General features: G+C 42.7%; 1 protein-coding gene across 2 annotated transcripts; it reads right to left on the bottom strand.

Annotated features, from left to right (window-relative positions):
- Positions 1–12,648: 12,648 nt before the first annotated feature.
- ism1 (isthmin 1) lies at positions 12,649–54,186 on the bottom strand. 2 transcript variants are annotated; one of them, XM_034185156.1, is made up of 6 exons: positions 53,497–54,186; positions 29,764–29,985; positions 25,986–26,241; positions 24,453–24,596; positions 14,256–14,345; positions 12,649–13,957 (listed from the first exon to the last, which is right to left on the bottom strand). In XM_034185156.1, the coding sequence occupies exons 1-6, from the start codon at positions 53,632–53,634 to the stop codon at positions 13,440–13,442; spliced, it is 1,368 nt and encodes a 455-aa protein (XP_034041047.1). In that variant the 5' UTR covers positions 53,635–54,186; the 3' UTR covers positions 12,649–13,439. The 2 variants fall into 2 exon arrangements, with proteins under 2 accessions (XP_034041047.1, XP_034041046.1); XM_034185155.1 differs by having other exon boundaries at positions 29,764–29,988; positions 53,497–54,185.
- Positions 54,187–72,089: the final 17,903 nt, after the last annotated feature.

Here is a 72,089-nt window from a genome sequence, read left to right as displayed (position 1 = left end):
GGCATCAGATCTCAACCTGACATCTACTCCACAGCACACCAGACAGCAGCGCTGTTAAAGACAAAGTGTCATTAAAGTGTCTAATCTGTGATTCTCATGTGATCTACGTGATGGGTTTGTTGGATTTCAGCGTGGACAGCCGTTGTGCTGTGCCTGAATCAGGGTGGCAGCTAGAGGACTACTCTTGTGTTATGTGCAGGCGCGAGTTGAGGAGCGCGACCAGCGTCTGACTGAACCCAGCGCTAAAATAACCAGAAAGTGGTTCCAAAAACAAAACAAGTTTATTTCCCGTCTGTGCAATAATTGTGTACAACATAAATGTGCGGTTTGTCTGGCAAGGTGAAGGACGGCGCGCTCTCCAGCGCCCAAATGGATCGAAGCCCGACGCTTCTGGACCCAGACTCACCGCCGAACACCCCCCAGGTGAATACGACAAACTGACTCTGTGAAGGATGGAAAAGGTGAGGTAAGTCAACAGCTACAACAAATATCCTTAAAAGGCACACACTATCAGCAACACATTCAGGTCTGAATTTAAGCTTTATGTAAATGAGCAGCTTCTCACAACAGGTGGAGGATCATCAGTCCGTACGCCACGGCAGTGAGAAGCGAGCTGCACAATTCTCATCAATGTTCAAATATACTGCATAACAAAATACCAAATTACTGTTAACACTTATTCAGACAATCAACACCTCTGATGTGTGCTGACAGCATGTGTCCCTCACCCGTCCTCCTTCACAGGCATGATGTGTCAAACCCAGGCGCGGTCCTCAGCGTCTCACAAACGAACGTCACAAGGTCGAGTTCCCGGCAATTCTGCTTGAACCACTCATGGCTTAAATGCAGAACGCCATCTCATTATCTGCTTCAGCTGAAAGTCTTTAAGTTTACATGTGAGCATCATCCACAGGTGCAGCTAATAATGCTGATGAGGGTGAAGGACTCTTCTGCCAGCACCGTCTCCACAGACAAAAAAACAGTTTGCATACCAAAGCTCCAACCACCAGGCCTCTACTGGTGGTTGGCTCTCACTGCGGTATTGTATCACTTCCTGTTCCGGAGCACAGCGGTGTTTTTCTGTATCTGTTAGCTGTTTAATCTGCGCAGTTAGATTGATCTAGTTATCTAGATTACGATTTGTTTCCCAGTGTAATCTTTACGTGCCTTAACTAAAGCACTCCTTCTGCTGAATCACCTCTAAATTATTTACACATTATTCACTTTGCGTGTTTTTAGGAATCCGCTAGCTTAGCGTAGCTACTAGCTCTTAGCCGATTTAGCATGGCGGCTTCTCCTGTCTCTCCCGCACTTTTCTGCTCTGGGTGTGAAATGTTTAGTTATTCCTCGGCCTCCTTTAGCAGTAACGGTACTTGTAATAAGTGTAGCTTATTCGTAGCTTTGGAGGCCAGGCTGGGCGAATTGGAGACTCGGCTCCGCACCGTGGAAAATTCTACAGTTAGCCAGGCCCCTGTAGTCGGTGCGGACCAAGGTAGCTTAGCCGCCGTTAGTTCCCCCCTGGCAGATCCCGAGCAGCCGGGAAAGCAGGCTGACTGGGTGACTGTGAGGAGGAAGCGTAGCCCTAAACAGAAGCCCCGTGTACACCGCCAACCCGTTCACATCTCTAACCGTTTTTCCCCACTCGACGATACACTCGCCGAGGATCAAACTCTGGTTATTGGCGACTCTGTTTTGAGAAATGTGAAGTTAGCGACACCAGCAACCATAGTCAATTGTCTTCCGGGGGCCAGAGCAGGCGACATTGAAGGAAATTTGAAACTGCTGGCTAAGGCTAAGCGTAAATTTGGTAAGATTGTAATTCACGTCGGCAGTAATGACACCCGGTTACGCCAATCGGAGGTCACTAAAATTAACATTAAATCGGTGTGTAACTTTGCAAAAACAATGTCGGACTCTGTAGTTTTCTCTGGTCCCCTCCCCAATCGGACCGGGAGTGACATGTTTAGCCGCATGTTCTCCTTGAATTGCTGGCTGTCTGAGTGGTGTCCAAAAAATGAGGTGGGCTTCATAGATAATTGGCAAAGCTTCTGGGGAAAACCTGGTCTTGTTAGGAGAGACGGCATCCATCCCACTTTGGATGGAGCAGCTCTCATTTCTAGAAATCTGGCCAATTTTCTTAAATCCTCCAAACCGTGACTATCCAGGGTTGGGACCAGGAAGCAGAGTTGTAGTCTTACACACCTCTCTGCAGCTTCTCTCCCCCTGCCATCCCCTCATTACCCCATCCCCGTAGAGACGGTGCCTGCTCCCAGACTACCAATAACCAGCAAAAATCTATTTAAGCATAAAAATTCAAAAAGAAAAAATAATATAGCACCTTCAACTGCACCACAGACTAAAACAGTTAAATGTGGTCTATTAAACATTAGGTCTCTCTCTTCTAAGTCCCTGTTGGTAAATGATATAATAATTGATCAACATATTGATTTATTCTGCCTAACAGAAACCTGGTTACAGCAGGATGAATATGTTAGTTTAAATGAGTCAACACCCCCGAGTCACACTAACTGTCAGAATGCTCGTAGCACGGGCCGGGGCGGAGGATTAGCAGCAATCTTCCATTCCAGCTTATTAATTAATCAAAAACCCAGACAGAGCTTTAATTCATTTGAAAGCTTGTCTCTTAGTCTTGTCCATCCAAATTGGAAGTCCCAAAAACCAGTTTTATTTGTTATTATCTATCGTCCACCTGGTCGTTACTGTGAGTTTCTCTGTGAATTTTCAGACCTTTTGTCTGACTTAGTGCTTAGCTCAGATAAGATAATTATAGTGGGCGATTTTAACATCCACACAGATGCTGAGAATGACAGCCTCAACACTGCATTTAATCTATTATTAGACTCTATTGGCTTTGCTCAAAAAGTAAATGAGTCCACCCACCACTTTAATCATATCTTAGATCTTGTTCTGACTTATGGTATGGAAATAGAAGACTTAACAGTATTCCCTGAAAACTCCCTTCTGTCTGATCATTTCTTAATAACATTTACATTTACTCTGATGGACTACCCAGCAGTAGGGAATAAGTTTCATTACACTAGAAGTCTTTCAGAAAGCGCTGTAACTAGGTTTAAGGATATGATTCCTTCTTTATGTTCTCTAATGCCATATAACAACACAGTGCAGAGTAGCTACCTAAACTCTGTAAGGGAGATAGAGTATCTCGTCAATAGTTTTACATCCTCATTGAAGACAACTTTGGATGCTGTAGCTCCTCTGAAAAAGAGAGCTTTAAATCAGAAGTGTCTGACTCCGTGGTATAACTCACAAACTCGTAGCTTAAAGCAGATAACCCGTAAGTTGGAGAGGAAATGGCGTCTCACTAATTTAGAAGATCTTCACTTAGCCTGGAAAAAGAGTCTGTTGCTCTATAAAAAAGCCCTCCGTAAAGCTAGGACATCTTTCTACTCATCACTAATTGAAGAAAATAAGAACAACCCCAGGTTTCTTTTCAGCACTGTAGCCAGGCTGACAAAGAGTCAGAGCTCTATTGAGCTGAGTATTCCATTAACTTTAACTAGTAATGACTTCATGACTTTCTTTGCTAACAAAATTTTAACTATTAGAGAAAAAATTACTCATAACCATCCCAAAGACGTATCGTTATCTTTGGCTGCTTTCAGTGATGCCGGTATTTGGTTAGACTCTTTCTCTCCGATTGTTCTGTCTGAGTTATTTTCATTAGTTACTTCATCCAAACCATCAACATGTTTATTAGACCCCATTCCTACCAGGCTGCTCAAGGAAGCCCTACCATTATTTAATGCTTCGATCTTAAATATGATCAATCTATCTTTGTTAGTTGGCTATGTACCACAGGCTTTTAAGGTGGCAGTAATTAAACCATTACTTAAAAAGCCATCACTTGACCCAGCTATCTTAGCTAATTATAGGCCAATCTCCAACCTTCCTTTTCTCTCAAAAATTCTTGAAAGGGTAGTTGTAAAACAGCTAACTGATCATCTGCAGAGGAATGGTCTATTTGAAGAGTTTCAGTCAGGTTTTAGAATTCATCATAGTACAGAAACAGCATTAGTGAAGGTTACAAATGATCTTCTTATGGCCTCGGACAGTGGACTCATCTCTGTGCTTGTTCTGTTAGACCTCAGTGCTGCTTTTGATACTGTTGACCATAAAATTTTATTACAGAGATTAGAGCATGCCATAGGTATTAAAGGCACTGCGCTGCGGTGGTTTGAATCATATTTGTCTAATAGATTACAATTTGTTCATGTAAATGGGGAATCTTCTTCACAGACTAAAGTTAATTATGGAGTTCCACAAGGTTCTGTGCTAGGACCAATTTTATTCACTTTATATATGCTTCCCTTAGGCAGTATTATTAGACGGTATTGCTTAAATTTTCATTGTTACGCAAATGATACCCAGCTTTATCTATCCATGAAGCCAGAGGACACACACCAATTAGCTAAACTGCAGGATTGTCTTACAGACATAAAGACATGGATGACCTCTAATTTCCTGCTTTTAAACTCAGATAAAACTGAAGTTATTGTACTTGGCCCCACAAATCTTAGAAACATGGTGTCTAACCAGATCCTTACTCTGGATGGCATTACCCTGACCTCTAGTAATACTGTGAGAAATCTTGGAGTCATTTTTGATCAGGATATGTCATTCAAAGCGCATATTAAACAAATATGTAGGACTGCTTTTTTGCATTTACGCAATATCTCTAAAATCAGAAAGGTCTTGTCTCAGAGTGATGCTGAAAACTAATTCATGCATTTATTTCCTCTAGGCTGGACTATTGTAATTCATTATTATCAGGTTGTCCTAAAAGTTCCCTAAAAAGCCTTCAGTTAATTCAAAATGCTGCAGCTAGAGTACTGACGGGGACTAGAAGGAGAGAGCATATCTCACCCATATTGGCCTCTCTTCATTGGCTTCCTGTTAATTCTAGAATAGAATTTAAAATTCTTCTTCTTACTTATAAGGTTTTGAATAATCAGGTCCCATCTTATCTTAGGGACCTCGTAGTACCATATCACCCCAATAGAGCGCTTCGCTCTCAGACTGCAGGCTTACTTGTAGTTCCTAGGGTTTGTAAGAGTAGAATGGGAGGCAGAGCCTTCAGCTTTCAGGCTCCTCTCCTGTGGAACCAGCTCCCAATTCAGATCAGGGAGACAGACACCCTCTCTACTTTTAAGATTAGGCTTAAAACTTTCCTTTTTGCTAAAGCTTATAGTTAGGGCTGGATCAGGTGACCCTGAACCATCCCTTAGTTATGCTGCTATAGACGTAGACTGCTGGGGGGTTCCCATGATGCACTGTTTCTTTCTCTTTTTGCTCTGTATGCACCACTCTGCATTTAATCATTAGTGATCGATCTCTGCTGCCCTCCATAGCATGTCTTTTTCCTGGTTCTCTCCCTCAGCCCCAACCAGTCCCAGCAGAAGACTGCCCCTCCCTGAGCCTGGTTCTGCTGGAGGTTTCTTCCTGTTAAAAGGGAGTTTTTCCTTCCCACTGTAGCCAAGTGCTTGCTCACAGGGGGTCGTTTTGACCGTTGGGGTTTTACATAATTATTGTATGGCCTTGCCTTACAATATAAAGCGCCTTGGGGCAACTGTTTGTTGTGATTTGGCGCTATATAAAAAAATTGATTGATTGATTGATTGATACCACCTGGAGAGCAAAGAAAAGAAAACAACACCAAAATGTCCAGCCAAACCCCCCAACACACAACACTCTTGGCTGGACTCGAGGTTTGAAAAAAATAAATAAATGGGTGCACATGCAACCATTTATTTATTTTTGATGAGTCAGAGGCGGACTCATCCATTACTCAGGCCGAAGTCACCGAGGTGGTTTGAAAGCTCCTCGGTGGCAAGGCTCCTGGGGTGGATGAAATCCGTCCTGAGTACCTTAAGTCTCTGGATGTTGTGGGACTGTCTTGGCTGACACGCCTCTGCAACATCGCATGGCGATCGGGACAGTGCCTCTGGATTGGCAGACCAGGGTGGTGGTCCCTCTGTTTAAGAAGGGGGACCGGAGGGTGTGTTCCAACTATAGGGGGATCACACTCCTCAGCCTCCCCGGTAAGGTCTATTCCAGAGTACTGGAGAGGAGAATTCGACCGATGGTCGAACCTCGGATTCAGGAGGAGCAGTGTGGTTTTCATCCTGGTCGCGGCACACTGGACCAACTCTACACGCTCCATCGGGTGCTCGAGGGTTCATGGGAGTTCCCCAACCAGTCCACATGTGTTTTGTGGATCTGGAGAAGGTGTTCGACCGTGTCCCTCTGGGCACCCTATGGGGAGTGCTCCGGGAGTACGGGGTCCGGGGTCCTTTGCTAAGGGCTGTCCCGTCCCTGTACGACCGCAGCAGGAGCTTGGTTTGCATTGCCGGTAGTAATTCAAACCTGTTTCCAGTGCACGTTGGCCTCCGCCAGGGCTGCCCTTTGTTACCGGTTCTGTTAATTATTTTTATGGACAGAATTTCTAGGCGCAGCAAGGGTGTAGAGGGGTCTGGTTTGGGAACCACAGAATCTTGTCTCTGCTGTTTGCGGACGATGTGGTTCTGTTGGCTTTGTCAAATGAGGACCTTCAGCGTGCACTGGGGCGGTTTGCAGCCGAGTGTGAAGCGTCCGGGATGAGAATCAGCACCTCCAAATCCGAGGCCATGGTTCTCGACCAGAAAAAGGTGCTTTGCCCTCTTCAGGTCGGTGGAGTGTCCTTGCCTCAAGTGGAGAAGTTTAAGTATCTCGGGGTCTTGTTCACGAGTGAGGGAGGGACGGAGCGTGAGATCGATAGACGGATCGGTGCAGCATCTGCAGTGATGCGGTCGCTGTATCGGACCGTCATGGTGAAGAGAGAGCTGAGTAGGGGGGCAAAGCTCTCGATTTACCGATTGATCTACGTTTCGCTCCTCACCTATGGTCATGAGATTTGGCTCATGACCGAAAGAACGAGATCGCGAGTACAAGCGGCCGAGATGAGTTTCCTCCGCAGGGTGGCTGGGCGCTCCCTTAGAGATAGGGTGAGGAGCTCGGTCACTCGGGAGGAGTTCGGAGTCGAGCCGCTGCTCCTCCATGTCGAAAGGAGTCAGTTGAGGTGGCTCGGGCATCTTTTCCGGATGCCCCCTGGACGCCTCGCTGGAGAGGTGTTCCAGGCACGTCCCATTGGGAGGAGGCCCTGGGGAAGACCCAGGACACGCTGGAGGGACTACATCTCTCGGCTGGCTTGAGAACGCCTTGGGGTTCCCCCGGAGGAGCTGGGGGAGGTGTGTGTGGATCGGGAGGTCTGGGCGGCTTTGCTTGACCCGCTGCCCCCGCGACCCGACTCCGGATAAAGCGGTAGAAAATGGATGGATGAATGGATGGGTGCACATGCACTCTGAGATTTTCCAGTAATGACTGAGGAGATTCTGACAATAAATATCCACATTAAATTTTCATTAAACCCAAATATATTGTTTGTACTCGACAAATGGTGGGGATGGTAGTGATGCTCAAACTGATTGATCCTAGTATTTGGGTATTCTCTCTCTCTCTCTCTCTCTCTCTCTCTCTCTCTCTCTCTCTCTCTCTCTCTCTCTCTCTCTCTCTCTCTCTCATATATATATATATATGAAAACATTTTTTGATTTTTGTTTTTTCCTAACACCAGTGATTAAGCTTTGCAGCACTGCAGTACAATCAATAATGAGACCATCATGTTTCTTTAGGTTTTCCATTTATATAAGTGACCCATATTTTTCCACATAATGCATTTTGTGATTTAAACTTTGTGTTATTCTCTCCCTCCTCCCCTCAGTGAATACCACCAGGCCTGAAAAAAATTGTAGGAGGAACAGTGAATGTAGCTTCTCAGTGATTTCCTAACAGCAGGGGTTATGTAAAGCTCCATGGCCTCCTAGATGCTCCACTGCTTATTGACCTGTTCGTTCAGCTGTGTACCCACACCTGTTGGGCCCCACTCACCCATTCCTGCCCTGATTCTCAGTGCCAAAGATACAACACTACTGCAGGCAGGGTTCCAGCAGCTCTACTCTATCCATTCAATTTATTTATGCAGCACCAAATCGCAGCAAGGCACTTCACAAGGTTAAGATCTAATCTTACCCATCTCTGGAGTAAGCACATCGGCACATTTTTTGATGACAGGACGAAACCTCAAGCAGATCAGACTCAATGGAGTGACCATCTGCTTTGGTCATACTAACAATAACAAAATAAATAAGACAAGCACAACAAAGAGTCGTCACACCTGCAACGGCAAATGTTGCAGCTCATCAACCATATACATCTAGAATCCAGCAGCTGCAACAACCAGTGGGGCAAAAATATGCCAATGATGAAGAGCAGAGTCTCAGTAAAATGGAATGTCATTGGTGAGTCAGTGTTCAGAGCCACATCAGTCATATAAGATCCTTCCAGAGGTCCTCAGCACACTCCAGATTACCAGAGTTCCTCATAGTGCTCACATGCCCCATTTGTGGAAGGATCTCTAAGGGTCAATTGATGGACAGAAGGATCTATGATGTTCCAGACTGCTTTGGCTTTGTTACCTGCTGACTTCTTCTTTACCTTTGGAACAAACAGTAATCCTGCATTCTGAGAACACTGAGCACAGGCTGGTCCATAAGGTTTAATTTGATCTGCCAGGGAGGGAGGCAATAGTCCATGTAGGATTTTGTATGTTAATAACAAAACCTTAAAATCTGCTCACAACAGGAAACCATGAAAACCAGGGTAATATGAGCAGACTTTCTTCTCCTGGTTAGAACTCTAGCCACTCTAGCATTTTGAACCATTTGAATATCTTTGCCACTTGTCTCTGGCAAGCCGGAAAATAAGCCATTACAATAATCATTTCTAGATGGAACAAAGGCATGAATCATAGCATTAATTTTAGTTATAGTAGAGAAGCTAATGTGACGCTTAGATGATGTTCAGGCATCAAGTCTCACTGGACAAGAGCCAGGACCAAATCCAAAGTATTACCACTGCAGTGAGTCAACAAAATCCAAACATATTCATAACATCCCAAAATGCCTTGCTTAAGAGAACTGAAGGCTTAATAACATGAATAATAAAATCACCAGCAATCAAGATTTTATCAGCATGAGTCACCAAATCAGAAATGAAATCATTCTATTAATCTAAGAATTTGGGAAAAAAGGGCCAGGAGGCCTATATGCAATGACAAAATAACACAACTGAAATCCATAAGTCTGATCAAAACTGCTTCTACCATCCTGAGAACAGCAGAGAATTAGGAGTTTGAATTAGTTAAATTTCGCATCCCCATGAGCCATTAAACTATAAACAGATATATAGATTAACACCTTTGCCTTGTTCAGTATCGCAGGCAACATGAGTTAACGTGTACGTATGTGGAAAACCTTCAATCTAAATTGTGTTCCAGAATCAGATCCTTTAGCATCAATGATTTAGAGCAGGGGTATTCAACTCATTCCAGAAAGGGCCAAGAGGGTGCAGGCTTTCTTTGCAACCACTCACTCCACCAGATGATTTCACTGATTAACTGATTACATTTGCTCAAAGTGATGTTAATCAGTGAAATCACCTGGTGGAGTGGGTGGTTGCAAAGGAAACCTGCACCCTCTTGGCCCTTTCTGGAATGAGTTGAATACCCCTGATTTAGAGGACAGTGCCTGCTGTCCTCTAAATCAGTGTCTAAATCTTAGACATTTGATTTGGCAGATATGTTTGAACTAGGGAGTGATTTTGTCTTAATACGAATCATCATATATGTCTCAGTGTAGGTTTACGGAAGTCTTAACGGCCAATGTGTATGTGCCAAGAGAGATATTATTGAGATTTTTTTGATGTCTGCTTGTGCAGTTGACCACTTACGTTACTATGCAAATTGGTAATGGACACTACGTTTTTATGTAAGCTTGTAAACATTCTATGACTACGCTGGTGGGTACAGGGCTCAGTCTAAATATGAATCCCCCCCTTTTCACAAATTTTACACTATTACTGTAGTGGTTGTCCTGCCTGAATTTTAGCACTAAACTACTAGATTCCACACCCACATTAAGCGTAAGCCTGGCAGGCTCTCTGCTCTCTAATCACCTGCTCTGTGGCCTGCTGTAATTTCCCAGTGCCACCTTCCCTTTAAAACTCTGTTTCCAGATAAGATGGCAGCGACGTTCTCAGCAGAGTGCAGGCCGTCTGGCATCAGCAAGGCATAGTGACCCCAGACAGAGGGCCAGTATATCCATAAAACTAAATCCCTATTCTCTACAGAACTTTGCCAGCCACCTATTTAAGGATGTAAGCCTACTGTTGACCTCTAGTTTTACTGGTGCAAATGGAGTGGCTACATAAACTACCTCCTGGCCTGGGTCATCATCTTCCAGATCTGAAGACCAAAGAAAACCTTTTAATTGGGTTTGCCGTGCAGTTAAGGTTCTGCGGTATTGTGGCCCAGACACTTCCTGCATTGTGCTACACCACCCATAAAGTGACGGAGTGAGTGAAAGAGCGAGTGAGGCTAAAAATGGCTCTGCCACATCTGCACTGTCAGGGGAAAAAAGCCTGATTGCCACCATACAGTTTCTTTTTTGCTCCAGATCGTGGGATTTCCCTGTATGTGCCCCTACTGTGAATGAATTGAACTCTTCGAAACCTGACAAAAAAACAACTAATGTTGCTTTTCCTTCATTACAACTTTAGGTAATTCAAATCTCTGCTCCATTCATCCACTTTTTAGCTCTTGTTTTCTTATCCCCACATTTCATGTTTGTCAGGAGGTTCAGGAGAAACCCCAGAGCCAACCCTGTCCAACTCAGTTTAGAGCTGTTCATGCTGGACACGATTTCAACAAAAATAGAGGGAAAAATCATATCTTGGTGATGCTTAATGACCCCTTTCAAATCCTTGACAATGTACCACTAATATGGTGCTTTGGGTCCTTTGAACCGGAGCAAAGTGGAGCTCTGGAAATAGTAATGCAAAAGCAGGGCCTCAGTGACACCCCATAACGAACGTAGGAAGTTTCCTCTGTACTTTCGCTGTACTCTGTCTGCACTTCTACACAGCGCTGAAAATCAACCTCTAATCTTCCTGTTCCTACCTGAACCTTGGCACAGGTGTCATTGTGAATTGTGCTTGTGTTTGCAGGGAGGGGAAAGAAATGCAAGCTGAAAGTTAAGAGGGTGTGAGTAATTGCCTGTTCTCAGGACACGTGGAGTCTGTCTGGAGAAGAGACACTCAGAGCGGAGGTATGTCATCAATTTGAGCTCCACTGTAATGACTCAAAAATAAAGACGAACACCGCTTTGATCTCCACGGTCTGCTCAGCAGACAGTCTGCTGAGATAACCATCCACGTTGGTTACTGTAATCTTACCCTTGTATCCAGGCTTTTACTCACATGGGGGAACATAAGGATTAAAACAACTTTATACACATAATCTTAAGGTTTACAGTGGAAGCACAGATCTATGCTGAACATTTGAGTGTTTGCTGTTCAGGATTGTGTTTTTGAATTAATGGTGGTCGAAAGTCACGTGTGGAAGAACTTAGTATGAATAGTGGAGCTACGAGGCAGTTGTATGTAGTTGCCTCACGGGTGTGGAACATGCTGGGGCCTGCTGCATTATAAAGGCGAGCCCTGCACCCGGCCAGCTGTGCTGTCCACAAGATTTGCAGGAATGAGGGCGCTATGAATGGCTTTCTCTGTGCGACAATGACTGCAGCACTCAGCGCAGCGGGAACGGTCAGAGGTCCCTGCTATGGACAAGCAGCATTGTGTGCGAGTGTACACTGAGAAATTAGTCAGGAATTTGAGGACACATGCCAAAGACAAAGAATTTGAGTCGCATTCAAGGGAACCTTACCCTCTGAAGAAATATCACAATCCCATCAAAAGGCCGAGACTGACAGCCACACTGGATGGAATTAATGGAGGCCTTGTGCACTGGCTTAACCTCTGTTGGAAGTCTAATTGATGTTTTCTTCTCACATGAATTTCATCTGACAGCAGGAGGGAAACCTAACAGCAGCTGCTCCAATTATACCTGCGTATTGTTAATTACCAACTTTTGCATTGAAGATCTGTTGCCCACAGACTGCGATTATTGCAGTTTTCCACTCAAAGATTTTGCATTGTGTTGTTTCTGCACAGTGGGCACCCTCCTTCTTGCATGTTGCTTCTTGCATGTTGCTTTCTGCACAGTTTCTGCCGCACCACTTCTGGGACTCCATAGTAGCCCGCGTCTTTACACAGCGTGATTTGGCCAACGTAGTTTGTTGATTTTCTTAACACGTACTTAGCTGTGTTGGATTTGGACTGGAATTTAGATAGGATTTGGACTGGAAAAATACTCTCCCTGAAAAGACGTGGAAGCCAGAATGGGAGTTTGATGAGGCCAACTAGCAGGAGGTGGCTGAATGGTATCAAGACCACCTTGTATTCTACAACAAGAGCCTGGATGTATATAAGAACGAGGCCAAGAACAGGGTGTGTCAAGAAAGCTCATTTTGTGGTTAACGGCAGTCCGCAAGCAAGCACAAAACCAGCCATAAATAAATAAACAAAATAAAAAGCAAGGAAATGCACTCTGTGGAGAATAGGCAAGATCCTAGGAATCAAAGCTAAGATGTTTTTCCATCAGCACAGTAAATTTGTTTTAAAAAATTTATTTATAGATTTGTATCTTAAAACCTTCCTGTTCTATGGTGTTCACACAGTCCTAACTCTTAAATTCAATCCTAACTTGAAGCAATTTGGACATTAGTGGTGCACTAGAGAAGCATCTCAACATCGCATTTAGCCATATATGAGTCAGAAACTTCAATCATAGACACCCAACTCGGACTCAGATACATCTCAATAAATACTTTACAAAAAATATTGATGGTTTACATAGGGACGAGACTGCTCTTTGTCAGGGCCGCAGTGGTTAATTTCTGTTTTAAAAAAAATGTGCATGCGAATTAAACATACTCACAGTCTTACTTAAAGGCTTGTATATGCAATTACAAAAACAGTACTGCTCAACATAATCCTGAAGAATCTCATTTTTCTATTAACAAACACAAATTAATTGAACACAAAGGCAGTCCAAACAGTTAATATTTTCCCTTTTATGAATATAAACTCTTCTCTCCCTTTGTAAAATAACACTGAAAACAATGCAATTGCAAAATTTAAAAAAGGGGAAAAACATTTTTTTACAGACCTATTTTGTTTACAAATTTTATTTTTTTTTTTTAAAGGCTTTGTGTAGGTTTTAGTGATGTTCTTTGTGAAACAATGACCATTGTGTTCGATTTATCGTCCTCTCAGTTCACAAGAACAGCGAGTCTTCCTCATGTTCCTTGTGTGTTTTTTGACTTAAACACAATGTGGTTTCAGCACCTTTTCTGAGGTTTTGCTGAATGTTTAAGCAATGTGTTTTTGTCTTAAAATGGAAATGGCTAGAATTCCCTCGCTTCTTCAAACTGTTTGTAGTAGTCCTCATCCTGTGGATTGTCGGGACACTTTTGCCCGTTGTTTGGCGGCCTGGCCTGGTTGTAACGGCTCCAGTCGCCTTTGCAGATGATCCAAGGCAAGATGTCCACTTTGTAGTGGAGGTCCGCTGAGAACTCTGTGCTGATGAGGTTGGGCGTGCCCGCCCCTTTGCCGCGGGTGATGAGCTTCATGTTGTCGTCATAGCAGCAGTGCTGCGCAGCCAGTGTGGTGGACTGGAACGTCAGCATGGAGCGGATGCAGTAGCGCGCGGTGGGCTTGTAGATCTCCAGCTTCTCTTTTGGTCCGCTGGCATCTTTCCAGCGGAAGTCTTGGCGCCTGGTGGCATCGTGTACGTCTGCCGTGCTGTATGCCACTTCAGTGGGGTAAGAGCAGGGGCAGCTGGGAAGGTCGTTGGCCACTTTGGTCATATACTTCTTCAAGAAGTCACTCTTGCAGTTCATCCATCGTTCACAGCTGTCTGTGTCTGGAAGACATGAAGCCGGCAGTGTTACACACTACATTCCCCCACCGAATTATCACAAGAAGATGATGGTATAAGTGTGAGAAAGTCAAACACACAACATAAAGGCATTTTCTGTATCGATTTGGAACAGACAAAAGAAAGAAAGACAGAAAGCAAGCCTTCCATTTCTGCAGAATAATGAAGCACAGGCTGAGCATGTGGAATGGTAACACGGCTGCCATATGGACGAGCTCCCTTTGATAGTAAGACACCTGAAAGAATGATCATCTGAAGGAAGAGGAGGGAAGCAGAATCTTACCAACACCAAAGAGCTCCGTGGCATTGAACTCATCTGTTCCAGCTAACAGGCTGACTTCAGTAGCAGCTGTCCTGAAGGCATCTTCGATACCTACAGCGACGAATGCACAGTGAGGAGTGGAGCAAATCATCCAGTACAACAATTACAATCAATATATAAATATAAATATATATATATATATATATATATATATATATATATATATATATATATATATATATATATATATATATATATGCAGGTTTGATGACAAAAAGTAACTGGAATCTTTTTTTATTGCAAGATAGTTGTGTAGTTTCTCTACAATTGTGGAAATGTTTCAGCTCATTCTGGAATAAAATTTAGTCTTGCCTGTGAATGAGCCAATTTTGGATTTTGTTACCGTAGGCGCTGGCAAGGCGTCAATCACATGGTGTTTTCAGTGGTGTGCAGAGGTGGGTAATCGTGACTTGAGTTAAAGGTCCACTTTTTTTTTTTTTTTCTTCAATTCAGCCACTCATCCATCTGATTCTAATGAGTTAATCTCTTCAGGCAGGTATGAAATCACATGTTTTAAGTTTACAGGGAGAAGCAATACATGGTAGGACTTTACTTACTGAAGTCAGGATTGCCCACCTCTGCTGGTGTGTGTGTGTGTGTGTGTGTGTGTGTGTGTGTGTGTGTGTGTGTGTGTGTGTGTGTGTGTGTGTGTGTGTGTGTGTGTGTGTGTGTGTGTGTGTGTGTGTGTGTGTGTGTGTGTGTGTGTGTGGACAGATTTCCTTAAAACCTCATGTGAATATTACTTGGAATGAAGTGATAAGATTTTGGAGTAGTTGGGTCAAAGGTCAAGGAAAACATGGCTCAAAAACACCTTTTTGAAAATAAATAAATAAAATACAGTACGTCTGGAAAGTATTCACAGCACTTCACTTTTTCCGCATTTTGTTATGTACAGCCTTTTTCCAAAATGGAGTAAATTAATTTTTTCCCTCAAAATTCGACTTGCAACACCCCATAATGACAACATGAAAAAGTTTTTTTTTTTTAAATTTCTTTTTAAAATGAAAAACTAAGAAGTCACATGTACAACCCCAATTCCAATGAAGTTGGGACGTTGTGTAAAATGTAAATTAAAAACAGAATACAATGATTTGCAAATCCTCTTCAAGCTATATTCAATTGAATACACCACAAACACAAGATATTTAATGTTAAAACTGATAAACTTTATTGTTTTTGTGCAAATATTTGCTCATTTTGAAATGGATGCCTGCAACACGTTTCAAAAAAGCTGGGACAGTGGTATGTTTACCACTGTGTTACATCACCTTTCCTTCTAACACTCAATAAGTGTTTGGGAACTGAGGGCACTAACTGTTGAAGCTTTGTAGGTGGAATTCTTTCCCATTCCTGCTTGATGTACAACTTCAGTTGTTCAACAGTCTGGGGTCTCCGTTGTCATATTTTGCGCTTCATAATGCGCCACACATTTTCAATGGGCGACAGATCTGGACTGCAGGCAGGCCAGTCTAGTACCCGCACCCTTTAACTACGAAGCCATGCTGTTGTAGCACGTGCAGAATGTGGCTTGGCATTGTCTTGCTGAAATAAGCAGGGACATCCCTGAAAAAGACGTTGCTTGGATGGCAGCATGTGTTTCAATGGGCGACATGTCTATCTCGGCTTTCAGTGATACCAGTCGAGTGAGTATAAAAGAACTTGTGGAGAGCTGGACATGTCCCAACTTGTCCTCTAACACTCTGAAACGGAGGTGTTCCTTTGTCTCGCTTCATCAGCGAATCGGTCGTGACGCGTGAAGCCTCCGCGCGGCTTTCCATGACAAAATCTCTTGTTAAAAGTGAAATCTGCCGGAAAATGGCTGATGTCCAGGTCTTGTGATAACCAGAGAAAGAGCACACGACGGTCTCGTATCCACAGAGCCATCAGCTTAGAAATGATCCAGTGGTTTGTGCCACATCGTCGCAGCTCACAGCACGGCGCACCGACCGTCCTTAAAGGGGTCCTTAAACCTGTAGTTAAAGTCCTTATTCTCTGTGAAGCCTGTAAAATTTTCACTGAAAGCCAGATAAATTTTTCGAATGGTTTCCAGGTGCCAGTCTCTAACAGCTTCTGAAAAAATTCTGATGGAAAAAAAAGTCCTTTTCATTCCGCCATTTCCAGACAATGAAAATCCGACGAGGGGGCAGGACCACTCCTTCCGCAAGGCATGCTCACAGGAGAATGACGTCACCGACAAGCGTGGAAAAACTCACGCATGCGCACGAGGGTTCAAGCATGTCTGACGTAAAAACATATGAATGAAATCCATATAGTTTTTGAAAAAAATAAAAAGGTACGATACTTTATGGACAGACCTCGTACTCAGGGAACGATTACTGGGTGTGTCTTCACACACCCACCATTAATTGTTTCTGTTTCTGCCAGCAGTACCTGGTCTGACAGCTGGAGATGGTGGCCACCTGGGACCCAGGACTTGGCGGCTCCGGTGTTCTTCAGATCCGTTGGCGGTGGAAGCCGTGTGGGATCCGGCTCTTCTCTGGACAGACGTCTTCTATCCTCGAGCCTGCCCACACGTCACCTTGTGTATGATTGACTGTACTCCTCAACTGCAATTGTCTGTATTCTGTTGTGCAATTCACAACATTAGGGCGGGGGGCGTGGCGCGAGCTGTCCCTCTTCCTTCCGGGTCCGAAAGGGTGCCGCCTTCCCCACACTCCACAGCCCGTGACTCACGTGTGGCAACAGCTCCCCCTGCTGATGAAGCTATGGACACGAGCAGGGCCAAAGTTAAATCAAATAACAGACAACGGAGGCTGGCCCGCGGTGAGTGTTTTTTCTGTGGCTCGAGTGAGCATCTACAGAGGAACTGCCCCAAGCGGTTAAACGACAACGCCCGCCCTTAGAAACTGGGCTAAGGGTGGGCCATAACACGCACGCGGGGAAACCCCGCAAATCCGCACGCATCCCAGTTACGATCCTGAGTGGGGATCTGACCCTTCACGCCCCAGCACTGGTAGACACGGGGTCGGAAGGGAATCTGCTGGACAGCAGATGGGCGAGGGAAGTCGGGCTCCCTCTAGTGGCTCTACCTTCACCATTGAAGGTACGGGCACTAGATGGCACCCTTCTTCCATTAATCACACACCAGACACAATCAGTGACATTGGTGGTGTCTGGTAATCACAGGGAGGAGATTGTGTTTTATGTAACACCTTCTACCTCCTGTGTGAGTTTTGGTTATCCTTGTATGATAAAGCACAATCCCCGGATTGATTGGCCGTCTGGGGTTGTGGCTCAGTGGAGCGAAACCTGCCACCGGGAGTGTCTCGGATCCTCGGTTCCGCCTGGTGTGACAGCTAGTGAGGAGGTTAAAGTCCCCCCCAATCTGACGGCGGTGCCATGTGAGTACCACGATCTTGCTGACGTTTTCAGCAAAGATCTGGCGCTCACCCTTCCCCCGCACCGTCCGTATGATTGTGCCATTGATTTGATCCTGGGCGTTGAGTACCCGTCCAGCAGGCTGTACAACCTCTCACGTCCGGAACGCGAATCAATGGAGACCTACATCCGGGACTCGTTAGCTGCCGGGCTGATCCGGAACTCCACCTCCCCGATGGGTGCTGGTTTCTTTTTTGTGGGCAAGAAAGACGGCGGACACCGTCCATGCATTGATTATAGGGGGCTGAACGAGATCACGGTTCGCAACCGATACCCTCTGCCCCTGTTAGATTCAATGTTCACGCCCCTGCATGGAGCCCAAATTTTCACAAAACTGGATCTGGCATTACTTTTTGGCTCATCCATTGTCCGTTCATTAACGCCCCCTGTTGTGGGTCTGTGTCACTACACCTTCCCAACACTTTTCCACTTTGCTTCTGTTCATTTCAAATGAGCTCGGGCCCAGAGAAGGCGGCAGCGTTTCTGGATGTTGTTGATGTATAGCTTTCACTTTGTATGGTAGAGTTTTAACTTGCACTTGTAGATGTGGCGACGAACTGTGTTAACTGGCAATGGTTTTCTGAAGTGTTCCTGAGCCCACGCGGTAAGATCCTTTACACAATGATGTCGGTTTTTAATGCAGTGCCACCTGAGGGATCGAAGGTCACGGGCATTCAATGCTGCTTTTCGGCCTTGCCGCTTATGTGTTGAAAGTTCTCCAGATTCTCTGAATCTTCTGATTATATTATGGACTGTAGATGATAGATTCCCTAAATTCCTTGCAACTGAACATTGAGAAACATTTTTCTTGAACTGTTGGACTATTTTTCATGCAGTTGTTCACAAAGTGATGATCCTCACCCCATCTTTGATTGTGAATGCAGGGATGAAATTTTTCCGCAGATCCGCAGATTTGACAGTCTCTGGGGTTGATTTTGTGAAACGTCCAAATCCGTTGAGAAAATTTTAGGGGGGGTAAGAATGCAAAAAAAAAAATTAATGCCAGGGGTACCTTTGTTTAATAAAATTGTCATCTATTCAGAACACTGAGTGGTCTTTGTTATCGCCGACGCAGCAAGTTCGATCAGTCCGTCAGTCAGCCGAACGCGGAAGTAACACTGTGCTGATCAGTGACCAGTATTAAGTAGGCCCACAATGAGCATGGAGTGTAAGGGAGGTAACTGTGTAGTCTTTCAACTTCCAATATTCGGTAGTTTTCCCTCCAACAAATCATAAAAACCGAGACAGTATCGAAGCGCAGTCGAAGCTATTACTTACGCACGTTTTCATTGGTTATTACAAAGCTTATTACCAGTCAGCGCTAAGGTTATACAGTGGTTCCTCGCTATATCGTGGTTCACCTTTCGCGGCCTCGCAGTTTCACAGATTTTTTTTTAGCGCAATTTTGCATGCTTTTTTTTTTTTAACAGCGCATTGTGTTCTGCATCCTCATCAGGTGGGCCGGTCGGCATCACCGTGATTGCTCTCACTGCCTTCGCGGGCCACTCACACCGCCCCACCGTCTGCTGTGCTGAGTTGCAGCCAAAATCTGGCAACAGGTCCAGAGACTACGCTCGCTGTTTTGATGCAGAGCGCTCCAGCAGCCCGCAAGGATAGAATTCAGCAACGCTGCATGGTCTCGGTAACCGCAGCCGCAGAGCTCCGTGGCCACTGAGAGAAGTTTGTTTCTTTTTAATGACTTGGATTCTTTGCGGGTCCCGCATCTGTCCCGCAACGGTAACACCGGAGGCAGTGAGCGAAGGGAGAGCACGCGCATTTTCTGCGTGTGTCTGTTTATAAGAATCTTCTTGCCCAGAAGAAAAAAAGAGCACCAACAACTACCCATAACTGTGTTCTTCACTCTGAAAAAGATACCTGCACCGAGGTGTGACTCAGTGGAAAAACATGCTGTGGAGAGGCGCCACGACAAAGAGGCGTGATCAGAGGAACTGTGAAATACTGGTCAGTCACTATTAATAATTTCTTATGTGTCCAACCTCGTAGGTTGATCGTTAAAATTAAATTTGTTAGTTCTAAAAGCCATCATAATTATTTATAGGAAAAAGTTCTATTTTTATTTCTCAAACAAATGTTTGGGCCTGAAAACAGGTTTTGATCTTTGGTTTCATTCTATAATACTGGTCTTATTTTTCTACTAAGGTTTGAACTTAGTGTTTACACAGGAGAGAAAAGTGAGAAATAGTGTGTAGTGAGGGGTTTTACAGCCTTAAAACATCTATAATAATTGTAAAAAATAACGCTGACTACTTTGCGGATTTCGTCTGTCGCGGGCTATTTTAGAACGTAACTCCCGCGATAAACGAGGGACCACTATATATGCGTTTCTCCCGCCCTTTCTTCGGTGTTGCACACACACACATACACACACACACAGTCAGTGGATTATGTAAACAGACATTTTGACGTTATTGTAGTGTGCTAGAACATTGTAATTATATATGTGTGTGTATATTATATACATGTATACACGTGATGACAGTGTTATAGGTGGAGATCACATCGACTAAATATAAACCTTATATGGTCTGACAGTTCAATGGACATAGAACATTGGATTATACATGTACATGTATTTGAGGATATATATGTACATGTATGTTTGTTGACAAGTGTGCCATGCTGAAAGTGGAGAATGCTGAAAATCAAGTAAGTCTAGTTATGAAAAAATATTTTGGTCACAAAAATACACATGTACAGTAGATGGTCTTAGTAAGGGTTTACTAGGGTTTGAATTATAGATATGAACACCTGGCATTTATAGTAGTTTTTAATATCATTTTAGTGCAGTTTACATGTTTTCAAACAGCAAAAATGCTTTGACTTTGGGGGGACTTCGTCCTCCTGACCCCCTGGCCAGGGCTCTGCCCTGGACCCGCCGGGGCCTGTGGCCCCTGGACCCTGGCTTATTTTCCTTTGAAAACCGAATTTGCCAATCTCATCCCTGTGAATGGCTGAGCCTTTTGGGGATGCTCCTTTTATACCCAATCATGACACTCACCTGCTTCCAATTAGGTGTTCTTTGAGCATTCATCAACTTTCAAAGACTTTTGTTGCCCCATCCCAGCTTTTTTGAAACGTGTTGCAGGCATCCATTTCAAAATGAGCAAATATTTGCACAAAAACAATAATGTTTATCAGTTTGAACATTAAATATCTTGTCTTTGTGGTGTATTCAATTGAATATGGGTTGAAGAGGATTTGCAAATCATTGTATTCTGTTTTTATTTACATTTTACACAATGTCCCAGTTTCATTGGAATTGGGGTTGTACATAAGTATTCACACCCTTTGCTCAATACTTTTTTGATGCACCTTTGGTGCCATAAGTTTAGTGCATCTATCTTTGGGCAGTTTTGCACATTTCTCTTTGCAGCACCTCTCAAACTCCATCAGGTTGGATGGGGAGCGTTGGTGTACAGCCATTTTCAGATCTCTCCAGAGATGTTTAATCAGATTCAGGTCTGGGCTCTGGCTGGGCCACTCAAAGACAATCAGAGTTGTCCCACTCCTTTGATATGTTGGCTGTGTGCTTAGGGTCATTGTCCTATTGAAATATGAACCGTCACCCCAGTTTGAGGTCAAGAGCAGGTTTTCATCCAGGATGTCTCTGTATGTTGCTGCATTAATCTTTCCCTCAGTCCTGACTAGTCTCCCAGTTCCTGCTGCTGGAAACATCCCTACAGCATGATGCTGCCACCACCATGGTTCACTGTAGGGATGGTGTCTGGTTTCTTTCAAATATGACACCTGGCATTCACACCAAAGAGTTCAATCTTTGTATCATCAGACCAGAGAACTTTGTTTCGAATGGTCTGAGAGTCCTTCAGGTGCCTTTTGGCAAACTCCAGGTGGGCTGACATGCGCCTTTTATTAAAGAGTGGCTTCCATCTGGCCACTCTACCATACAGGCTTGGTTGCCAGAAGTCAGATGATGGAGTCGAACATAGTTAAAAATTGTATATTTACATGGACATTTATATTGTGTGTAGTGAGCACAGGGTATGCATCAGCCCTCTGATAACTTTCATTTTTACTTTTGTGTGTGTCTGACAGGATAACTCAAAAATGGCTTAATGTCTTTCCTTCAAATTTGGTGAGAAAATTACTTGAATAGATATGTAGATGTGATTAAATTTTGCAGTAGTTTAGTCAAAGGTTAAAGAAAACATGGTCCAAAAAAATGCCTTTTTTTTTTTCCTTTTTTTTTTTTTTTTTTTTGGTTCATCTCAACAACTAAGCCTAAATATATAAATAGATATATGATCTAAAGCATGTATTGATCAGCAAAATATTTGATTGGTTGATGAATAACTTCACAATGAATCACACAGAAGTCATACATAGTCAATTTGTTCATTTTCTATACACGCCTATTCCAATTAAGGGTTGCTGAGCATGAGGCACGGCACACCCTGAACAGGTTGCCAGGTTGTCTATCACACTGCAACATATAGACAAACAAACATATTCACAACTATTTAACGTTTCCAATTCACCTAACCTGCATGTCTTTGGAAGTGGCAAGAAACCGGAACACATGCAGACACGAGAACATGCAGACTCAACAAGGATCAAGTGGGACGTGATCCCAGGACCTTCTTACTATGAACCAACAGTGTCACCAATGTAACTCACGAAAAAAAAAAAAAAATTACAGACACAGCGTGCTCAGGTATGCATCAGCCTGCCTTTGATTTGTGTTATTTTTTTAACCTCTGACTAGTAGATAGAGGGTGCTTCATTTTGTTTTTTTTGGTCTCCTAAATGGAGGTCCGCTCTAATATATGCATTATTAATTGTTCAATTACTGTTTTGGGGTTATTCATTCATTCATTGTTTGCTGCAGAAGGATACTTTTCGGGATCATGCATTGCACACGCTTTGCTCCTGATGATTTATCTGTTAAGTGACTCAACTTGGAATTTAGTAATATATGAATTTGGGTCGTGTTTATCCCCTTGTCATTATATAAATGAAATGAATTGAACTTTCTTAAGAACCTTTACAGTATACTGAGAAAGTATAATGAGTATAATAAGTTTATTGAGACAGGAAGGCAAGCATTGTAACTCAATACAGCAACCCTGTAGACATATTTGGCAAAAATGTTGTTATATTGTTGGGTGGCCCAAGATAAACAGGACTAGAAAAAGGATATTTGTAAAGGGGTTGTATTGTTAATACAGGTCATCAAGTGCCTTAAATTTGTATCCAGAAATGCTCCATAGACAAATAGATTCATCCTAAAAACAATCTATTTTCAGGTTTCAAAGAAACAACCCATTTATGTTCCTGACACATTAAACACAAAGGAGCTGCTGCTTTTCATGTCCACATAAGGACTTTCATTATGTATGTCACAGACGTCTAAAATTAACTATTTCTATCCTAAAGTTTGTGTATTGTTTGTTCATCACGTGGTGATGACAGCCCTTCTTTTTACATCTCAAGAGTCATGATTTTTGTGGACCACAGAATGGCTTTTTCACCTGATATGTAAGTGGAGCGTTCACCCACATTGGTCACAGGTGAGGTACTGGGTGACATCTGAATTCTGCAAACTGTACCTTTGGGTTTGTTTTTTCTAAAGTGACAAGTGATTTCTGTATTACAGGTTGCGAGCACTAACTCAAAGAGTGCAGACATGTACTGCGCCTCCGTCAGATTTTCATGACTGGCCAACAACCGGATGATATGGTGATGGAATGTTCGTCATCTGGTCACAATTCAATTGTAATCATAATAATAACCATCATTGCTGCTTTTCCTGCAGTTAAGTTCCGATTTGGATCAAACTTGTTCCCTGGGTCATCCTGCATCAAAGTTTTCCTCAAGGCTATTTTTAAAAGTAGTTTCTGAAAATTGGATACTTCACCTACAGTTAAATTAAATTCAGTTTCAATTAATTTAATTTATATAGCACCAAATCACAACAAAGCTGCCTCAAGACGCTGCACCAAAAGTAAGGTTGAACTTTACCAACCCCTACAGCAAGCACACAGGCGACAGTGGTAAGGGAAAAAAACTCCCTATGATGATAATAAGGAAGAAACCTTAAGCAGACCAGACTCAGCGGGGTGGACTACTGCTTAGGCCATTCTACCAATTACAAGGTTTTGCAAAGTTTTACAAAGCTGAAGACACAGAAAATAGAAAATCAAACAACATAATATAAAGAAGATGAGAAGTCCACACAGGCATCAGCACCACAGGCAGGGGTCGTCCACGCCGTCAGCGGACCTGTCCCCGCGACGAGGTAACTTGCAAATGCAGACTGCAGCATGCAGCACTCGCTTCAGGCCTTCCACATTACAGTCCGTCCAGGCCCTTCAGTTCAGATCTGTCCATCATTTGTACCTCGGACAGAGTGAAAAAGAGCAGAATGAGTCATCTAGAAAAAACTACACGTATGGTATAGTCCGTTTTACATAGATCAAACTTGTACACAGTGTTTCTCGGGCGATCCTCCATCAAAGATCTGCTCAAAATTGTGTTTAAGGTCGATTCTGTGGTCATTGAAAGGATTTCATGAAAATTGCTGCTCCTAATTGGCTGATATGAGCTGTAGCTCATATCAGCCAATCATATCATATCATACAGTCACTGAGACATTTCAACATTGCAATAGTGACGTGGCCGTCGGGAGCATAATACACTCTAATGAATACCTCTTTAATTACGTTGTACTCTGCCTGTGTTTACTAAAGGCTATGCAGAATTCAGACATGTGGCACTTACCTGGACAGTTGGGCATGTCACATGTACGTGACTCGGTAGCAGTGCACGCATAACCACATGACCTGGTTCGTTTCTGGTTGCCATTCCCACAGGTGACACTGCACGCTGACCAGTTACTCCAGTCTCCTTCTCCATCCATATAGTCTGGATCAGAGAGAGAGATGCTCAGATGTGATACGAGCAACATGCTGAACTTTTAGCGTGCCTCACTGCAAGTAAGTCAGAGAGGAGATCATGATTCTCACCCACTTTCCCCATCCCAACACAGCAGATACTGGGCCACTCACACATCACTGTGCACGCTCATTCAAAGTAAGAAAAACAACACACAGGCATTTAGTGAATTAAAAAAAATAAAAAGCTTACAAGATCCTTTGGTTGGTTTGAAACTGAGACGTGAAATGGCAAGAAATCCTCTTTAACTCCAATTATCATTGAGCGGATCGCTGCTAAAAGCCATACGTGGAAACAGTTGCACTCCACTTTACAACCAATTCAACCCAGCAAACAGCTCACCCCACTGTACACTGGCACATACAAAACACAGGACACACACACACACAGAGAGAAGGCAGCGCTCCATTAGAGGAGAATTCATGTGGTCATGTTGGGATGGAAGTATTTCTGGAGCGGCTCCAAAAAAACTTCCTATACAACACCATGTGCCCCTCATTATGTGCATTTTGTATAAATGCAGGCTTAGATAGGCATCTAGCAATGACTCTACGCAACTTTCCATTGCTTCCTACCACCAATAGCTCAGAAAAAATTTAGATAGTAGAAAATGACAAGGTAATAACGTGCACTCGGCCCACAGAAGACCGAATGTAATATCAAGAGGCCGCAATGCGTGACCTTTGCTACCTGTCCCCAATTATGATAATTAGGCTTAAAACCATGACAGGAATGGCGATAAAGTATTTTCTCATCCATTAGTGTGGTATGAAATGAAGGATGAATGAGCATGATAACCAGAACGCATTAGCCACAAGCTGCGGTTTGCCGAAAACACACACAAAAAAAAGTGTAGCCATTTGCAAGTGGATACACACATTTTCCATCGCGCACGTTCCTATTCAGCCATGTTGGTCTGGGCGTGCTGCAACAAGGGTGAAGGGGATTCTGCATGACACCGAGTGCAGATTTATCTGTGCAGTTCCTTTCAGCGAGGTGTGGTGGCCTAACCGCGGGTCGGCTTCCATTCCTGCCGTTGAACTTTGGTGCCGCGAGGCATATAAACCGTGTCACGTAGCTAGATGCTCACCGCAGTGGAATCCATCTCATAAAAGAGTGTTAAAGGCTTCAGTCGGGCTCGCCTGGGATGACTGCACTCATTATGGTGACAGCTTAAATCAGCAAATCTGCAAATTATAGATTCCACATCCGACAGCCACCATCTGTGGAAATGCTGCAAAGCGGTTGCTCAAATAAGATCCCGCAGATTGTGCTAAATATTCTGCAGCGTACCACTGTGCACATATTTCCTGCAATAATGCCTGAAAGCACAAGCACACACTCTCCTGACAGTCTCACCATACTCGGTCTGGGATTTGCTTCCTCCTCCGGTGCCTCCTCTCCTGTCCCAGTCTCCTAGCGGCCTGAGGAAGTTGCTGTCCTCACTGTGGCTCCCGTAGGTGTGTTCACGCTCTTCTCTTTGATGAGGGCTGGAAGACGATGAGTGAGGCCACCAGTTTCTCCAGTTTGGTGAAGCCCAGCTAGGTTTGCTCTCTTTGCGGAGGCCTTTTTCTGGCTCGTGGCTCTCCAGACCATCCACAACTTCAATAGTCACCTGTACGAATCAAAAACTATCAGTGAAAGACAATGATGATGGCAACTTTCTGGCTTTAAGAAACACTATAAGAAATCAAGAAAAAAAAATTGTGGCAGTCAGTAACGGTTACTTTTTTAGACCAAGCAGAGGGAAAAAAATATGGACTCACTCAATTCTGAGGAATAAATTATGGAATCACCCTGTAAATTTTCATCCCCAAAACTAACACCGGCATCAAATCAGATCTGCTCGTTAGTCTGCATCTAAAAAGGAGTGATCACACCTTGGAGAGCTGTTGCACCAAGTGGACTGACATGAATCATGGCTCCGACACGAAAGATGTCAATTGAAACAAAGGAGAGGATTATCAAACTCTTAAAAGAGGGTAAATCATCACGCAGTGTTGCAAAAGATGTTGGTTGTTCACAGTCAGCTGTGTCTAAACTTTGGACCAAATACAAACAACATGGGAAGGTTGTTAAAGGCAAACATACTGGTAGACTAAGGAAGACATCAAAGCATCAAGACAGAAAACTTAAAGCAATATGTCTCAAAAATTGAAAATGCACAACAAAACAAATGAGGAACGAATGGGAGGAAACTAGAGTCGATGTCTGTGACCGAACTGTAAGAAACCGCCTAAAGGAAATGGGATTTACATACAGAAAAGCTAAACGAAAGCCATCATTAACACCTAAACAGAAAAAAACAAGGTTACAATGGGCTAAGGAAAAGCAATCGTGGACTGTGGATGACTGGATGAAAGTCATATTCAGTGATGAATCTCGAATCTGCATTGGGCAAGGTGTTGATGCTGGAACGTTTGTTTGGTGCTGTTCCAATGAGATTTATAAAGATGACTGCCTGAAGAGAACATGTAAATGTCCACATTTTTCAAGATGATAATGCATCTTGCCATAGAGCAAAAACTGTGAAAACATTCCTTGCAAAAAGACACATAGGGTCAATGTCATGGCCTGCAAATAGTCCGGATCTTAATGCAATTGAAAATCTTTGGTGGACGTTGAAGAAAATGGTCCATGACAAGGCTCCAACCTGCAAAGCTGATCTGGCAACAGCAATCAGAGAAAGTTGGAGCCAGATTGATGAAGAGTACTGTTTGTCACTCATTAAGTCCATGCCTCAGAGACTGCAAGCTGTTATAAAAGCCAGAGGTGGTGCAACAAAATACTAGTGATGTGTTGGAGCGTTCTTTTGTTTTTCATGATTCCATAATTTTTTCCTCAGAATTGAGTGATTCCATATTTTTTTCCCTCTGCTTGGTCTAAAAAGTAACCGTTACTGACTGCAACAATTTTTTTTCCTGATTTCTTATAGTGTTTCTTAAAGCCAGAAAGTTGCCATTTGAAATGACTTTAGTTTTGTGTCATGTCTGTGATCTGCTTTTTTTCTACAAAATTAAACAACTGAATGAACATCCTCCGAGGCCGGTGATTCCATAATTTTTGCCAGGGGTTATATACTCCCAAAAAGATGGAGGAATTTACCCACTGCAAGTTTTTAACCCTCTGAGTTACATTCGCTGTCTAATCTGACCCTCACGTCATGCTTATTTCCTGGAAATCATGTTGCTGATCAGCTCGATTATTTGGGCTTGGTTAGCACTGAAGCTTGTTGATTTTTTATGGGAGTAGGTCAGAGGTTAAGGTCACAGGAAGCATGTTTTAAATTCATAAATGAACTGTGAACCTCTGCTTTACATACTCATTTGCTACTAGACTTGGACCTTTTTGAATTGGAGATTATGAGAGCAAAGGTCAAGGTGCCATTTTTTTTTTTTTTGAATCCAAGAATTTCTTGTGAGCTTGGTCATTTCTGCCCTTGATATCTAATTTTTACCGTAATTGGTATGTATTTAGCTTGAAGCTCTATACCGGTTTGAGAGTCATAGAAAGGTTAAGGTCACCAAATGTGTTTTGAGATTAAAATAAATAAATAACATTGGTGTAATCTACTTCATGTGGCTGTTCCCAAGCCTGGTGTGCATGTTATGTAATCGAACCTTAAGAACCCTGTTGATTTGAAGGTTATTCGGTCAAAAAAAGTCAAGGTCACTGAAGCATTTTTTTAAACTCATAAAATGCTTGTGAACGTGATAACTTCTGCTTTACATACCAGAATTTTGTTCAACCCTATATGTATGCCCCCAAGAACTCTGGAGAAGCAACTAATAACAGTCATGGTTAGAGGATTATTGAGTTTGTTTGATTATTAATCTCCTTTCTGTGGAATGTTTCAAAGATCAAAGGCAGAGGTCTCAAACCAATTCCAGAAAGGGCCAAGAGGGTGCAGGTTTTCTTTGCAACCACCCACTCGACCAGGTGATTTCACTGATTAACTGATTCCACCTGCTCAATGTGATGTTAATCAGTAAAATCATCTGGTGGAGGGGGTGGTTGCAAAGAAAGCCTGCACCCTCTTGGTCCTTTCTGGAATCGGTTTGAGACCTCTGGGTTAAGGTGAAATGTGAAGACACTCTAATATCCTGAAAAGCATTTTCTGAGTATTTACTCTTAAGCAAGTGGACTTCTTGGACAGTCTTCAGTATGTTTCACAACACTTCCAAGTGACTTCATCAGCCATACAACTGAAAAAGTCACTTGGACGTGTGTTGAAACACTCTGAAGACTAAAGACATCGAGTTGTTTTTGAGTAAATATCTCCCACATGGATGACTGAGAACCTCCATTGACATCTTGAAAAGCACAGTTTCACTACTAATGGAGTTGAAAGCTCAACTAACAACCTGGTGACTAATTGGTGGGTTACAAAGTGGAGGTGGTTTCGGACCATTTACCATGCAGGTTGGCTTCTGTTTCTAAAAGCTGTATATTATTTTGGGACTGTATGTGGGCAGAGCAGGTGAGGCAACAGTATTTTTTTTCTCCTCTTTTCCTGGCCTAACACGTGCCTCCCAGATGAAGGGGAACCACCACCCCTGCCCCACAGCCAGCCTCCCACCTCAGTGGCTCTCTCCATCTAAACATAGAGTTCAAAGGGCTACTCGGCCTCCTCCAGACCATGAAAGCCAGATGAATTCCAGGATCAAAGACCGCCCCCGGTCCCCTCCTCTTCTCCCACAGCCTCACACCCTTGCTCAATTGGTTGCTCCGCTCCCTTCCCACATCTTGAGATGTTAATACACTTTGTTCGTGCTCGGGTTTAGCGGTGATGCTCTCAGAAATGGAAATACCCCCTCACTGGATTAGACAGGAGAATGACTTAAACATTGCAGCGGTTACGTGACCGTTTGCACACTTACTGACTTACGGGCAAAGGCCTGCTACACATTTACATAAGCTGCCATCTGTCTTTTTTTGTCGTGTTGAGGCGATACGGGTTAGCCTTTCATCTGTCCTTGTCGTGGACCGAGGAAGAAAGTACAAAAGAGATAGTGATGTTCACCAAATAATTCTCCTTCCTGTCCAGTGTGTGCATGATGACTCAAACCATACAAGCATAGTGCCAGGTGCAGGAGCATGCACATGGGTGTGGATGTGCACAGACACACGTGATCACCTGTATGTTGGGATTCTGTCCATTGATGTCGGCTTTGGAGAGGTCGGGGAAATTGTGGAGATCGAGGAGAAACGCTCCAGGGCTATCCCTGTGCAGGCTGGTGCCCGTGCCTTGTGCCCAAGGGAGGGAGGCGGGTTTGTGGGGCAACCGGTGTCCTGAACCAGCCCTCCGGTCTCCAGGAGCCAGCTGGGAAGACGAGCTGCTTTTTGCATTTATATTATTCTGCTAAGGACAGAAAAGGCAACACAATGTTAGCAGAATGTCACGATTCCACAGCTTTAAACTTGTGATAATGTGGACTCTTGAGTGTAGACATAGCTAGGGTATACATTTAAACCCCCACCCAAAATATTCCACATAATTATCACAAACACAATGCTTTTTATTACTTGGAGACAAATCAACCAGTTTCAGTAAGTATTTACTTCTGATAGTTAAAGGCACTGGAGTAGCGATGCATACATACCCTGCACAAGTGTGCATGCACATAATACTGCACTCTAAGACCATGATAGTTATTTCAAGATCTAGGAGTGATGGTAGACAGCTCCATCAAAACAGACATTATAGCCCTTTTCTTGTTGCAGATATCCAGGAAATGTGTTTTATTGAGTATTGTGTCATTATTTCATCACATCTCTTAACCTTGGCTTCCACTGCTGATACGTGACTGATTTTTTTTATGTTTTTGGCACACACAAAAAAGGACACCCAGTTGGTATCGACTACAACACCCTGCTGTGTCACTGACTGAATATTTGGAATTTGGTTCAGGAGACTCATTGTTTCAAAATGCTTACAATACTAATTTTGACATCTTGTTGGCAGGATGGTTCCTTTACTCAGAAAATCATTTAATTTTGAAATATGCAAATGAGTAATAAGCAGTTGCCTCAGAAGAGTGTTGCTCTTTTGAATCACTTGAAAAGCTAATGAAATGATTCCTTTTGAAGCTGATTCTCCATTTTGAAACAACAAAAAAGTGTTGTTCTCTCTCTCTCTCTCTCTCTCTCTCTCTCTCTCTCTCTCTCTCTCTCTCTCTCTCTCTCTCTCTCTCTCTCTCTATATATATATATATTCTCACTGATCTGAAATCCTCCAAATACAAAATAAAACAATTACTTCAGAATATGGCTCTGTTTCAGAATCTATGAAACATTACAATAGTGACACTGATTTGTTTGGAAAATGATTTGCAGTTTGAAATGCTCTAAAAGTATATATATATAAAAAAAGAAAATATGCCAAATGATTCAGTGGTATAAAACACTTGGGAAACTAAAGCTGGCATTATGTGGGATGACCCAACAGAATGCAACATGTCACATCATGATCAGGATGTGTGTGTTTGTGTCAGGTGCTTTCAGCACGTGTGTGTGTGTGTGTGTGTGTGTGTGTGTGTGTGTGTGTGTGTGTGTGTGTGTGTGTGTGTGTGTGTGTGTGTGTGTGTGTGTGTGTGTGTGTGTGTGTGTGTGTGTGTGTGTTGTGTGTGTGTGTGTCACTGTAAAGGCAACATGAGCATGATAGAATTCACTACATTAGATGCTGCTGTAGTCACCTTTTGCCTCTCACACTATCCCTAAAACCCCTCCCTGGATCACCACCTGATCATGGTAGAGAGGTTTGTGTGATCCTGGGAGCTGTGTTGTCTGGAGAATTAGCTTCTGGTAGGGTCACCCTTGGCAAATTGGTCTGAGGTGAGGAAACAGACACACATAGGGATGGAGTCACCTCGCCCAGATTGGGGGTACTGGGGCCTTCTCCTGGTGCCAGGCCTGGGGGTGGTGGGAAGGAGCTTGCAGGTGAGAGCCTGGTGGACAGGTTTGTAACTGTGAGACATGGTCAGGCTCAGCCTGAAAAAACTGCAGTGTTACCTCCATGTGGGCTCACCACCCACAGGGAGTCTGTAAAGTGACTGGTGGGCTGTTTTCTAGTCATGGACAGGGGCAAATACCCACACAGTCTTGTCCACACAGCTGACTTGGAAACTCCTTGGGATCTAATAAGAGTGACAGAACTTGCCCAAGGATAGGGACATGTGACATGAACTTTTTGGTCTGCTGCCACCGCAACCCGGTGTCGCTGACTGAATGGTCCCCCCTAAAAATCAGTCCACCCTGTCTTCACTGCACATGCGTCATTAGCCGTGCTTGACAGATTATCACCTCGTTTCTGCTTCAAACTGCACTCCAGTCATCATCTGTCTCAGCACCAGATATCTGAAACTTTTGGACAACAATCATTTCCACATAAATTCAGCATTATTTCATCATAAAAGACGGATGAAGTGATCAGAGCGCCGCAGCTGCATGAGCTGCTAGTTGATGCGTTCACTGCGCGTCGGTCATTTCATAGCGTCACGGAGTTTCGCCGAGTTTCTGCTTAAAACTGACTTTAGAATGATTTAAGAAGTTTTACCTTGTCATCTGATGGTTAATAATCACATTAATCCATTTGATTGCTTTGGGTAAAGAGAGTCTGTCGCAGACATGCTGCTGTGGTCCGATATGACGCATGCGCAGTGAAGGCAGGCGGACCAATTTTTAGGGGGGGACCATTCATTCTGTGACACCGGACCCAGATAAGTGGCAGAAAATGAATGAATGAATGAATCAATGACTATCCCTAGAAGCTTCTTTCATTCACCTACAGAGTAAACCTGCAAAATAATAAGAATAACAAGAGCAATCAGAGATTTCTGACGTCCGCCAGTCCGGATCCGGATCACCTCCAAACTTTAATGGAGTCTTCCATGCGCTAATATCTATCTGTGGTGCAAATCTGGTGAGAATCTGTGTAGTAATTTTGAAGAAATCCCTCAAAGCCTATATAAAGTGATATCTTGATCCAGAATCCGAATCTGGATCCAGATCACCTCCAAAATTCAGTGGAGTCTTTCATGGCCTAATATGTATCCATGGTGAAAATTTAGTGAGAATCTGTGAAGTAGTTTTGACCTAATCCTTCAAAGACTATATAAAGTGAAACTTGATCCAGAATCTGGATCCAGATTCTGTAATCCTGCTAACAGACAGACACACAAATAAACACAGGTGATTTTATTACGTCCGCCAAGGACTCCACGAAGAACAAAAACAATAATAATAACCAAAGTGGTTCAAGTGCATATGGGCATTATGAACTGCTGCTGAATGATCTGGTCAAGGTTGCTCCAAGCTACAAGAACTTCATAATAAATTGTACGAAGTGGCTATATGCCCAACCGTTGGTTCAATAAAGTAAATGGGTGATTCTTTAACTACGGGCGCTATTGGCCTTGTAAATGTAATTTCCACCACACCATTGCCTTACAATATAAAGCGCCTTGGGGCAACTGTTTGTTGTGATTTGGTGCTATATACATGTGCTCTGATGTCACTGTTTATGTCCATAGAACCTACCCAAACAATCTTTCATACAAACTGTTTAAAGGGACATTACAGTGTTGTGGTGGAAATTATGGCAATAGTGTGGGACAACTACATTTTGTTTTAAAAAATCACAACAGTTGTATGACATTGAATACCCCAATTATGTTTTGATTATTTTACTGATATTTTATTCAGAGATATTTTAAAACATTAGAAAAAACGTTTCTTTACCATTCATTTTTATCATTGAAGATCAAAAGTCTGGATGTGGGACAAGCACAAAACGGCAATATTTGCATATAATGATGCTGAAAAAAGGTGAAAAAGTCATCATAGACTACTAGAACAAATTTCTTAACACACTTTCATTGTAAAGATAACTATAAAAGTGTGAAATTTCCCCTTTTTTCTGTTTTTCATACAATATGATCAAAGGACATAAGTGCCCGTAGTCTAAGAATCACCCAAATACGTGAGCATATACGCCCAACCACAACCGACTAATGAGCGCGCTTGTAAGGTCACTTCCGGTTTCAACGCGGGAGGGAAAAAAGGTGGATATTTTTTCACCGGCTGAGGGAGGGTTCGCACCCGGCGGAGGGGCTGTGATCTAAAGCAGTTCTGTTTGGCTCATCACACCCAGGGAACTGTGTCAAACTAACACCATCTTACAGCCAACAAGCAGCATTTTGTTCAAAAACTATTTCGTCGTCATTAACAGGCTTCCGTTCAAAATGCTTATGAAGTTTGTCTGTTTTGATCCATTGCAGTGTTTTCGCAGTAATTAAAGATGACACTGTTAAATGTGTCAAACATACGCCGCAATAGAGCCTTAAAAAGTGGTGTTAAAAAACGTAGTTTAGATGCACAAAACATGTCAAATACACGATACAATACAAGATAAGACATATTTATCTGCCCAACGGTTGTGCATGTAATGTTCTATCTATGACTTATCTGCCCAACGGTTGGGCAAATAAGGTAAGACATTATATTTATCTGCCCAACGGTTGGGCGTATAGCCTTTGCCTAAATTGTATCCAGACACCTTGTTTTTCAGGTGAGCTTTGCAGAGATGAAACGATGATTCTGGTCTTTTAAACATGCCTAGAACTCCAAGACTGAACCCACACACCTCATTATTTGGTCAAGAACACTGTGTTCTACTGTCACATAGTGAACAGTACATTCATGAACAGATTACCTATTGCACTGACTCCCAAAGTGTGGGCCATGAAAGTGCTGCTTGTGGGTCATGGCAGACAATTAAATGTAAATTTTAAAAAATGATTAGATTTTTAATTTTATAAAAAGTTTGAAATTACCATAATAACAACAACAATAAAGCCATGGGATTTAAATGGTGTTATTCTTCACTTATCTGAGCCAGTTTAACATTAATATACACTACCAGTCAAACGTTTGGACACACGTTCTTACTCTCATGTATTCACGTGTTGATACAAATTGTAATTAAAGGTGTGGGTGGGACTCAGATGATTTTCAGGTTTCAAAGTTGGTCAGCTTGGGAATAGCTGTCCTATTGGTGTCCTGTTGGATCTGCTTCATTTCATGGCAGGTCATCCTGTGTGACACCAGCTTAAGTGAAACATTTGCTTTTGAAAATGATTCTCTGTTTTGAAACACTAGGATAAATACTACTTCAGGAAGAGATTTAGTGTTTCAAAATGACTGAAAATAAAAGTGATTTTTCATGATGATGCCTTCCTGTAAAATAAGTGTCTTGGCCACACCCCTGCTTGCAATCCTTTGGGGCCACTAAGGCGCTGGGACAAGCAACACACTACATCTGATTCTGCCATAAACCAAAGTCTATATTCAGAGTCTATGTCACAGCTGGACTGTATATTTTGCCTATTTTTATCTAACTGACTATGCTGCTCCTTCACCATAGTAATATGAGGTGTACTTATGTAGCAGATCTGGTGGCAGCTCGGAGAAAACAACAGTGTGAGTGGGGCGGTTTTCCAGCACTGGGGCTATACAGAAAAATGGAACGCAAACACTGCAAAATAATTACAGAAACATATTTATTCTCTGACGGGGGGTTGTAAAACGATCCCAAAAGAGCCGGTTCCTCTGTCGGTATGCACAGAAGGAAGAACAACTCCTCTGCCGGACAGACAGGCAGGAGCAGTCGGCAGTCATCCATTCTGGGGTGGCAAAAATAAGATCAAAGGAAACCATCAATCACGCCCCTTGTTTTCGTTTTTCATGTCCCATTTTTCCTCCCCAGTGTTTCTGTGGCCAGGCCAGGGCCTGAGAATATGGCAGCGCTGCTGTACGGTTGCGGTGGCCAGTCACAGACAAAGTGTCAGCTCAGCCACATTGTGGCCGACATAAAAGGCCCCAGTGGAGCTGTTTGTGTCCAGACAAGGTGCACCATGGGACAATATAGATTCTGTACATGCAGCCACATGGGTCGGTGGGGATTAAAAATCTACATGTAACTCCAGAGTGGACACAGTGGGTGAGGGACGGGGCCTACACAAAAAATATTTTCACATCCATTTAAAGTTTAGAGGTCAAACACTTTCCAATACGGGTGTCGGAAAAAATCGATTCAGGTCCACATCGCGATTCTTATTATGATTCTGAATCCAAAATGTCCAAGAGTTGATTTTTAAAAAGCATTTTTAAAACATTTTCTTGCTTACTTGCTGTGTGTACTGTTTGTCAGGCAACGGCTTCCGTACTACAGCGTCCCCGCGAGGGGAGGGTCCGGCGTGCTTCAAACATTCGTGAGTTGCAGCTTAGCATGGCGGACGAAGAGCTAATTCAGCCAGTACCGTCTTTGCTGAAGGCAAATGTTTGGGCGCATTTTGGATTTTATTATTTGCTGCGTAAGAAGGAGCTTGACATGACTTATGCAGTGTGCAAAATCTGCAAAATGAAAGTCAAGTGCTTCAGAAACACTTCAAATCCGCAAGCCCACATGCGACGGTTAAAAGGAGCGGAGCAGCGGTATCTGCCGACTGCTGACCAGCGCTTCGCTAAACTGCCAACCAACTCTGAACGAGCAAAGCAGATAAGTAATTTTACATCTAGAATCACTTGATTAACCTTGTAAAGCTGCATTTTCTTAAACATAAACATTTTTAAGTAATATAACTGTTTCTCAGAGCTCTTTCAATCGAAAATCGATTCTGAATCGAATCGTCACCCCAAGAATCGGAATCGAATTGAATCGTGAGTTGTTGTACGATTCACATCCCTACTTTCCAACACATTTTATGTCACAGAATTACAGCAGTTTTGTGTGATACTTGATTGCACTGCAGTCCACAAAACGAAAAGAGGAGATATTTCAGATAATATTAAGAATTTATGTTCCAAATTACAAACACTGAAATTCAGATTGCCGTTAAAACCACATTTTTGAGTGTGACCAAACAATTACAACCAAGACCGAAGAACAGGAGGAGATTAATTAACCAGCGTCGCTTGTTGATCAGCTACAAATACTTGATTTAAACATAAGGATATTTTCGTAATACCAGCATTTAGAAGTTGGTCTCTGACTGACTGAACCCAAACACAATGCTAGCAGCACACTACAGGGATGTAGAACAAAGTGATCTCACCTGAATTTTAATTCAGATTTGTTTACAAAGTGGACAGATAGCCCCAAATCTCCCAAAATATTAAGGCATATCGTAAAAGAGAGCAAACGTTTTTCCATATGGTGCAGAATACACAAACTTTGCAGTCACGGCAGTGTTGATGGATGCCTGAGTGCGGCACTTGATAAGCTGAGTGAAGCGTTAGAGTGTCTACATTTGTGATGGTCTTGGACAGAGACTAAGATCCAGGCTTTCAACGCCTTCCTAGATTCAACCATCGGAATGGTGTCTGTATGTGATGAAAGTGTCAATCTTGGAGAGAGCTTCACTGATCGTGGCAGTGAGTCATGTCTCTGGCTACTCTGCCCCAAGTCTTTAGAGTCCGTCCTGGTGCTTTCTACCTTACCGTATGGCTGTGACACTTCGATGCAAATCAGTGACCTAAAGCGCCAATTCTCCCAATTGCATAAAGACAAAATCGACCCAGAATGCATTGTGTTGGCAACATTCTGTGTTTTTTATCAGACAGTGGAACGTCTGGTCACTTTGGCACAGTGAATAATTTCACTTTGCAGCACCAGGCAGTTATGGTTTATCTCTACATGTGCCTACAAGAATGCACGATGGAACGTGCACACTTGAATGGAATTTAGCAGCTAACGTTAAGAACAGAACCACAGGTTAATTGCAAAGTTTACATAAGTTGATGTTGTGTTACAATAACTTGTTTTGCAGTGATTACTGTTAATTTTGATGTAGTCACAGTAAAAGTAGCAGCCGCTCTCCACTGTGAGAAGTCTTAGTGCACATGCATGTTCATCATGAACGCAGATGGTTATAAACAGTCTCTGTTAGAGGTTCAGCTTTGTGCATGCTTATAAGTGCTGTCATTGATATAACTGTGAAAAATATAAGAAATACATCTGTGTCATCAGACATCCTGAAAAATAGCAGAGAGTTGCATATACAAGAAAAAAGTTGATTGATTGATTGATGTATGGGTGCATGTTAACGATGGGAGCTATATTGGGTTTAAAATAGTGTGCTGCTCTGTTACGGAGAATACATTCCACACACATTGAGGTCCAAAATCCGACAGACTCTCTCAAAGTAAAATAAAATTAACAAAGCCTACCAGCTCCACTGAGGGAAACAAAATACAAAAGGAAAAAACTGAACAAGGCACTCACCCACTTGTAGAATGATTTCCAAGATTAAATATGTAAAGTCCACACCATCAAAGAAGTCTTCATACATGGATCACGTGTGATCACAAGCTGGAGAATAATGTCCTATGGCGGCTCTGCCGTCAGCTCCGCACAAAGTTCTCTCATGATTCTGGCAGGTTAGATAGAAAGTCCATTATCTCCTGAAAATAACATATTCTGACTTTTTTCCAGTGTGAGAAATACATCTGCATGTTCAGGCAGCCTGTAAAAACAGCATCATGGAGACATTCCATGTGCGTGTTCACGGTCGTAGTAAAATAGCATCCTGTGACATAGACAGCAGTGTCAGCGCACATTAGGATCCACAATCCAACACTCTGAAAAAATTAAGAGTGTGAGGGTAAAGTGTATCACCTCCTGTCTGTACATCCTCTGTAAATCTGAACCTCCACTTTCGAATGAAAGCTCAGAAGCTTTGTTATCAGACATAGCAGCGTTTGTTTCACTCCGTCTGTCGGCCATTGGGATGTTTCTGTTTTTCCTAAAATGTATATCACAAGCCAAGAAATGCCAAGTATGATGTTTTCCAGAAATGTACCTGCTAACTCGCCAAGCGAAAGGGATAATTAGCAATAAAATACATCAGCGACCAACAATTATTACAGTATGTGCATGGATAGACTTACACTCTGGAATACTTTGATGTTGTGTTGCTAACGGGGATGTTAAATAATGTACGACATGTTCTTTAATGACCATCATGCTGAACTGGTGGAACTTGGGAGTATCAAAGTATACAAAGCCTCATGAAGCCTGAAGAAGCGTCATACAGCAGGACGATATTTTACAGGGCTTGCATGTGCCACTTCAAGAGAAGTAAATTCAGCAGGATGCGGTTGTGTTACAAGCTATGTATTAAGTTGATTTTTCCAGTGTGGTTTACACTGACTGGATGTATTCTTAATTCTTGCTTTATTAACACTGCACAAGTTACAGTGCAACCAGACGAAAGTACAGCTGACTGTAAATCTTGGCAAAATAAGAGTGTGCTACCTGTGGGTGTTTGTGGGTGACAACATGCAACAGATGTCAGTATTTAGTCATGTCATGTGATGACATCACATGACATGACAAGCACTAAACAAAATCAACTCTAATAATAAAAAAATAAATACCAATCACAAGAAGTACACGCAACAATCCACAAAATCCAACATTAAAGAGCTCACTAGCATGTTGCCCGTGGGGATCCACAGGCTCTAAATTGGGTAGTGTTTACAGCCCCAATTCCAGTGAAGTTGGGATGTTGTGTAAAATGTAAATAAAGACAGAATACAATGATTTGCAAATCCTCTTCAACCTGTATTCAATTGAATACACCACAAAGACAAGATATTTAATGTTCAAACTGATAGACCTTTTTGTTTTTTTGTGCAAATATTTGCTCATTTTGAAATGGATGCCTGCAAAACGTTTCAAAAAAGCTGGGACAGTGGTATGTTTACCACTGTGTTACATCACCTTTCCTTCTAACAACACTCAATAAGCATTTGGGAACTGCACTTACCCACAAATACCTGTGACATCCCAAGGAAGTTTTTCAAAGAATGGTGACATTTTTTTCTCTGGGCCCCTCCCCAATCAGACCGGGAGTGACATGTTTAGCCGCATGTTCTCCTTGAATTGCTGGCTGTCTGAGTGGTGTCCAAAAAATGAGGTGGGCTTCATAGATAATTGGCAAAGCTTCTGGGGAAAACCTGGTCTTGTTAGGAGAGACGGCATCCATCCCACTTTGGATGGAGCAGCTCTCATTTCTAGAAATCTGGCTAATTTTCTTAAATCCTCCAAACCGTGACTATCCAGGGTTGGGACCAGGAAGCAGAGTTGTAGTCTTACACACCTCTCTGCAGCTTCTCTCCCCCTGCCATCCCCTCATTACCCCATCCCCGTAGAGACGGTGCCTGCTCCCAGACTACCAATAACCAGCAAAAATCTATTTAAGCATAAAAATTCAAAAAGAAAAAATAATATAGCACCTTCAACTGCACCACAGACTAAAACAGTTAAATGTGGTCTATTAAACATTAGGTCTCTCTCTTCTAAGTCCCTGTTGGTAAATGATATAATAATTGATCAACATATTGATTTATTCTGCCTAACAGAAACCTGGTTACAGCAGGATGAATATGTTAGTTTAAATGAGTCAACACCCCCGAGTCACACTAACTGTCAGAATGCTCGTAGCACGGGCCGGGGCGGTGGATTAGCAGCAGTCTTCCATTCCAGCTTATTAATTAATCAAAAACCCAGACAGAGCTTTAATTCATTTGAAAGCTTGTCTCTTAGTCTTGTCCATCCAAATTGGAAGTCCAAAAAACCAGTTTTATTTGTTATTATCTATCGTCCACCTGGTCGTTACTGTGAGTTTCTCTGTGAATTTTCAGACCTTTTGTCTGACTTAGTGCTTAGCTCAGATAAGATAATTATAGTGGGCGATTTTAACATCCACACAGATGCTGAGAATGACAGCCTCAACACTGCATTTAATCTATTATTAGACTCTATTGGCTTTGCTCAAAAAGTAAATGAGTCCACCCACCACTTTAATCATATCTTAGATCTTGTTCTGACTTATGGTATGGAAATAGAAGACTTAACAGTATTCCCTGAAAACTCCCTTCTGTCTGATCATTTTTTAATAACATTTACATTTACTCTGATGGACTACCCAGCAGTAGGGAATAAGTTTCATTACACTAGAAGTCTTTCAGAAAGCGCTGTAACTAGGTTTAAGGATATGATTCCTTCTTTACGTTCTCTAATGCCATATAACAACACAGTGCAGAGTAGCTACCTAAACTCTGTAAGGGAGATAGAGTATCTCGTCAATAGTTTTACATCCTCATTGAAGACAACTTTGGATGCTGTAGCTCCTCTGAAAAAGAGAGCTTTAAATCAGAAGTGTCTGACTCCATGGTATAACTCTCAAACTCGTAGCTTAAAGCAGATAACCCGTAAGTTGGAGAGGAAATGGCGTCTCACTAATTTAGAAGATCTTCACTTAGCCTGGAAAAAAGAGTCTGTTGCTCTATAAAAAAGCCCTCCGTAAAGCTAGGACATCTTTCTACTCATCACTAATTGAAGAAAATAAGAACAACCCCAGGTTTCTTTTCAGCACTGTAGCCAGGCTGACAAAGAGTCAGAGCTCTATTGAGCTGAGTATTCCATTATCTTTAACTAGTAATGAGTTCATGACTTTCTTTGCTAACAAAATTTTAACTATTAGAGAAAAAATTACTCATAACCATCCCAAAGACGTATCGTTATCTTTGGCTGCTTTCAGTGATGCCGGTATTTGGTTAGACTCTTTCTCTCCGATTGTTCTGTCTGAGTTATTTTCATTAGTTACTTCATCCAAACCATCAACATGTTTATTAGACCCCATTCCTACCAGGCTGCTCAAGGAAGCCCTACCATTATTTAATGCTTCGATCTTAAATATGATCAATCTATCTTTGTTAGTTGGCTATGTACCACAGGCTTTTAAGGTGGCAGTAATTAAACCATTGCTTAAAAAGCCATCACTTGACCCAGCTATCTTAGCTAATTATAGGCCAATCTCCAACCTTCCTTTTCTCTCAAAAATTCTTGAAAGGGTAGTTGTAAAACAGCTAACTGATCATCTGCAGAGGAATGGTCTATTTGAAGAGTTTCAGTCAGGTTTTAGAATTCATCATAGTACAGAAACAGCATTAGTGAAGGTTACAAATGATCTTCTTATGGCCTCGGACAGTGGACTCATCTCTGTGCTTGTTCTGTTAGACCTTAGTGCTGCTTTTGATACTGTTGACCATAAAATTTTATTACAGAGATTAGAGCATGCCATAGGTATTAAAGGCACTGCGCTGCGGTGGTTTGAATCATATTTGTCTAATAGATTACAATTTGTTCATGTAAATGGGGAATCTTCTTCACAGACTAAAGTTAATTATGGAGTTCCACAAGGTTCTGTGCTAGGACCAATTTTATTCACTTTATATATGCTTCCCTTAGGCAGTATTATTAGACGGTATTGCTTAAATTTTCATTGTTACGCAGATGATACCCAGCTTTATCTATCCATGAAGCCAGACGACACACACCAATTAGCTAAACTGCAGGATTGTCTTACAGACATAAAGACATGGATGACCTCTAATTTCCTGCTTTTAAACTCAGATAAAACTGAAGTTATTGTACTTGGCCCCACAAATCTTAGAAACATGGTGTCTAACCAGATCCTTACTCTGGATGGCATTACCCTGACCTCTAGTAATACTGTGAGAAATATTGGAGTCATTTTTGATCAGGATATGTCATTCAAAGCGCATATTAAACAAATATGTAGGACTGCTTTTTTGCATTTACGCAATATCTCTAAAATCAGAAAGGTCTTGTCTCAGAGTGATGCTGAAAAACTAATTCATGCATTTATTTCCTCTAGGCTGGACTATTGTAATTCATTATTATCAGGTTGTCCTAAAAGTTCCCTAAAAAGCCTTCAGTTAATTCAAAATGCTGCAGCTAGAGTGCTGACGGGGACTAGAAGGAGAGAGCATATCTCACCCATATTGGCCTCTCTTCATTGGCTTCCTGTTAATTCTAGAATAGAATTTAAAATTCTTCTTCTTACTTATAGGTTTTGAATAATCAGGTCCCATCTTATCTTAGGGACCTCGTAGTACCATATCACCCCAATAGAGCGCTTCGCTCTCAGACTGCAGGCTTACTTGTAGTTCCTAGGGTTTGTAAGAGTAGAATGGGAGGCAGAGCCTTCAGCTTTCAGGCTCCTCTCCTGTGGAACCAGCTCCCAATTCAGATCAGGGAGACAGACACCCTCTCTACTTTTAAGATTAGGCTTAAAACTTTCCTTTTTGCTAAAGCTTATAGTTAGGGCTGGATCAGGTGACCCTGAACCATCCCTTAGTTATGCTGCTATAGACGTAGACTGCTGGGGGGTTCCCATGATGCACTGTTTCTTTCTCTTTTTGCTCTGTATGCACCACTCTGCATTTAATCATTAGTGATCGATCTCTGCTCCCCTCCACAGCATGTCTTTTTCCTGGTTCTCTCCCTCAGCCCCAACCAGTCCCAGCAGAAGACTGCCCCTCCCTGAGCCTGGTTCTGCTGGAGGTTTCTTCCTGTTAAAAGGGAGTTTTTCCTTCCCACTGTAGCCAAGTGCTTGCTCACAGGGGGTCGTTTTGACCGTTGGGGTTTTACATCATTATTGTATGGCCTTGCCTTACAATATAAAGCGCCTTGGGGCAACTGTTTGTTGTGATTTGGCGCTATATAAAAAAAATTGATTGATTGATTGATTTTGCAGATGTTATTGCGGTTGTTGCTTGTGACTGTTGATGGTCCGTGTTAAAGAAAATGCTAATGTTAGCATACAGGGCCCCACTAACTCTGAGTGACACAAACCGCAGTTGACACTAACCACAGATTAAATTAACCACAGATGATGCTCACCATTTGTGTCAAGTAAACTCTGTGTTTATGTAATAATGCTAAGCACAGATGACGCTAACGGCAGAAGACAGTGACCACAGATGACAGTAAATGCAGTTGGTGCTCGTTAACAGCTGATGCTAACCGCCAGTTCAGGGACATTAAAGCAATTATGACATGTAATGTTCCATTCATCCACACATAGGAATCTTACTCATCACCCTCGTCTGTACCAGAAGCTTGAAGCTTGATGTTGCGAGACATTTTTTATGTCCACCAAGGACGCAATAAAATCATTTGCGTTGATTTATTTGTCTGTCTGTCTGTTAGCAGGATTATGTCAAAACTACTGCACGGATTTCGACGAAATTTTCATCACAGATAGATATTAGACCATGGAAGACTCCTTTAAATTTTGGGGGTGATCCGGATTCGGATTCTTTATCAAGATTTCACTTTATATAGGCTTTATAGAATTACATCAACACTACTTCACAGATTACCACCAAATCTGCTCCACAAATAGATATTAGGGCATGGAAGACTCCACTGAATTTTGGAGGTGATCCAGATCTGGATTGGTGGACGCCAGAAATCTCTGATTACTCGTTTTTATATCTGTTTTCATGTCGAATCATTACTTCCTTATTTCAACTGCATAATCTCACCCTCGGGTGAAAGCACTCATTTTTCTCTCCATTTGGTGGAGTCAGCAGGTTCTTTAATTCCACTTTTTACACTGTTAACAATTACAGTTTGTCTTCTTTGTTCCTCAGATAACTGGACATTAAAATCCCATTACTAAAGTACAGCAGGTAGATCAATGAGATTGGGAGTTGGTAAGTGTAGGCCTGGGTTCGATTTCTGCTCAAACTATGTCTCTATGTTTGGACAAGACACTTCATCTGCATCATCCCAGTTCACCCAACCCTGGCTATGAAGGTAACCTGGACTGGTGTACCATCCAGAGGGAGTCATAAACTCTCATCTGCTTCACGCTTCGTAGAATCGGGGAATAAGCACCAGCACCAATGGGTCTCACAGCCTCTGTAAGACTGACTTTTCTTCTCTCTCCAGTGTCACCAGTCCTCATGCCCTGATTGGATGCCTTGAACATATATGAACAGATTGTCTTAGTCTTTAGGTGATTGCAGTCTGCATCTTCTCCACTAGATGTGACTAAATCCAACACAGTCATCCAGCCAGACTGTAGTTTAGGTAGACAAGTTTAAAACAAGTCAAATCCAGATATATTCTGTAACCTCTATGTGACTTAATCCAGGTAAAATCATTTTGCAGATGTTTTAAAACCAGATCAACGTGCGACAGTTCGAAGTCAGCCAAAATAATTTTAGTTACAAATGCAATTTGTTTGGAAAATAATTGTCTTTTTTTTTCTACTATAATACTGTCAGAATTACAGAAAACTAAAGTGAATTTTTTTCTGTAAGAACTACACTCTTGCCATTATTTCCAGTCTTTTATATATGTACATACTGGCATTTTGGTGACCTAACAGACTTGGAAAGAATGTACAGAATGAGAATTACTCAGTGGAGATGAACGGCTGAAGTGTGTCATCAAACAGAAATTCCTTAAAGTTCTTGTTTTTGCACGATTTCCACACATCTCTTCTAATTCCGTTTAATAACATTGTCACCGTTGTTCTCTGAGAGAAATCTGCCATTGAGATCTTCCTCTGCCAGAAACATGCTTTAATTTGGAAATCAAAAGAATCCCCCCCACCACCACCACAAAATAAAGAAAGAAAAAGTCATGACTTAACACTTGCAGCATCTTCTCTTCTTTACTGCTTACTCCTTGTGAGGGCTCTTTAAAGGAGCATGACACCATTTTCAACTGGGAGCAACTTGGGCAGGAAATGAAGACCGTGCACATTGTGCCAGATGCTGTCCAGCTGTGCATGTACATAGGTGGAAGAGGACACTGTCCTTCCCTTGTCACACACCTCTCTCTCTCTCTCCCTTTACCAGTCATACTGCCAACATTCAAAGTCCGACTCTCACTTCCACCCTTCTAGTTCTCCTCTTCTTCCACTGTCTGTGGACACATTCTCCACCACTTCTTCTTCACATAAGCATCATCTGAACCATCAATATTAGTTTGCATTTCAAGCCATTTAAACAAATTATGACGGCGTCTTAGGGGCTCACTGAGTTTTTTTTAGACTTCGAGAATAAAGACATAATTTTATGAGAGAAAACTCGTAATTTTATGAGAAAAAACCTCAATATTACGAAAATAAAGATGTAATTTTATGAGAAAAAAACTTGTAATTATATGACAAAAACTGTTGTAATATTACGAAAATAAAGTCCTAATATTACAAGAGTAAAGTTGTAATTTTATGAGAAAAACTTGTAATTTTATGAGGAAAAAAAATGTAATTATATGAGAAAAACTCTTGTAATATTACAAAAATAAAGTCATAATATTACAAGAGTAAAGTTGTAATTTTATGAGAAAAACTTGTAATTTTATGAGGGAAAAAAACGTAATTATATGAGAAAAACTCTTGTAATATTACAAAAATAAAGTCATAATATTACAAGAGTAAAGTTGTAATTTTATGAGAAAAAATTCATAATATTATTACTTTATTCTTGTAATATTACGTTTTTTCTCATAAAATTATGACTTTATTCTCGTAATATTATGAGTTTTTCCAAAAACAAACTCAATGTGGCCCTAAAATGCCGTCATAACAAATAAATCATTTTCGGAAATACTTAAATATTTTCATATGCAGTTAGTTAATTTGGTTCACAGTATTAAAAGTCTGTTTTCCAGCTTCACTCTGTGTGGAATACATTGGGAGGAGTTTCAACATCATGTCCACTCTGTAGCTACACCTCTGCCTCACAGTGGATGAATCTTCCACAATATGTCAGTGGCAAAGACGATTCCTTTGTAACGGTCATGGCAAAAAAATTGTTCTTGCTCTCCACTATTGGTACAAAAGAGCCACATTCTGTTGTTTGTGCTTCAGGGAATTACGTTTTCAGTATGACACCTTGGAATGACAATACACCCCGCGGGCCGCGACGAGCCCCACTGAAATTTGACATCGCCGTCATCATTGGCGGCCCACTTAAGCATATCTGAACTTAGTCTGAGCATTCATGAGCACAAAAGCCATTCAACGCTTGTTATAACAAGGGCTATTAGTGAAATCACTGACAACTTTCATCACACAATCCATATAATAAAAGGCAAGTGGTCTGTGTGCGTTTTTTACATCCGGAGCATCAATTGAAATCCAAAAAGGGCTGACTTTCATCCTTTGGCATGTTTATGTATTTTTTCATGAGGAGTCAAGTGGTGAAAACAGCAAAGTGATCGGACCATTATTTTTTGAGAAATCAGTCTTTTTTTTTTTAATTCAAGCTTGTTTATGTTGCACTTCCACAATAAGAGCCTGTATTTCAAAATAAAAGCTTGTGAGGTTGCTGCAGACCTGATAGAATTCATCAGTCTGTCCATCCTCTAACAGACAGCAAATCTGAACTTTTTCTGTCTGCATGTGACCCCAAACCCAGAATTAACATGTTCACACTCTGGACAAAACAGCAAAATTGTTTCAGTGCTTTCAGAATATATATGTTTTTGTTGTGTTTTATAAGTGTAATAAAGGTTTACAATCAAAAATAGGCAAGGAAAAAATAAAGTGAAAAATAATTTTCCACACACATTTATTCAAAACACACAGCAAACTATAATAAACAACTGTTTTGACAATTTATAAAGGTAATTTGAGGTCTTGTGTGAAAGACTGAACAACAAAAAGGTTCAAACAATAAACACAAATGCACATTTTGAACAATATACAACCCCTGGCAAAAATTATGGAATCACCAGCCTCGGAAGATGTTCATTCAGTTGTTTAATTTTGTAGGAAAAAAGCAGATCACAGACATGACACAAAACTAAAGTCATTTCAAATGGCAACTTTCTGGCTTTAAGAAACACTATACGAAATCAAGAAAAAAAATTGTGGCAGTCAGTAACGGTTACTTTTTTAGACCAAGCAGAGGGAAAAAATATGGACTCACTCAATTCTGAGGAATAAATTATGGAATCACCCTGTAAATTTTCATCCCCAAAACTAACACCTGCATCAAATCAGATCTGCTCGTTAGTCTGCATCTAAAAAGGAGTGATCACACCTTGGATTGCTGTTGCACCAAGTGGACTGACATGAATCATGGCTCCAACACGAGAGATGTCAATTGAAACAAAGGAGAGGATTATCAAACTCTTAAAAGAGGGTAAATCATCATGCAATGTTGCAAAAGATGTTGGTTGTTCACAGTCAGCTGTGTCTAAACTTTGGACCAAATACAAACAACATGGGAAGGTTGTTAAAGGCAAACATACTGGTAGACTAAGGAAGACATCAAAGCATCAAGACAGAAAACTTAAAGCAATATGTCTCAAAAATTGAAAATGCACAACAAAACAAATGAGGAACGAATGGGAGGAAACTAGAGTCGATGTCTGTGACCGAACTGTAAGAAACCGCCTAAAGGAAATGGGATTTACATACAGAGAGGAGAGGATTATCAAACTCTTAAAAGAGGGTAAATCATCATGCAATGTTGCAAAAGATGTTGGTTGTTCACAGTCAGCTGTGTCTAAACTCTGGACCAAATACAAACATGGAAAGGTTGTTAAAGGCAAACATACTCGTAGACCAAGGAAGACATCAAAGTGTCAAGACAGAAAACTTAAAGCAATACGAGGTCTGTTAGAAAAGTATCCGACCTTTTTATTTTTTGCAAAAACCATATGGATTTGAATCATGTGTGATTGCATCAGCCAAACATGAACCTTCGTGCGCATGTGTGAGTTTTTTCACGCCTGTTGGTTGCGGGCAGTCTTTAAACCGGCTGGAGCACTCCTTAGTCTGTGTAATCCCCATAAAATCGTCCCTGAAAGCCATGTGAATTTTCCGAATGGTGTCCACCTGGAGGTCTCTCACAGTTTCTGGAAAAATTTGATGCAGCAAAGCTCCAAATCGTTCAGACATTTTATTCGCAATAAAAATCCAACGAGAGGGGTGGACCACTGCTCACACAAAGCCTGCTCACAGGCGAATGACGCAACCGACAGGCGTGAAAAAACTCATGCATGCGCACGAAGGTTCAAGCTTGACTGATGCAATCACACGTGATTCAAATCCATATGGTTTTTGCAAAAAATAAAAAGGTTGGATACTTTTCTAACAGACCTTGTATGTCTCAAAAATCTAAAATGCACAACAAAACAAATGAGGAACGAATGGGAGGAAACTGGGGTCAACGTCTGTGACCGAACTGTAAGAAACCGCCTAAAGGAAATGGGATTTACATACAGAAAAGCTAAACGAAAGCCATCATTAACACCTAAACAGAAAAAAACAAGGTTACAATAGGCTAAGGAAAAACAATCGTGGACTGTGGATGACTGGATGAAAGTCATATTCAGTGATGAATCTAGAATCTGCATTGGGCAAGGTGATGATGCTGGAACTTTTGTTTGGTGCCGTTCCAATGAGATTTATAAAGATGATTGCCTGAAGAGAACATGTAAATTTCCACAGTCATTGATGATATGGGGCTGCATGTAAGGTAAAGGCACTGGGGAGATGGCTGTCATTACATCATCAATAAATGCACAAGTTTACATTCATATTTTGGAGACTTTTCTTATCCCATCAATTGAAAGGATGTTTGGGGATGATGAAATCATTTTTCAAGATGATAATGCATACTGCCATAGAGCAAAAACTGTGAAAACATTCCTTGCAAAAAAGACACATTGGGTCAATGTCATGGCCTGCAAATAGTCCGGATCTTAATCCAACTGAAAATCTTTGTTGGAAGTTGAAGAAAATGGTCCATGACAAGGCTCCAACCTACAAAGCTCATCTGGCAACAGCAATCAAAATTGGAGCCAGATTGATGAAGAGTACTGTTTGTCACTCATTAAGTTCATGCCTCAGAGACTGCAAGCTGTTATAAAAGCCAGAGGTGGTGCAACAAAATACTAGTGATGTGATGGAGCGTTCTTTTGTTTTTCATGATTCCATTATTTTTTCCTCAGAATTGAGTGATTCCATATTTTTTTCCCTCTGCTTGGTCTAAAAACGTAACCGTTACTGACTGCCACAATTTTTTTTCCTGATTTCTTATAGTGTTTCTTAAAGCCAGAAAGTTGCCATTTGAAATGACTTTAGTTTTGTGTCATGTCTGTGATCTGCTTTTTTTCTACAAAATTAAACAACTGAATGAACATCCTCCGAGGCCGGTGATTCCATAATTTTTGCCAGGGGTTGTATATAAAATGGTCTATGCGTTTTGTTGTCCATTGATATGGTAAACAGTGCTTTACGCAGAGAAAGCAAGAGTTATCCAGTAACATTCACATGCAAACTAGTGGAGCAATCCTGATAGTTACACACTCTTTGTTTGAGCACGTGAGATTGTCATCAGAGGCTCTCCGTCTGCTTTCACTGATCGCTGTGCGTAATGGCGCAGGGCACACTGAGTATATACTAATAGTATGTACTCATTGGAGCACCCAGGGGGCTATTCAAACGGGCTAACATGTCACTCCTGAAAACGATCTTTGGCTTTTCACGTGAGGTAAATCTGTCCTACGATTGGATTTTGGAAAACCATGTGACGGTGAACCAATTCCGATTCGACACTCACATTGCGCACGTCATCACACAGCTTCTATGAGGAGTACAAAGATGGCCGATGGCTGGCTCGAAAGTCCACGGAGTTAACTTTTCAGCAAAAAAAAGTAAGTTTCTATCTCATATCATTCAAAAGTTATTCATAATTTAGTAAAGCTTGGTCTTAGCCGTTGTGTACGATGGTGTCGACCCCAGAGGGTTAAATAAATGTTAAATCAAATTAAATCAAACATGTTGAAGCACATTAATAGACGTTGTAATATGCCAAGTACCTCAAACAATTTTGGGCAAGCACAATATTTTCAACGTAACATAAGTTGTAGGTAAGTTATGCGACTGTTGACATACGTTTCTTGTAAGTTACTCATAAGTCAAAATTGCATGCAGACTGTTTCAAACATTAAATCTACACACAAAGTAAATATAAAGTCTTAATCTTACCTGTTCGTTTCCGACTGAAGTGAAAACAGCCTGATTAAAAACTTATCCACATAAAGCGTCCTGATTTTGGAAAACAGCTTCTGAAAATACTTTAATGCCTTGTTGTGGCTGAAGAAACTTAGCGTTTTAAAGCAAGTCCTTCTGTGGTTTTTCTGCTCCAGGTGTGTTTCTCAGCCTGAACCAGAGAATGCCAGCTCTTTGCACCACAATAAGACAACTTATTTTAAAAGTTGAATGAATCACAGCGCCTCATTCATTCACGTCAGTGTTTACCACAGGCATCAGTCAAATCTTTACCATTCTGCACACGATGAAAATAAATCTCATGATCTACCAAGACAAAAATAAAATAAAATAATATTAAATTACTCTGTTTTGCCTCCGTGTGGAGAAGAGACGTCGTGCAACAGTGTACGCTCGCTCGATGACGTCCTCATTAATATTTAAGTGTTCCACCTGCCAAACAAAAGGGTTCTGTCGGTGATGGAAATGCAAACCAAGACAGACTTAACTGTTCTGACCCGTATCATACCGTACAGTCCAGACCCGAACCACTCGGTGGAAACTGGGCTGTCAGCATACGCTGGCTAAATCGTCAAGGTGTGACAGGGCCCTTAGTGAATTAATTTTTCCACACATGGTTACAAACATTTTTTAAAAAGGTGCAAACTTTTGTAAACGGCTGTAATGCGTCGCTAAAGTTCTTTTTGGTTCACAACCACTCTCTGACCAAAACAGTGTACCTTTTTGTCTTCCTTTCTTCCTGTTTTTTCCTTCTCTTCTGTAGCAGGATAGCTGCAGCAGCAATCAGCCAAAGCAATTTTTCCTCAAGTACAGCACAATTTTTGCAGCATTCACCACTCCATGAGATTACAGGCTTGATTTGGCGAATCCAAAAATTGCAACATTCATCAGCATTCACCACTCTGTGAGATACTAGCGGACCTGGAAGTTTTTGTTGATGTTGTTTTTTTTAACTGTGTGATTTTGTTGTTTTGTTGATGTTCCGATAGTGTTTATTGTCTTGTTGAAGCTGTGTGTTTGTTCAGTGGTGTCATGCTTATGAATGTCTGTCTCCCTTGGATATCCTCTTGGGAAAAGTTCAAAACTGGACCATTTGTCCCTCCAAAAAAGTCACAATTGAAGGACTGAAAAACATATGTCATTAAAGGGACATTCATCCACAACCACTGAACATACTGTGTCAACCCCCCAAAAAAAGTCATCCAGAATCCAGTGAATCCAGAATATGGTCACGCTGTTCTGCAATTACACAGCGATTAAGGACCGCCTCTTTAAATCAACGCCAAAGAGGAAAAATCCAACTTCAAAGGTAGAGACGGCACAATACCACTTTTTATTTTATGTCCGACACGATCCTTCAGTATCTGCTGATACCGATATCAATCTGACACCATTTTTCATTGTCTGAAAACAACTAATCTATTAATACATTTGTATGGATGTAGTTTACTAAGCTAGCCATCCAATTAAAACAAGTCAAACTGTGAAACAAATATTCTACGCCCACAACATGACTCAGATGTGCACGAGAAGCCTCGGATCGGATCTGCTTATTTTATTATTAATTTTTTTCTGATATCCAATTCAATAATTTGGACCAATATCAGGCTGATACCGATCTCAAATATTGGATCGACGCACCCCTACTCAAAGAAAATTACTGTCTTTTAAAGGATAAGTTCACTTTTGTATTTTGTTTTACGGGCCTACTTATATTAAAACACAATGAATAATCAAGCCCTTGAATGCTCTACTCAACTTGGACAACTGCTTTATTTAATGAGAAATCCTGACAGAGATACAGAAATTTACCATACGCTCAGAAGAGCAACAAAATATTGCAATCAACCTACGTTGTAGTTGTTGGTAGGTTAGTGGTACGGTATCTGAAGAAATATGGTCAACTAGGTATGGTGTATTTTTTCGAGATACTGTTTTCCATCAGCTCTGTGGTTCGGTTCCTGCTGAAATTGTTCATGGATCCCCCCCATCACACACACACACACCACACACACACACACACACACACACACACACACACACACACACACACACACACACACACACACACACACACACACTTTATCAGCTATCATGAACTTATCAGTGACATATTGGACCTGCACTATACAAACAACAGAATACAACAAAAATCAGGTAACATGAATAACACAGGTATAACATAACACATTGCAAGCCCAAGCAAGCCTATGCAGAAGTGACTCTTGTTTACTATTAATTAAAGCGATGTGGCGCCGCATGCCAAGGAACTGCCCCAGGTCCTGATGGCATCCACCCAGACAGACAACAGATCCATCCCCCATCTATCTCAAAGGTAACCATCTGCCTACAGCAGCTCGGTGAAACCACACTTTGCTATTTAAAAAAAATAAAAAAAAACTTGGCTTGACTCCACTTCGAGCTCTCCTACAGGTGACCTATTGATACCCCCCTGTTATACTCTTCAGCAGTTTGTGGGGAAAAATGATTTGTCTAATTTGAAGCAGTAGAACACTCAGAGGTTTGATGACTAACAGGGCAGTAAAAAGGTGAATGTATCCTTTACTTGAACCTTTGCTCATAGGTGTTTGGTCTTGTTGGAGGACTTTGCATTGACTTGCACTAAGTTGATTCCTTCCAATCTCAAATAACAAATACTTTCCACATAATCAAACCACAAAAACCCTAAAACAGAATGATTAAGCTTTTTGGGCTCCTGTGCTTCATCACAATCGGCTGACAGTGACGTGGGGACAGAAAAGCGCCTGCGGATCCTACTTCAACATTAAGGAGGTGTGTCTGCTGACGGCGTCTGACCTCTGCCCCTCAGCCATCCTCTCCGGGTCATCAGTGTCAGGAGCTCTGCCCCCCCCCCCCCCCCCGACCCCCGCAGGGTTTTCCTCTACCTGAGCTCTCCTTATCACCTCCACATCTATGCGCCAAAATCTGACCTCTGTGAGTGCCGCGTCCTGATCCACGCTCACGGTTCCGTTTCCGTGTGGCATCGGGCTGCTCCGCAGCACTGTGATGTGCAAAGTAAGGAGAAGTAGTCCCAGGAGGAGCAGCAGTTCCGCCGCCAGACGCACCATCCTCTTGACGCGGCCGCTCTTGGGAACGCGCGGTGTGGACGGAGCTCCTACTCCGCCTCCTGCCGGTGCAGAGACTCCGATCTCCGGATCCGCCGGGGACGAGGAGCCGCAACACCACTTCGGAGCCACTTCGGGAATCAGAATTGCAAAATTGAAGGGAAAAGGATCGCAAAGCAGCAGGTTGTCCCGGTCAGTCCTGCGCGTTTAGATCGCGTGAAGAATGCACGCTGGTGGAGAATTCTCAGGAAAGTTGCAGCCCAGTTACCCCGCAAACATTCTCAGCTTCACGCTCCAGCTTTCCTCGCGTCCGCGTGTGCGCGCACCTCGCGTTCCGTCCACATTCTCCACTTAAAGCGGCGCAAGGAGACGACTTGCAGAAGAAAAAGTGTGCAGGTAGACCGATCCGTCTCTACTCCCAAAACATGACTCATCCAATCCGTTACCAAAGTGAGGAGGCGAGCTGGAGCGCGTCCCCGCCGTGTCCCGCTGGAGGAAAGAAGTCAAACATTTCGGACTCTCAAAGACACACGCACGCTGGTCCTGCCGTGCGCTCCGGAGTTGGTTTTTATACTGTACGTCCCCTCCTCGTCCACGCTCCCTCCCCTTGTTAACTCCTTCCTGTCTGACCGCGGGGCGCAATTGCGCACACGGATGCGTCTTTACGCACACGGAGAGGCCCTCCACAGGAGGTGTGAGTGTCTTTTGGACATGTGGACAGCAGCAGGCGGCGGTTGGCACGCTGCGGAAGGTGTGGTGACATTTGACAAATGGCGCGCAATGTGATTAGTCTTTGTGAGACCTTTTATTGTCCTCTTCAAAGGACGCGGCCGCTGTGTCAAATTATGCACCGAGCGCGGATGTTGACTTCTCCGCGCAAAACCAAAATCCACAGCACTGCAGATAGCAAATACACTACAGAGCAACACCAAGGTACTCGTTACAGTACTGATAAGCTCAGTAACTGTTCAGATTTGCCTTTATTATACATGAACAGCGACGGAACCAGAGGTTTTTTTTGGCGGGGGGCTGAGGGAGAAACATTGGCCGCCATATTTCACCATCAAAGACCATTTCAGCTTCAGAGTGCCATGCAGTGCATTGTGGTCAAGCTTGTGTCCAAACACAGTTTGCATGTAATAGGGCTATTCCACAGAGCGCCGTTCCTTCCCATCTGAATAGCAAATCGGGACAGAACTGGCAGTTCAGTTGGCTCCCTTCAGGTTTGGTATACCTGGGGATAAAACTTCCACCAGATGTAAAGATATTATGACAGAAAACTTAGTCCCCCTCCTGCTGATACTTTACAAAATTGGGCTAAATTAAGATTAGCTTTGTTGGGTAGAATAAATGTCCTGAAAATGATGATTATTACGCAAATTATATTTTGCAACTATTACCCATAGGTCTCCCTCTCCCTTTACTTAAAACAAAAAAAAAAAAATCAAAAATCAGTGTAGCAGTAGATTTTTTCTTATGGGGGTTGGGGGAGCACATTGGCCACCATATTTTACCATCAAAGACCAATTCAGCTTCAAAGTGCCAGGCAATGCATTGTGGTCAAGCTTGTGTCCCAACACAGTTTGCATGTAATAGGGCGATTCCACGGAGCACGTTCCTTCGTGTCTGAACAGCAAATCAGGGCACATTTTGAAGCATCATAGTAACTTCTTGATTCATCTGTGTCAATCTTGAACAAACTTGGCATACATAGTAGTTACACCCCGATTCCACAGGGTGCCATTGTATTGCGATCGACCACAATCCAAAAACGTGCAAAACAGGATGAAACAACTTAATTCAGCTTGTCGCCTAACAGGCTGGCTTATAAAGTGCAGACCTGGCAGCCCATTTGAAAATGAAAGTAAGGTGTGCCTGACTGTGCCCTCAACCAGAACCGCAACAAACGCGGCTTCCGCTTCTAATTTTTACTACGATGGAGCATGTTCAAACAAGTTTCAAGCAGTAGTCACTACTAATACCCCAGTTAAAGACATTTGAAAACGATTGAAGCTGTTAAGACTACGGACACACAGAAGTTTCCACACACTAATGACGAGAAGGTCATGGGTTTGATTCCCACCTGTGGCCTTTCTGTGTGGAGTTTGCATGTTCTCCCTGTGTTTGCGTGGGTTTCCTCCGGGTGCTCCGGTTTCCTCCCACATTTAAAGGCAGGCAGGTTAGGTGAATTGGAAACTTTAGAATTGTCCAGGTCTCTCTTGCAAAAGAGGTCTTAGTGGGACTAACCTGGTTAAATAAATGGACTGCGTTTATATAGCACTTTTCCATCTGCATCAGATGCTCAAAGCACTTTACAATTATGCCTCACATTCACCCATTCACACAAGCACACTCACACACCAATATCAGGTTGTTGCCATGCAAGGCGCTCACTACACACCAGGAGCAATAAGGACCGTGCCCAAGGGCCCTAAGTGATTTTCCAGTCAGGCTGGGGTTTGAACCAAGGATCCTCTGGTCTCAAGCACAACACTTAACTACTACACCATCACCTCCCCGATTAGAAGAAGGTTAACTAAATAAATCCACACATTAAATACATTCATTTGTTGGCAGTTCCCCCAACAAATTAAATACACTTCATCTTAGACTAATCTATTGATCAAAATTAGGATTAAAGGTTTAGGTGAGTCCCAGATGATTTTCATATTTCAAAGTGGGCCCTGGCATGTGGGAATGGCTGTTCTTGATTATACTGTGTTCAATTATAGCCCCAATTGTTCCCTGTGCAGTGAGTTCAGTGATGATGATAGTAGATGCATTTCCGTTACCCTTCAAACTGTGAATTAGTGAATTGAAAATGCACTTAAAAAAGACATTTTGAAAAAAATGAACTCATGCAGAAATGTGTTTATGTTTACATGAGACGGTTTGTCAGGTGATGTTAAATCCATCTTTCACAAAACTTTAATGGAAACAATTTTTTGCACTTATAGGCCAAATAACATACTGAAAGAGCCACATGGTGTGTAGATGGAGGAAATGACCGAGAGCTTGTTAAACCTTATAAGAGACAAATGCCACAGCAATACTGGATTACCCCCCCCAAAAAAACAAAAAAAACAACGAAATGCCAGTATTTAGCAGCACATGCATATCCATCCATCACCATGATTATTGGCATGACACTTATTGCCAGAGGTCAAAACCCAGTAGTCTCATAACATCATTATTTTGCAGTTGTGTTTTGTCAACTTCTTCTTTTTTTTTTTTTTTGCACAAATCTGTAATAAAACCTGCCCGGTGACATTGTGCAAAAATCCACAAAACAAAAAGACATATGGCTTCTTTTGGTAATGACTCTGGTGAGGCAAGAAGACTGGAAACATGTCCATTTTAAAGCACAAATGGCACAAAAACACGATGTAGTGTGGCAATATTGAGGCAAAATGTAAAGTGCTCATTTTTATTGACATGTCACTTTTTTGAGTGAATACTGCAAAATTCTGCTGGTGTTCCATTTTTTTTTCTACCAAAGGTCCAATTTGAACAGATCAGTTCTCATTATGCAAATCTGTGTGTGTGTGCATGCGCGTGCATGCATGTGTGATGAGGGGCTAAACTGCTCACAATCTGAATCCAAGAGGTACATTTAAAAACACAAAAGGAGAAAAACAATCAGGCAGAGACTCTTCAGTTTCTGCAGCTGAATTGTTTTATTCTACGTGCACAACAGGCACGGTTTTGACAAACTTGCCAGTCTTTGGAAAGTGTCAGATTGAAAGTACAAAAAGTAAAAAAAAAAAAGGATTAAATTAGATTGTGTTCTACATTTTTTCCTTCACAAGCTCTCAGAGTGATTGTGAAATACTTTGCAAATACAGATGTTCTCCTACCAGCTGTGTGTGTGTGCATGTACACGTGTGTGAGAAAGCATACAGTCACACACTCATAAGCACAGTCAACAAAAATATAAATGCAACACTTATTTTAATTTAATTAAAAGATCTAAGACTTCTGTACACACACAACGTTTAGGAAGTGACTCTGTATCCGTTAAACCATTATAATAATAAAAATAATAATGATAATATATATAAAATAATGTACAATATGTATATGTCGCGGATATGAACGAGGGAAGCTCTTCAGCATCTCACCATCTCATTTAGGTCATTCACACTTTATTTTCAGGAAATGCTTCTGGGGAGCATAAGCCATGGCTGAAAAAACCAGCTTCAGGGTATATATATATATATATATATATAATATATATATATATATATATATATATATATATAAGGCAACCCAAATTAAAGGAAAAATGCCGCTTTTAACAACCTGGACCTCATTTCTAGCATAAAATACGGCCATTTACCCACCAGTTGGTGTCATTAGGAGTCTGTGGTTCAGAAAATATATTCAGGTTCAAACCTGGCTCAAAGATTTTTCTTCTACGAAGGTGGATTAGAACTTTTTGTGGAACACAGTGCCAACTACTGTACAGGAGGGACCTAGCAGTCAATATGTGTCACCAATTTCAAAATGGCTCTTTTCAACCAGACGTGAGGTGCCGTGACCTGTCAATCATCTGGGTGCAACCTGGAGGTGTCCAATCAGATTTCAGGGGTGTCCAGTGCAACCCAGATACACTCATGCCATGTGGACTCAAAATTTAGCACTTCCTGTTTCTGTCTCAGCTTACCACTGAATTTCGTGAGATCCCACGAGAGGTTGGTTATTGTCTAACCAGGAAGTATCGATCCAGGAAGTGTTCAACATTTGGCTTTGTTTTTTTTAATGAGATAAATGAAAAGCTACACAGAACCCTTACCAAAAAATAGTACTGATAAGTATATAAAAAGTAAACTGGAAGTATACTTGAAACATACTTGCATGTACTACTTTTTGGTAAGGGAAACCTTACAGAGGATTAAATACAACAGCAAAAACAACATACCAAAGAACATGTTAATAAAAAAAACCCAAAACAAATCAAAACTAGTGGGGAATTATTTAAAAAAATTTCCAAAGTTAATCACATTTGACATTTCCTTTTTCACTGTGGGCTCAAAACTTGGCACTTCCTGTGTCAGTGTGAACTTTTCACTGAATTCCCACGAGATCTCATCTACTGCCAATCCAGGAAGTGTCGATCTAGGAAGTGTTCAACATTTGGCATTTCCTGTTTCACTGTGGGCTCAAAATTTGGCACATCCTGTTTCAGTGTGAACTTGCCACTGAATTCCCGCGAGATTCCACAAGATCTTGTCTACTGACAATCCAGGAAGTGTTCAACATTTGACATTTCCTGCTTCACTGTGGACTCAAAATTTGGCACTTCCTGTTTGGGACTCAGTGTACCATGAGCGAGCTTTGTGCCGCTGCGCAGCACTTCGTTCATAGTATAATATAATATAATATACATCTCACAGTGAAAGCCACCTCTCTGAGATCTTGCGAGATTTGAAGCCTCAATAGGGTGACCAAAACCAGGTGCAAACGTACTTCTAAAGTGTAACATATTAACATGAAGTTAAATGGGAACTTGCTCGCTTTTGGAGCCAGCCTCAATTGGCCAGTCAAGGAAGTGCACCTTTTTCTTCTTCTGGTTGGGCTTCATCTGAGCCCATCGAAGTTTACGACAAGCAGCTGGTGTTTGTCGCTTGATGGGTGTTCCCAGAGAGTGGACAGCTCATTTTTACTTGGTGTTAATGTGCACAAAGTTTAAGATAGATTACAAAGGATGGGAAACCCAACACGGTCACTTTGAATTTTTCCTCCATGCTTGACTGCTTAACCTTAAGGTCACATTAGCTACAAGCGACAGCAAGTGACATAACTAAAGCAACGAGCTGCCATTCATCTTCAATTGGAGTGTGGTTTTTTTGCAGCGACAAGAGACAACTGTTGTTACGCCTCCAGCGACTGCTAATCCAAGTAAAAAGGCAGCGTGACGTCAACTGGTTGCTCACTCAAACAGAATAATCCAAGATGGTGGAATCCATATGGAAACGACTGTTTTTCTGTGTACTTCTAATAAGTCTGACATTTTTTCATGCATTTTGTAAAAGTTAGCAAGAAACAAATACTTCTACATCTAAAAACAGTGTTTTTCTAACCAGGTAATACCTCTGAACTTTGGTTCTGTTTAGCTGTCAAGCTTGGAGGTAAACAGTATTGGGTTTCCACCAGTGGCGGCTGCTGGTCTGAAAAAGAGGGGAAGCTCATTGTTGGCTTACATCATAAAATTTGTCAATTTATTTCCATGTAAATTCAAATATGTAAAATGGTCATAACGGTCCCTAGTAGCACAAGCATTTCACAATTTATATCTCTATTAGATAACAGCAGGGGCAACAACACACTTTGTGTGCTTCTTTTTATTCTTTAACCACAAACACATTTTAAGATATTTTTGTGTTTTTTTAAGGAACTGTTTATGCATTTACACATTTTACAGCCTTTGTAAACATTTAAACATATGTTTAAAGAACTTTCTATTCTTTGGCTCATTTTACACCCTTTTCAATCATTTTAAACATGTTTTTAAAAAACGTTCTGTTCTTTTTTTACTCTTTGTCATATTTTAAACGTTTTTTAACATTTAAACATCTCTGTGTGTTTTGAAATGTCTTTGACATAACTAACACATGTTAACAAATAATATTAATTAAATTTTATATATATTTAGTCTCTCATCTAGTCTCACATCGTTTAGTGTGAGCAATGAGTCTGGGTCTTTGACACCCCCCCCCCCTTTTTTTTCTTTTGCTGGTCAACACCGTGCCCCCCGGGGAGGGCACACCTCACAGTTTGAAAACCACTGACATACAGTATTTTATGATGGCAGGAAAGGCATCCGGCAGAAAACTTGTGCCAGAATCAACATGTAGGTCCACACTGGATTATTAATGTTTTTAAACAAAAACATCAAAAAATTCAAGAAGCACATAGACCCTTTATTAATAAACATACATAACAGAGTCTGACTGTTTTCCTAACATTGTTTCATGCAAATGTTATTTTACAGATTGGCCAGCAGATGTCAGCATATGTAATTGTATCAAAGCTTCAAAACACTGAACTGTTGCTTCATATTGATTCCAACCGCTAATTATTACCACATATTCCTGGATAGACTTATAATTATGAATACTTTAATGTTGTGTTGCGAACCGAGATGTTAATTAACGTGTGACGACTTTTAAACACTTACCGAAGAATGAAGCAGAGAGTAACTCACTGAGATCTTCTCACATAACGTCTAATCCAGTGTGCTTCTCTGTGCACCTTTAAAACAGACTGATTTACAGTGCACAAAATGCATAAATATGCAAAAATGTGCAAACTAATTCTTATAGCTGTTGATCAAAAAGGGATTCAGCCTTGACTGATCATCCAATCATTGTGCAGAACTCCAGCGTCTAGGCCAACCCCAGAGAAGCTCAGCATCTGGGGGCGGGACAAAATTGTGGCTTTATTCAATGACCGTTGCGTTTTGTGGCAATGAAAAAAACCTTTCCAGGCAGTCCCATTGAAGTGAACAGATGCTCGGCTTCTACAGGAAAATGCATTGACCACAGACCGTATGAGAAAAAGATTTATGAGAAGTTAACAAAATAGAGTCAATCGATTTGTGATAAGTAGCTGATTCTGAATGAACTCGTCTTAAAGATGAATGTGTTCTAACACATTTGTAGTCAATGAAATGATAACAAACTGTACATATTTGACCATTTAATTTTTTTACATTTTAGGGGAAGCTGAGCCTCCCTTGCAGTCTTAGAGAAACCGCCCTCTGGTTTCTACAGTAAGACTAAGTAACTACAAGCTAGCCACAAGCTGGCACATCAAGCGACAAATGCCAACTGCTTGTCGGCCTCATTTGTAGCTAATGTGACATACAGTCAGTCACTTGCCCAGTTCCGATCACTGCTGTAGTATTTTGCACTATTTGCGCTATTTCTCGTAATCAGCACAAATAGCTAATACTTGGTACCAATGGAAAGATTGATGTTTTGTCTACAACGACCACAAGCTCGACCGGATCCAGCCGTCCCTGTGATCAGCAGAGGAATCAAAACATCCGGTGTCTGTGGTGTGCGCGTTTTTTTCTGACTCACTCGTTCTTGCAAGTTTGAAAGTAACAGTCTCTAAGATGTAGCAAAGGTGAGTTAGCCATTCAGTGTCATTGGTCTAGAGTGGGGAAAATACTACTTACTTGGGTAGAAAATGTCAGTGTGTTGTGTCTTGTTGTTTAATTGCTGCATGCATTTATCCCTGATGCGAAAATTTGCCGGTTGCGGATCACTGAAGCAGCAGCCTTGTGTCAGTAGTTGTGAGTCATGTGGACTTTGGCGGTCATCTCAACATCATGAATGGGCATGAATGTGGGGGCTTTTACTTTTTAATTCGGGAGAAGTTTCACCTCCACACTTCATTTTTTGCTCGTAAAAACGTATAACAGTGCCTTTCGAAACTAAGTAAATTCTCATTTAATAAGTATCATTTATATCATTTTGTGTTCAAAACACATTCTCGGGCACAGTGTGTATCATTCTGCATTAGAAGGGCTCCAGCCAGATGCCAGGAATGCCCCCAAAGTGACACAGAGTGTCGTGATCCAGAACTGGCAAAGTGATCCATTTCCGGCAAACATTTGCACCACACATACAGTAGTGTTCAGAATAATAGTAGTGCTGTGTGGCTAAAAGATTAATCCAGGTTTTGTGTATATTTCTTATTGTTACATGGGAAACAAGGTACCAGTAGATTCTCACAAATCCAACAAGACCAAGCATTCATGATATGCACACTCTTAAGGCTATGAAATTGGGCTATTAGTATGACCCCAAGCACACTACTAAACTAGCAAAATCTTGGTTCCAAACCAACAAAATGAATGCCTCGCAGATGTGAAGAAATCATGAAAACTGTGGTTATACAACTAAATACTAGTTTAGTGATTCACAGGATTGCTAAAAAAAGCAGTTTGAACATAATAGTTTTGAGTTTGTAGCGTCAACAGCAGATGTTACTATTATTGTGAACACCCCCTTTTCTACTTTTTTTTTTACTAATAGCCCAATTTCATAGCCTTAGGAGTGTGCATATCATGAATACTTGGTCTTGGTGGATTTGTGAGAATCTATTGAATTTACTGGTACCTTGTTTCCCATGTAACAATAAGAAATATACTCAAGAACCTGGATTAATCTTTTTAGTCACATAGCACTACTATTATTCTGAACACTACTGTACTGTGGCTTCACACTTTAAGTAGAAGGTCTACACCATCCAGACTTCTTCAGCAAGATAACATCCAAATACCCAATACAACAATACACAATTAAAGGACATTCAGTTGGCATTATGACTCCGTATAGCGGGACTTTAAAAAGGTGATCAGGAACTGGGCAACTGTGTTGTATGGCTGGGGGCCTGGCTGCCTTTTTGTTTCTGTCTTTTGTTTTTCCTTCCAGGTGGCTTGCATTTGGGACTGAGTGGCTGTGTAGCCTGAGTTTATCAGGACCTCACCCTGATCACCTGCGGCTCGTCAGGACTCACAGCTGTGGTGCATCTACATGGATTGGAACATGGTGGCATTTAAGACTGGAGTACACAGTGGTGTATTTGCCAGAGACTCGACCTTGTGACCAGACGGGTGAGATCGTCGTCTCGGGAGCCATCTCATCATCAGTGGATGCAGAGAACGTCCAGGTTTGATGCATGGTCTGTGAAAGAGGAGGGGGTGAGGTCTCACGCTCGTCAGCACACTTCCTGAGGTACGTTAGATTTTGTGACTAACATTTATACAGTCAGTAAATGTGGTGTCCCTCACACCTTATTATATTGAGCTGTATGTTGGTCGTTTAAATCAGCTTCCGCTGCAGTGAGTTTGTGAACTGGATGTTCTATGCCTGCAGGGTGGGAAGCTGATTAGTAATTAAGCCAGGAAGTGTTTGCTGTTTGTGCACCTTTGAGTGGTCTCTCTGTGTGTTGAGTATAAACTCACATAATGTGCACAATTCTGTGCTAGGACCAATTTTATTCACTTTATATATGCTTCCCTTAGGCAGTATTATTAGACGGTATTGCTTAAATTTTCATTGTTACGCAGATGATACCCAGCTTTATCTATCCATGAAGCCAGAGGACACACACCAATTAGCTAAACTGCAGGATTGTCTTACAGACATAAAGACATGGATGACCTCTAATTTCCTGCTTTTAAACTCAGATAAAACTGAAGTTATTGTTCTTGGCCCCACAAATCTTAGAAACATGGTGTCTAACCAGATCCTTACTCTGGATGGCATTACCCTGACCTCTAGTAATACTGTGAGAAATCTTGGAGTCATTTTTGATCAGGATATGTCATTCAAAGCGCATATTAAACAAATATGTAGGACTGCTTTTTTGCATTTACGCAATATCTCTAAAATCAGAAAGGTCTTGCCTCAGAGTGATGCTGAAAAACTAATTCATGCATTTATTTCCTCTAGGCTGGACTATTGTAATTCATTATTATCAGGTTGTCCTAAAAGTTCCCTAAAAAGCCTTCAGTTAATTCAAAATGCTGCAGCTAGAGTGCTGACGGGACTAGGAGAGAGCATATCTCACCCATATTGGCCTCTCTTCATTGGCTTCCTGTTAATTCTAGAATAGAATTTAAAATTCTTCTTCTTACTTATAAGGTTTGAATAATCAGGTCCCATCTTATCTTAGGGGACCTCGTAGTACCATATCACCCCAATAGAGCGCTTCGCTCTCAGACTGCAGGCTTACTTGTAGTTCCTAGGGTTTGTAAGAGTAGAATGGGAGGCAGAGCCTTCAGCTTTCAGGCTCCTCTCCTGTGGAACCAGCTCCCAATTCAGATCAGGGAGACAGACACCCTCTCTACTTTTAAGATTAGGCTTAAAACTTTCCTTTTTGCTAAAGCTTATAGTTAGGGCTGGATCAGGTGACCCTGAACCATCCTTAGTTATGGTGGTATAGACGTAGACGGCTGGGGGGTTCCCATGATGCACTGTTTCTTTCTCTTTTTGCTCTGTATGCACCACTCTGCATTTAATCATTAGTGATCGATCTCTGCTCCCCTCCACAGCATGTCTTTTTCCTGGTTCTCTCCCTCAGCCCCAACCAGTCCCAGCAGAAGACTGCCCCTCCCTGAGCCTGGTTCTGCTGGAGGTTTCTTCCTGTTAAAAGGGAGTTTTTCCTTCCCACTGTAGCCAAGTGCTTGCTCACAGGGGGTCGTTTGACCGTTGGGGTTTTACATCATTATTGTATGGCCCTTGCCTTACAATATAAAGCGCCTTGGGGCAACTGTTTGTTGTGATTTGGCGCTATATAAAAAAAAAAATTGATTGAAATTGAATTGATAATGATTCCTTCTTTCACAGACTCGGTTTGTCGCGGCCACCTGGGGGGTGTCGGCGGGGTCCTTGGGTCCGAACCAGTTCTGGCTCCGGACCGTTAGTGCTGCTGGGAGCGCACCACATCCACCACAACCAGGACCGCGCACTTTTATATTGTTTCACAGCACTGTTATGTTCATTAAACTCTGTTATCCTTTGTACCGTGCTCTGCTTATTTATACTGGGTCCTTCAAACGCTAGTCGGTTCTCCGGGCTGCGTCCGACACATAACAAACTGTCTGTACCGTAATGGAACCAAAGTTAGCTTCATTTGTTTCAGTAAAGCTGTTGTGGCTGGCGTGCCTGGCTGGCTTTTGTTTGTCTTCTGTTTCTGTCTTTTGGCTTTCCTTCCAGGTGGTGCGAATTTGGGACTGAGTGGCTGTGTGGCTGAGTTACCAGGACCTCACCCTGATCACCTGAGGCTGATCAGGTGCGGCTCGTCAGGAATCACAGCTGTGGTGCATCTACACGGATTGGAACATGGTGGCATTTAAGTCTGGAGTACACAGTGTGTATTTGCCAGAGACTCGACCTTGTGACCAGACGGGTGAGATCGTCGTCTCGAGAGCCATCTCATCATCAGTGGATGCAGAGAACGTCCAGGTTTGATGCATGGTCTGTGAAAGAGGAGAGGGTGAGGTCTCACGCTCGTCAGCACACTTCCTGAGGTACGTTAGGTTTTGTGACTAACATTTGTACAGTCAGTAAATGTGGTGTCCCTCACACCTTATTATATTGAGCTGTTATGTTAGTCGTTTTAATCGGCTTCCACTGCAGTGAGTTTGTGAACAGGGTGTTCCATGCCTGCAGGGAGGGAAGCTGATTAGTAATTAAGCCAGGAAGTGTTTGCTGTTTGTACACCTTTGAGCGGTCTCTCTGTGTGTGGAGTGTGGACTCACATGATGATTTCTTCATTCACAGACTCGGTTTGTCGCGGCCACCTGGGGGGTGTCGGCGGGGTCCTTGGGTCCAAACTGGTTCTGGCTCCGGACCGTTAGTGCTGCTGCACCGTAATCCACCACGCCAGACCGCGCACTCTTTTGTTATTTATCACATCACTGTTATGTTTATTAACTCTGTTATCCTTTGTACCCGTGCTCTGCTATTTTATACTGGGTCCTTCAAACGCTGGTCGGTTCTCCGGGCTGCGTCCGACACATAACAAACGCATCTTTCACAAACATCTCCATAAGATGTCTTTTAAATCACTTCATAGAGCATTTTTTAGATGCAGAACATGTTTATTTCTCTCTAACTTTTACACTCTTAATCCAAGATGGTGCAAAACAGTCTTTGAAGTGTATCTCTTGGATTATTTTGTTCAAGTAACCATGTTATGTCACGCTGCCTTCACTCAGGTTGGCAGTCCGCATGTCGCATTTGCATAAAATAAATTTTTTCTCTATTTTTTCCCTCCTAGCTGGTGGTGTAGTGACCACTCGTCTCTTGTGACTGTAAAATGCCCACTCTGAATAAAGATGAATGTCCTCTGTTGCTTGTAGCTAATTTGACCGTAGGGTCAGAGCATCAGACACTCAGAGCTGCTACCTGTGGCTGCTGTGGAGGACCATGGTCTGTTCGTTTTTGAGCAGTTTGTTACATGTTGTGGAATGTTGCACCACTCCTCTTCCATTCCAAAGTGAAGTTGCAGGAATTGAAGCATACTGTTGTGTACATCTATCCAAGGTGTTCCAAATATGCTCAACAGGTGACACATCTGGTGAGTATGCAGGTCATGCAAGAAGTTGGATGTTTTCAGCTTCCAGGAATTGTGTTCAGATCCTCCAACATGGAGTCGTGCATAATCATACTTTAGCAGGACGCAATCACGGCAGATGAATGGCACAAGACTGGGCCTCATGGATCTCAATCACAGTATCGCTGTGCATTCAAATTCTTATCAATAAAATGCACCAGTGTCTCCTTTTCATAGCTTTTGCCTGCCCATACCATAACCCACCAACACCATGGGCCATGAACCAGGATTCATCAGTGAAGAGAACTTCTCTCCAAAGTCCCACATAGCATTGAACGTCAGCCTTTGCGTATTAACCTGGTTATAAGGCTCTTGCACTGGGCCAGCATATCTCCCCATCAGCCCGTGCCACCCGCCATATTGGGGAGACAACCCACCTTGTAAACAAAGATGCGTGAAGCGTCATGATTTAAAACATTTTGTCATCTAACACAGCCATCTAAAGGGCCAAGGCATCCAGACAAGAGTAAACCATTGTTGTGTGGGCCGCCAGAAGAGGAGGTAATGCTGGCCCACCACCAGAGGGCGCCCTGCCTGAAGTGCGGGCTTCAGGCACAAGAGGGCGCTGCCGCCACAGACACAGCCGGGAGTGACAGCTGTCCACTCATTATTTCCTGACAGCTGTCACTCATTTATGCTTCATCATCTCACTTCCATAAAACCCAGACGTCATCTCCACTCATCGCCGAGATATCGTACTTCTTTGGAGGTAACCTTCTCAGCCTGCATATCCAGATAAGTGAATAGACAGACGCTCCACGAGTGTGTGTTAGAGTGGAGGTGGAATTCCCACCTTAGTTGTTACGGGGTGTACACACACCCACACTTGACTGTCTTTGTTTCTTCGCCAGCAGTACCAGATCCGACCGCGGAGACGGTGGTCACCTGGGGGACTCGGGACCTGGCGGCTCCAGTATCCTTCGGGTTCGGGTGGCGGTGGAAATCCGTGTGGTTCCGGTTCTTCTCCAGACGGACGTCTCCTATCGTCGAGCCTGCCCACACGACACCTTTATCCATTGACTTGTATTTATTCTATAATCTGCTCTGTGTTGTGCTCATTACAACAGTAAAGTGTTATATCGACTCTTTCATTGTCCGTTCATTTACGCCCCCTGTTGTGGGTCCATGTCACTACACTTTCACAACAGGATATCTTGGCCAGCGTCATGGATCCCGAGGGGCGTCACCCATCTGTTGGACGGCCAATGGAAGAGCAGGGTGCACACGCGTCTGCAGGAGGCGTGCTCGGTGAGTTGCAGCAAATCCTCACCGCCTTTACCACTCGGCTGGATTTGATGACCGAGCAAACCGTCATCCTTAATCGCAGGATGGAGGCTCTCACCGCACAGGTGGAAGCGCGTGATCAGAGCGCTGCTGCAGCTCCTCCTCCTGCCGACCCGGTGCCGGATATTAACATTCCACTGGTCGTTCAACGAACCCCCCCCACCATCCCCTGAAGCATACATAAGTCCCCCAGAGCCGTATGGGGGTTGTGTGGAGACGTGCGCGGACTTTCTGATGCAGTGTTCGCTCGTCTTTGCACAACAACCCGTGATGTACGCGTCTGACGCCAGCAAGGTGGCTTATGTTATTAACTTGCTTCAGGGTAGGCACGCGCCTGGGCTACGGCGCTCTGGGAACAGAACTCACGGCTTTATCAGCATACACTGGGTTGTGAGGGAGTTCAGAACAGTGTTTGATCACCCTAACAGAGGAGAGACCGCTTCAACAGTGCTGCTGTCAATGCGACAGGGGTGCCGGAGCGCAGCCGAATATGCAGTCGACTTCCGCATCGCGGCTGCGAGGTCCGGCTGGAATAACGTTGCGCTCCGCGCCGCCTTCATAAACGGACGGTCATGCGGTCCTGAAGGAGCATCTGGTAGCTAAGGAGAACCACGGATTTAGATGGGCTTATCGATTCGTTATAACGGTTAGACAATCGGTGGAGGACGCCGTCGGGAACGGGCGAAGACGTGGCCAGGTACATGCCGTCCCTCTCCCTTCCGGGTTTCGAAAAGGGTTCCGCCCTCGCCACGCTCCACAGCCGCAGCGCTCCGTGGGGCAACAGCTCCCCCTGCTGACGTTGCTAGGGAAACGCACAGGGCCAAAATGAGAACAGATGACAGAATGAGGAGGCTGGTCCGCGGTGAGTGTTTTCTCTGCATCTCAAAAGAGCACATACAGAAAAACGGCCCCAAACGGCCACAACGACAACAACCGCCCTTAGAGACTGGGCTAAGGGGGGGGTCATAACTTCACGTGGGACACACACATATTGCCACACGACTCCCAGTTACAATCCTGAGCGGGGATTTAACCCTTCAAGCCCCAGCACTGGTGGACACGGGGTCAGAAGGGAATCTGCTAGACAGCAGATGGGCAAGGGAGATAGGGCTCCCTCTGGTGGCGCTTCCTTCACCATTGCAGGTGCGGGCACTAGATGGCACCCTTCTCCCTTTAATCACACACAAGACACAACCAGTAACTCTGGTGGTGTCTGGAAATCATCGGGAGGAGATCGAGTTTTTTGTAACTCCTTCTACCTCCCGCGTGATTTTGGGCTTCCCATGGATATTGAAACACAATCCCCGGATTGATTGGCCGTCTGGGGTAGTGGTTCAGTGGAGCGAAACCTGCCATCGGGTGTGTTTAGGATCCTCGGTTCCTCCCGGTTTACATGCTAAGGAGGAGGTCAAAGTCCCTCCCAATCTGACAGCAGTGCCGGTTGAGTACCACGATCTTGCTGACGTCTTCAGCAAGGATCTGGCACTCACCCTTCCCCCGCACCGTCCGTACGATTTGTGCCATTGATTTGGTTCCAGGCGTTGAGTTCCCCGTCCAGCAGGCTGTACAACCTCTCACGACCTGAGCGCGAATCATGGAGACCTACTCCGGGACTCATTAGCTGCCGGGCTGATCCGGAGCTCCACCTCCCTGATGGGTGCAGGTTTCTTTTTTGTGGGCAAGAAAGATGGCGGACTCCGTCCATGCATTGATTACAGGGGGCTGAATGAGATCACGGTTCGCAACCGATACCCGTTTGCCGTTGTTGGATTCTGTGTTCACCCCCCTGCATGGAGCCAAAATCTTTACTAAGCTGGATCTTAGGAATGCGTATCACCTGGTTCAGATCCGAAGGGAGACGAATGGAAGACGGCATTTAACACTCCGTTAGGTCACTTTGAGTACCTGGTCATGCCATTCGGCCTCACCAACGCCCCTGCGACGTTCCAAGCCTTGGTTAACGACGTCTTGCGGGACTTCCTGCACTGATCGTCTTCGTATATCTGGACGATATTCTCATCTTTTCTCCGGATCCTGAGACCCATGTCCAGCATGTACATCAGGTCCTGCAGCGGTTGTTAGAGAACCGACTGTTTGTGAAGGGCGAGAAGTGCGAGTTTCACCGCACTTCTTTGTCCTTCCTGGGGTTTATCATCTCCTCTAACTCCGTCGACCCTGATCCGGCCAAGGTTGCGGCGGTGAGAGATTGGCCCCAACCAACAAGCCGTAGGAAGCTGCAACAGTTCCTCGGCTTCGCTAATTCTATAGGAGGTTCATTAAGGGCTACAGTCAGGTAGTTAGCCCCCTGACAGCCCTGACCTCTCCAAAAGTCCCCTTCACCTGGTCGGATCGGTGCGAAGCCGCGTTCAAGGAGTTGAAACGACGGTTCTCTACTGCAACCAGTTTTTGGTGCAGCCCGACCCTAGCCGCCAGTTCATGGTTGAAGTGGACGCCTCTGACTCAGGGATAGGAAGCCGTGCTATCCCAGAGCGGAGAGACCGATAAGGTTCTTCACCCATGTGCCTACTTTTCTCGCAGGTTGACCCCGGCTGAACGGAACTATGACGTCGGCAATCGAGAACTCCTTGCGGTGAAAGAGGGCTCTTGAGGAGTGGAGACACCTGTTGGAGGGAGCGTCTGTGCCATTCGTGGTTTTCACTGACCATCGGAACCTGGAGTATATCTGGACCGCCAAGCGGCTGATCCCCAGGCAAGCCCGCTGGTCACTGTTCTTCGGGCGTTTTGACTTCCGGATCACCTATCGCCCCGGGACCAAGAACCAGAGGTCAGATGCCTTGTCCCGGTTACACGAAGAGGAGGTCAAAACTGCGCTGTCGGATCCACCGGAGCCCATCCTGCCTGAGTCCACTATCGTGGCCACCCTCACCTGGGACGTGGAGAAGATCGTCCGGGAGGCCCTGGCACGAAGCCCGGACCCGGGAACTGGACCAAAAGACAAACTATACGTCCCACCAGAGGCCAGGGCTGCAGTCCTAGACTTTAGCCTAAAATCTCTCGTGTGTCGCTGACAAAGTGAAATTGAAATTTCTCAACTACTCTTGAATTTTATGTTATGTAATTTTTTTTCATTTATTTATTTACTTATTTTACATTTGTTTTTCTTACTGGTGGTTAAAACATTGGCTTTGTGGGGCCACAAAAAAAGTTCTGTTGAACAAATCTATGTGAGTAAACACTTCACAGTTAAGAACCTGGCAGGTGTGGCATGTTCAGATGTTGATTAAACAGCCTGATTATTGCACAGATCTACACAATAAAAGGACACTTTAAATGTGTTTTATCACAAACACAAAGCCACACGTCACAATTTTGAAAGAGTGCACAGTTGGCATGCTGGCTGCAGAAATGTCAACGAGTTTTTGCCCATGAACTGAATGTTCTTGTCACTACCATCAGTCAGCTCCAGCATTGTTTCTCAGAATTTATTCCCACAATCCCAGAATACATTACCACACCAGCCCAGGATGATCACATCCAGCATCTTCATTTGAGTGATGGTCTAAGATCAGCCACCCAGAGAGGCTGTGCAACATTTGATTTGCACAGCAAAGGAGCTCTGCACATACTATCAGAAACGATCTACAGAAAGCTCATATCAATGCTCATCGTTCTCAGCGGGGTCTTTACTTGACTGCAGCTGATCGTTGTACAAGGTACAGGTATGTGATGCAACACTTTACCGGCTGCCATATTGGAGACATCCACTTCATAACAACAAAGGATGCTCAAGCATCACACCACAACAAATCAAATCAACTCGACCAGAAATCAGCAGGATGTCGAAGCTCAAGTGCTATTACTGTAATGTGGCAGGTAGCCAGCAAATCAATGAGGGTGATGGCAATGTGGAGAGACATTATTAATGTTTACCAGCTGTAGAGGGCACTAAGAAGTGTGCAGACGGATGTTGGGCATGGCTGCTGCTCTGAACCAGAACTTGAAAGGGGAAAAATTCGGCAAACATTGCAGATCTGTTCAGACCATTTTATCAACAGTAACTGAATTAGAAACAACTC

The sequence above is a fragment of the Thalassophryne amazonica genome, chromosome 13, assembly GCF_902500255.1.
Source record: "Thalassophryne amazonica chromosome 13, fThaAma1.1, whole genome shotgun sequence".
Classification (NCBI taxonomy): domain Eukaryota; kingdom Metazoa; phylum Chordata; class Actinopteri; order Batrachoidiformes; family Batrachoididae; genus Thalassophryne; species Thalassophryne amazonica.
The sequence above is the reverse complement of the archived record's forward strand: the minus strand, read 5'-3'. Positions and strand labels throughout refer to the sequence as shown.

Bases quoted from the DNA above. Each gene is read 5' to 3' on its own strand.
- ism1 (XM_034185155.1), bottom strand. From the start codon at position 53,634: ATGGTGCGTCTGGCGGCGGAACTGCTGCTCCTCCTGGGACTACTTCTC. The intron at 26,242-29,763 runs GTGATCACGTGT...TGATTCGTACAG, and splicing joins GACAGAATCCCAACATACAG to GTGACTATTGAAGTTGTGGA. The intron at 14,346-24,452 runs GTAAGTGCCACA...TCGTCGCTGTAG, and splicing joins TGACATGCCCAACTGTCCAG to GTATCGAAGATGCCTTCAGG.